Source organism: Coregonus clupeaformis, chromosome 27 (assembly GCF_020615455.1).
Source record: "Coregonus clupeaformis isolate EN_2021a chromosome 27, ASM2061545v1, whole genome shotgun sequence".
In the NCBI taxonomy this organism is placed as follows: Eukaryota; Metazoa; Chordata; class Actinopteri; order Salmoniformes; family Salmonidae; genus Coregonus; species Coregonus clupeaformis.
The window spans coordinates 12,838,202-12,910,290 of record NC_059218.1 but is presented as its reverse complement, the minus strand read 5'-3'; the positions used below and the strand labels follow the sequence as shown (position 1 = coordinate 12,910,290).

Here is a 72,089-nt window from a genome sequence, read left to right as displayed (position 1 = left end):
TGAGAAACATACTCCATCGAGCCTGGCGAGGGTTCAGTCTCCTCGCTGCCCGGATGTACTCCAGGTTCCGATGGTCAGTCAAAATGAGGAAAGGGTGTTGAGCCCCCTCAAGCCAATGCCTCCACACCTTAAGGGCTTGAACTACAGCTAACAGCTCCCTGTCCCCAACGTCATAGTTACGCTCCGCCGGGCTGAGCTTCTTAGAGTAAAAGGCACAGGGGCGGAGTTTAGGTGGCGTGCCGGACCGTTGAGAGAGAACGGCCCCTATACCAGCCTCAGACGCGTCTACCTCGACCTGAAAGGGTAATGCGGGATCCGGATGCGCTAGCACCGGAGCCGACGTAAACAGGTCCTTCAGTCTCCTAAAGGCCCTGTCCGCATCGGGCTGACCACTGCAGGCGCACCGGACCCCCCTTCAGAAGGGACGTGATGGGAGCTGCCACCTGTCCAAAACCCCGGATAAACCTCCGGTAGTAATTCGCAAAGCCCAAAAACTGCTGCACCTCTTTTACAGTAGTTGGGGTTTGCCAATTACGCACAGCGGACACACGATCCACCTCCATTCTCACCCCTGACGCGGACAACCGATAACCCAAAAAGGAGACCGACTCCTGGAAAAACAGACATTTCTCTGCCTTGACATATAGGTCGTGCTCCAACAGCCTCCTCAATACACGACGCACCAGGGTTATATGCTCGGCTCGGGTAGACGAGTACACCAGAATGTCATCAATGTACACGACCACCCCTTGTCCCTGCATATCCCGGAAAATGTTATCTACGAAGGATTGGAAGACTGATGGAGCATTCATCAACCCATATGGCATGACGAGATATTCGAAATGACCTGACGTGGTACTAAACGCTGTCTTCCATTCGTCACCCTCCCTAATGCGCACCAAGTTATACGCGCTCCTGAGATCCAGTTTTGTGAAAAACCGCGCTCCATGCAATGACTCCGTCATGGTCGCAATCAGAGGGAGTGGATAACTGTATTTCACAGTAATCTGATTGAGACCACGGTAATCAATGCACGGGCGCAACCCTCCATCTTTCTTTTTCACAAAAAAGAAGCTCGAGGAGGCGGGAGAAGTGGAGGGGCCGAATGTATCCTTGTCTCAAAGCTTCGGCTATATAAGTCTCCATAGCTTTTCTCTCCTCTTGAGACAAAGGATACACATGGCTCCGTGGGAGCGCTGCTCCTGCCTGGAGATCAATCGCACAATCCCCCTGTCTATGAGGAGGCAACTGCGTCGCCCTAGTTTTGCTAAACACGAGTGCTAAATCCCCATATTCAGGCGGAATGTGCAGTGCGGGCACTTGGTTTGGACTTTCCACCGAAGTCGCCCCCACGGAAACACCCAGACATCGCCCTTCGCACTGAGCAGACCACCCATCGAGAGCCCTCTGTTGCCACGAAATAGCAGGGTTATGGGTGCTTAACCAGGGAATCCCCAGCACCACTGGGTACGCAGGAGAGTCGATCAGATACAACTGTATAGTCTCCTCATGACCCCCCTGCGCACACATCCGAAGTGGCGCTGTGATCTCCTGATCAACCCCGACCCCAACGGGCGGCTGTCTAAGGCATGAACGGGAAAAGGTTTGTCAACAGGTAGGAGAGGGATCCCTAACTCAAAACAAAACTTACGATCAACAAAATTCCCAGCTGCGCCTGAATCTACTAGCGCCTTATGCTGGGAATGAGGTGCAACCTGTGGAAAACAAACAGGTATACAAAAGTGTGCAACAGAAAGCTCTGGGTAAGTGGGACGTCTACTCACCTGGGAGGCCCCCCCCAGTGCGTGGCCTGTTGTCGTTACTCCCGGAGAACCCTCCCCCGCACCTGGCCGTAGTGTGCCCTCCACGACCGCACTTGGTGCAGGAGACAGGCCCCCTCGGGCTCTTCCTACTCCGTTCTCTAGCGCCGGCACCCCCGAGATCCATAGGGCTCGGCTCGGAGGTGCCGGAGGGCGGAATGGACGGACTCCCCTCGGGACGTCCACGGGTGGCCAGCAGGGTGTCCAGACGGATGGACATATCGACCAACTGGTCGAAGGTAAGATGGGTATCCCTGCAGGCCAACTCACGTTGAACGTCCTCTCGTAGGCTACATCGAAAATGGTCGATGAGAGCCCGTTCATTCCACCCTGCATCCGCCGCTAGAGTCCGGTACTCTAGAGTGAACACCTGAGCGCTCCTCCTCCCCTGTCTCAAATAGACTAGACGCTCCCCCGCCGCTTTGCCCTCAGGTGGATGGTCGAACACGGCCTTGAAGCGGCGGGAGAACTCGGGCGTAGGTGATGGTGTTGGCGTCCATCCTCCTCCACTCGGCGTTAGCCCACTCCAACGCCTTGCCCGTGAGACAGGAGATGAGGCGGAAACGTCTCGTATCCCGAGGGCACCGGGTGTACAGTGGCCAGGTAGAGCTCCACCTGCAGGAGGAACCCCTGACACCCGGCAGCTGTTCCGTCATACGCCCTCGGGAGCGAGAGCCGAATCCCCCTGGGTTCCGAACCTGGGACTGGTGGACCGACCGATGGAATGGACTGGGTAGGTGGAGGTGTGGGTACCCTGCTGGCCTCCCATCGGTGCATGATGTTGATTACCTCCTGTAGAGCGGTCTCCAGTTGTCGGATCTGGTCCTCTTGCCCATGGAGATGCTCCTCGAGCGACACAGGCGTCACTGCCGATCCTGCTGATTCCATTATATGGTGTGTGATTCTGTCAAGGCGTGCTGAAGATGGGTGTGGTGTAGGAATCATGCGCAGGACGCAGAGGCTCAGTCCAAAGGCTTTAGTGCAATATATATTATATATATACAACAGAAGCACAATAAGCCCGAAGGCAAAAGCACGACGCACACAGGCGACAAAACAAATGACGCACAAACATGTGCAAACAACCCTCTCCAAAACACTGGAGGGAAAAATGTAGCTCCAAACACGAAACAGAAGCGCAATCACACACAACGACAAGCACACACAACGAGAACTAAATAGGACACTAACGAGGACTAACAAGACACAGGTGTACAACATCCAGACAAAACCAAACGAACATGAAACATAGATCGGTGGCAGCTAGTACTCCGGGGACGACGACCGCCGAAGCCTGCCCGAACCAGGAGGAGGAGCAGTCTCGGCCGAAACCGTGACAATGTGTCTCTAATATGGTCATACATTTGGCAGTAGGTTAGAAAGTGCAGCTCAGTTTCCACATCATTTTGTGGGCAGTGTGCACATAGCCTGTCTTCTCTTGAGAGCCAGGTCTGCCTATAGCGGAGTCTGTACATAGTCAAAGCTTTCCTTAATTTTGGGTCAGTCACAGTGGTCAGGTATTCTGCCACTGTGTACTCTCTGTTTAGGGCCAAATAGCATTTCAGTTTTTTGGTAAATTCTTTCCAATGTGTCAAGTAATTATCTTTTAGTTTTCTCATGATTTGGTTGGGTCTAATTGTGTTGCTGTTGCTGTCTTGGGGATCTGTGGGGTCTGTTTGTGTTTGTAAACATTGCCTCAGGACCAGCTTGCTTAGGGGACTCTTCTCTAGGTTGATCTCTCTTTAGGTGATGGCTTTGTTATGGAAGGTTTTGGAATCGCTTCCTTTTATGTGGTTGTAGAATTTAACGGCTCTTTTCTGGATTTTGATCATTAGCGGGTATCGGCCTAAATCTGCTCTGCATGCATTATTTGGTGTTTTACGTTGTACACTGAGGATGTTTTTGCATAGTTCTGCATGCAGAGTCTCAATTTGGTGTTTGTCCCATTTTGTGAATTCTTGGTTGGTGAGCGGACCCCAGACCTCACAACCATAAAGGGCAATGGGTTCTATAACTGATTCAAGTATTTTTAGCCAGATCCTAATTGGGATGTCAAATTTTATGTTCCTTTTGATGGCGTTGTCTCTCAGATCGTTCACAGCTTTGTGGATGTTACCTGTGGTGCTGATGTTTAGGCTGAGGTAGGTATAGTTTTCTGTGTGCTCTAGGGCAACAGTGTCTAGATGGAATTTGTATTTGTGGTCCTGGCAACTGGAACACCATTATTTTTACTGTCAGGGCCCAGGTCTGACAGAATCTGTGCAGATGATCTATGTGCTTGTCATGACTTCCGCCGAGGCTGCCTCCCCTCCTTGTTCGTGCAGGTTTCGGCGGTCGTCGTCATCGGCTTACTAGCTGCTGCCGATCCATTTATCATCACTCCACTTGTCTTGTCTATTAATCACACACACCTGGTCCTTATCCCCAATTAGTCATTGTATAAGTGTTCCCTCAGCTTCCTTGTCTGTGTGGGTGATTGTTTGTAGTGAGCTGTGTGTAGCTCGGTTGAGCTACCCTTACCTTGTTGTTGCCAGGGTAGATATTTCCCCTGTGCCTGAGTTTTGTTGTTGCATGCTTATCGATGGAATAAACTCTTTGGATGCGTATTACTCTCCTGCGCCTGACTCCTTCTATCACACGCATCACAGTGCTGCTGTAGGCCCTCATTGGTTGGGGACAGAAGCACCAGATCATCAGCAAACAGTAGACTTCAGATTCTAGTAGGGTGAGGCCGGGTGCTGCAGACTGCCAATTCGTTGAAATTAGTGGATTAGGCTATTTCAGTCACACCTGTTGCTGAACGGTGTATAAATTCGAGCACACAGCCATGCAATCTCCATAGACAAACACTGACAGTAGAATGGCCCGTACTGAAGAGCTCAGTGACTTTCAACATGGCACCATCATAGGATGCCACCTTTCCAACAAGTCAGTTTGTCAAATGTCTGGCCTGCTAGAGCTGCCATGGTCAACTGTAAGTGCTCTTATTGTGAAGTGGAAACGTCTAGGAGCAACGGCTCAGCCACGAAGTGGTAGGCCACACAAGCTCACAGAATGGGACTGCCGAGTGCTGAAGTGAGTAGCGCATAAAAATCGCAACACTTACTTCCAAGTTCCAAAACTAACTCTGGAAGGAACATCAGCACAAGAACTGTTAGTCGGGAGCTTCATGAAATGGGTTTCCATGTCTGAGCAGCCGCACACAAGCCTAAGATCACCATGCGCAATGCCAAGCGTCGGCTGGTGTCGCGTAAAGCTCGCCGCCATTGGACTCTGGAGCAGTGGAAACTTGTTCTCTGGAGTGATGAATCACGCTTCACTATCTGGCAGTCCGACGGACAAATCTGGGTTTGGCGGATGCCAAGAGAACGCTACCTGCCCCAATGTATAGTGACAACTGTAAAGTTTGGTGGAGGAGGAATAATCATCTAGGGTTGTTTTTCATGGTTCGGGCTTGGCCCCTAAGTTCCAGTGAAGAGAAATCTTAACGCTACAGCATACAATGACATTCTAGACAATTTTGTGCTTCCAACATTGTGGCAACAGTTTGGGGAAGGCCCTTTTCTGTTTCAGCATGGCAATGCCCCCGTGCACAAAGCGAGGTCCATACAGAAATGGTTTGTCGAGATCGGTGTGGAAGAACATGACTGGACTGCACAGAGCCCTGACCTCAACCCCATCGAACACCTTTGGGAGGAATTGGAACGCTGACTGCGAGTCAGGCCTAATCGCCCAACATCAGTTCCCTACCTCACAAATGCTCTTGTGGCTGAATGGAAGCAAGTCCCCGCAGCAATGTTCCAACATCTAGTGGAAAGCATTCCCAGAAGAGTGGAGGCTCATTTTGGAATGAAATGTTCAACGAGCAGGTGTCGACATACTTTTGGCCATGTAGTCTATCACTGAGCTGTGACAATGCATCTTGATATGGCCTATAATGGAACATATTGACTGTACTGTCAAACAAAGCTGCCAGGTCTGAGTACAGGGTGTTAAACTTCCTCTGCGTGTTAACTTTCCTCCTCTGAGTGGAATGGATCTGAGGCTCCCAGGTGCTGATGGTAGAGGGGTGCTGCTTCCAAAGATCCTGGCAGTAGCTCTTCAGAAATTCTCTTCTTGCTCGTACCTTGGGCCAGCAGATTTGGAATTCCTTTGCCTGTTAAATAAGTGGTATGAATGAGTAAACGTAACAAACATAAAACTTCAGATATATCAAACACCAAAACAATTACAAATGAACCATTATGAGTTATATCCCAGATTATACAGATCCTCTGAAGTTCTTGTGAAGTCATACTTAATTGCAATAATACACTTGGTTTTATTAGTGAGTTAACTAAGTGAATGAACAAAGCTTTCAGTCAGGTTTTAATCCGGCAAGTCTTTAATGAGTCAAGTTTGGAGTTCAATACAGACATTGACCCTAATTCTTTTCTGCTCAGGATGTGAGAAAATATTTGTAATTAATTTTTAGACCAAGGTTTAAATCCCTGAGGAGTTTGAAAAGGAAACATTTGTCTGGATCAATAATGTAATTGGTCTCTAGGGTCTATAGTGTAGTTGGTCTACAATCTGGTTGGTCTAGAAAGGTTGGAGGAAGTAGGAATAGTAGGAGATATGCGGTTGTGTGGTTGATATGATTGAAAAGCTGTTAGTGGATAGAATGTGTGAAGTCATTGTTGATCTAACAATGGGAGGTTTAGAATATTGAAGAAATACCCTGAGCTCTGACAGGTAGGCAGGTGCTGAGTTTTATACAACTCTGTGCATGAGGAGCAGAACCTAAAAGTAAATCCTTACTTTCATGGGGAGTCAGTGTAAGTCCCGGATGATGTGGTAACAGGTGGGTGTTGATGAGAATCAGCTTTTTGTACATGTTGGAGTCAGTTGATTATGTGAGGGGAGACCACTGAGTAGGGCATTGCAGTAATATATGTGGGAGAACATGAATTCATGCATCTTTAGTTGCATCAAATATTACAACCAATGAAACAGATGTTAATATACATTTTCTAACAGGGCATAGTGCTGATCAACGTGCTTGTGAATATATGTTTTCAGAAATAATGCAGGAGCCCACACTCTCCACCTGATGCCAGAGCCTCCTGGGGTGCCAGGCCGTGTGAGTGGGCACAGAACTCATCATAGTGCCTAAAGGGCCAGGCAGAGGGTCCACCAGAATACCAGCGGGTGAAATTGAGAAATCTGACCTTTCTGCAGCAGGTAGCTCTGGCCGGGCAGATTAATCTTGGAGCAGGTTGAGGGACTAACTTACTTCCAATAGCTACTACTAGATAGCATGACTACAGCCAGTAACCAGGTAGTGCTAGCTAGCCAGCTAGGGCAAGCCAACTTTATTCAATGGTTGAGTTTGTTCTATTGGCATGCTAACTTTATAAGTTCTGCATCTTAGCTAACATGAGTATGTTTATGTTCCTGTCAGACTCACACAGTCTAATCCATTTTTTGTGCTGCCAAACTAGTCTGTAAACACACCCCCTAAGCCCGGTGAATATTCTATGAGGGGGCGTGTACTTTCGGTTATGAACAAAACAAAAATTATTAGTTTTTATCAATTTTGTTAGTTGTTTTCTGTTATTCCACGTCCAATTGACACAATAAATGAGAAAAGTATATTTCTGATTTTCAAATTCAGAAACGAAAACTAGCCGTTTTCCAATTTTCTACTCTTAGTTTTGACTCGGAAATCAAAATAACTAAACGTAAATAGACCTACACAGAAAATGAATGCAATATCTACCATATTGAAACGGAGTGTATGAAACATTAGGTACAGCTGCTCTTTCCATGACATAGACTGACCAGGTGAATCCAGGTGAAAGCTATGATCCCTTATTGATGTCACTTGTTAAATCTACTTCGATCAGTGTTGATGAAGAGAAGGAGACAGGTTAAAGAAGGATTTTTAAGCCTCGAGACAATTGAGACATGGATTGTGTATGTATGCCATTCAGAGGGTGAATGGGCAAGACAACAGATTTAAGTGCCTTTGAACGGGGTATGGTAGGTAGTATGTGCCAGGCGCACCGGTTTGAGTGTGTCAAGAACTGCAACGCTGCTGGGTTTTTCATGCTCAACAGTTTCCTGTGTGTATCAAGAATGGTTCACCACACAAAGGACATCAAGTCAACTTGACACAACTGTGGGAAGCATTGGAGTCAACATGGGCCAGGGACCATGTAGAGTCCATGCCCGGAGGAATTGGGGCTGATATGAGGGCAAACGGGGGTGCAACTCAATATTAGGAAGGTGTTCCTAATGTTTTGTACACTCAGTGTATAAATATTGAATATGAATGTTCAATTACATTTCAATTGAATGTTAAAACTTAATGTAATATTCATTCAATTCAGTTTCAAAACATGAAATAAAAGTTACATTTATGAATTAAATGATTCGATTTGTGGAAGAAAAAAAACATCTAATTCAATACCCTAATACAAATAAAAAAGTATGGAATTCAAATACAATCTCTGTTGGCCCTGAAATCACTCCATAACACTGGGCCTTTAAGTTGAGTGCTGTAGCCTACCTTGTCCATTGACTGTAGAATGGAAAAGAGCCAGTATTGTCACCCACAGTAACACCACCAGAGAAATCATCATATCTTCATGAGGGACAGAAGAAACCTGCCAGAACCTAAATCAAATACTAAAAGATCACCAGGTGTTCCTTCTGGGGTAAACTAATTGCAACAAAAGCAAATAAAAAGTCCTACAAAATATGACAGGTCTGTTCGGTTTCAGCAGAATTCTCATGTGCACCCAGCTCTAGACTACTCATATCAAATCAAATTTTATTTGTCACATGCGCCGAATACAACAGGTGTAGACCTTACCGTGAAATGCTTACTTACTGCCTGTACTGCACCCTTGCACTGGAGAACATTTCACTTTCTATTTATATCACTTGTGCCACTAGGGAGGGCATACACAAACTAACAATAGTCTTGATCCAATCAGATTTGGCAAATACGTACACATAAAAAAATAAAAAACATTTTTCAAGTAAATTTACATTATAAACTCATAAGTCAGCGTTTTCTAAACTGGGGGTCGCCTGATTTGGAAAATGGGGTCGCAAGAGAAACTCTGGAGAGAGAAAATGTGCTGTTTGGTTCATAGATCCGTGGTTACGTGAGTAATCGCTAAATGCGGTTGTGACTGAGCGGTTTATGTTTTCTTCCTACAAATGTGGCTCTAACTTTTGAACGGTTTCCCTCACAAGTCTTGTTAGAACAGTGGATAGGACCAGGCCCCAAATCAAACATGGGGAAAAAAGAAAGCAATGACAATATTTTCTACACAGATGATCATACACAATTATTGCCATATGACCTTTCTGATGCATTTTAGTCACTTCAAACCATACTTCTGCAGATTCAAATACTTTGAAAGTACTGTCAGACTGATTTGTAATCGACTGTGTCGTGACGTGACTTACTTTAATGTATGACTGTTATTTATCGAATCACCCATCTATGTTTAATTGTCACTCAATTAAATTAATCATGTAACAATTAACTCATTAGGAATTTGGGGCACCACGGAAGAAGTTGTTTAACGAGTTACCATCTCCCGAATTAAACTCTTAGAAGATATGTTATATATCCATAACAGACACTTATTAAATAATTACCTCTTATCAGTCTCATTTTGAACGTCGCATAATCCTTGAACCTGCAAGAACCCTAACCTTATTGATGAATCAGCAATACACAAATTGGTTTAATTATTTATTTATTTACTAACTAACTAAATAATAACACAATACAAACACACATAGATTATTGATTACTAACGTAATACAATGAAAACAGGTCCCTAGTGGACTGGACTAACAATCGCATCACTGCTTGGGTAGAAGGAGGGTCAGAGTGGAAGGGAGAGACAGAGATTCAAACTATCGTGGTTACTTTGGAAACTACGCTCACAGTAATCATAATACTTATGCACCCTAATAACGCACATTCGTTTTAGATCCTCGATAGTTGAGTTGATGATGTAGGACTCTGGTTTGCCCACCAGAGATCCCAATGTCCTTGGTAGAGTTTCTGGTCGTAGTGCTGGTTAGAATGGGTACTTCAGATGTACCAGCGGTTGTCTGAGAGGGATTGTCCTTCCCACTTCGTGTCTTTAGTGAAAGTTCTCTAGACGACTATACAGTCGTGGTCAAAAGTTGAGAATGATACAAGTATTGGTCTTCACAAAGTTTGCTGCTTCAGTGTTTTAGATATTTTTGTCAGATGTTACTATGGTATACTGAAGTATAATTACAAACATTCCATAAGAGTCAAAGGCTTTTATTGACAATTACATTAAGTTTATGCAAAGAGTCAATATTTGCAGTGTTGACCCTTCTTTTTCAAGACCTCTGCAATCCACCCTGGCATGCTGTCAATTAACTTCTGGGCCACATCCTGACTGATGGCAGCCCATTCTTGCATAACCAATGCTTGGAGTTTGTCAGAATTTGTGGGTTTTTGTTTGTCCACCCGCCTCTTGAGGATCGACCACAAGTTCTCAATGGGATTAAGGTCTGGGGAGTTTCCTGGCCATGGACCCAAAATGTCGATGTTTTGTTCCCCGAGCCACTTAGTTATCACTTTTGCCTTATGGCAAGGTGCTCCATCATGCTGGAAAAGGCATTGTTCGTCACCAAACTGTTCTTGGATGGTTGGGAGAAGTTGCTCTCAGAGGATGTGTTGGTACCATTCTTTATTCATGGCTGTGTTCTTAGGCAAAATTGTGAGTGAGCCCACTCCCTTGGCTGAGAAGCAACCCCACACATGAATGGTCTCAGGATGCTTTACTGTTGGCATGACACAGGACTGATGGTAGCGCTCACCTTGTCTTCTCCGGACAAGGTGTTTTCCGGATGCCCCAAACAATCGGAAAGGGGATTCATCAGACAAAATGACTTTACCCCAGTCCTCAGCAGTCCAATCCCTGTACCTTTTGCAGAATATCAGTCTGTCCCTGATGTTTTTCCTGGAGAGAAGTGGCTTCCTCGCTGCCCTTCAGAACACCAGGCCATCCTCCAAAAGTATTTGCCTCACTGTGCGTGCAGATGCACTCACACCTGCCTGCTGACATTCCTGAGCAAGCTCTGCACTGGTGGTGCCCCGATCCCACAGCTGAATCAACTTTAGAAGATGGTCCTGGCGCTTGCTGGACTTTCTTGGGTGCCCTGAAGCCTTCTTCACAACAATTCAACCTCTCTCCTTGATGTTCTTGATGGTCCGATAAATGGTTGATTTAGGTGCAATCTTACTAGCAGCAATATCCTTGCCTGTGAAGCCCATTTTGTGCAAAGCAATGATGACGGCACGGGTTTCCTTGCAGGTAACCATGGTTAACAGAGGAAGAACAATGATTTCAAGCACCACCCTCCTTTTAAAGCTTCCAGTCTGTTATTCTAACTCAATCAGCATGACAGAGTGATCTCCAGCCTTGTCCTCGTCAACACTCTCACCTGTGTTAACGAGAGAATCACTGACATGTCAGCTGGTCCTTTTGTGGCAGGGCTGAAATGCAGTGGAAATGTTTTTTGGGGATTAAGTTCATTTTCATGGCAAAGAGGGACTTTGCAATTAATTGCAATTCATCTGATCACTCTTCATAACATTCTGGAGTATATGCAAATTGCCATCATAAAAACTGAGGCAGCAGACTTTGTGAAAATTAAGATTTGTGTCATTCTCAAAACTTTTGACCACGACTATACATGCCAGCTGCAGACTGAAATAATAAGGTCTAGTGTATTGTCTTCTTCTTCACCTCGTGTAGAGGTTGAGAGTTTCAGAGTTTCTCCATTAAAACGTGTGGACTAACATCTCACGTTTTCTGGTCTTTCTGGTCTTGTAGAAATTAAACCATTTGCAACGTTTGGCTCACGCTTCAGGTCTGCTGGTCTTCCTTTGGTAATGGAGTTGTAGTTTTAAACCATTTTGTACCGTTTAGCTCCCGCTTCTTGGTCACTCGGGGTAAAAGGGGCGTTCCATCATGTTTACACGATCTCTGATGTCACTCGGGGCGTGGCTAGTCACTGTGCATAGTTTTTCATATAAACGATTATCTCATTAGAAGACTAAAATCACATTCCTATCTTCACCAAAATACTCTCATACTTAACCATATATTTTATACAACATTTAGATGTAAACTTGATAGATATAATTTGTACACTTTCCGAGTTACAGTTATTACTTGATAACATCCTTAATGACATCACAAAATAATAAACAATATGACATGATTATTCTTTAGATCCCCACTGACCATTTCCCACATTCTTTTAAGTAGGAATATTGTTTCATTATCCACTTTTGGATGTTGGAGTCTTGGTGGGAAGACTTCCTTTGTCTCACAGGGAAATTCTTTCTTCCCATACTTGAGACAAAAAGGAGTACTTTTCTGCAAACTATTTATGATCGGCTGTTAAGTCATAAAACTGCCCCCCAGGAAAGGGAGTGTTCAAACCTTTGCCTAGCAGGAATGTTTGATCCTCAACCCATGAGGGCAAGTCATGACAACTGTCAGGGACCCAAATAAAAAACATAAAATTGGCTGTGGATCACATCAAGTTCTTACATGGTGGGGTCGCAAAACATTTTTTATATCAAAATGGGATCACGGGTCAAAAAAGGTTGGGAACCTCTGTCATAAGTATTATCAGAACTTCATAGATGTATCAGGATGCTGTAGTACTAACAGCATTACTACCATCTCTGATGGCTGTAGCCTACTGCAACGAAATTCCAGCAATCAATCCATCAGTTAACAAAACAAAATCATAAATACAAAAATCAGTTTACATAAAAGCTATGATTTTATTTAGTAAAGGTGAAATATTTATAAATGAATATTGTTTGAAGAGCTCAATGAGACCCAGATACCAGGTTTACCAAATAAAGCTGGTGTTAATGAATAAATACAGGTGAATTACACAAAACAATACATTTTAAAGTAAAAAAAAAAAAAAGAGCAAAAATATACTTTGGAATTTGATTATTATTTTTTGAATTGGAAGGTTTTTAAATTGGAAAGTTCTCTTATATCACTAATAGTGAGAAGAACAAATTTACTCCGAAAACAATACATTTACTCCTGATACAAATGAGAGAAAATCTATCATCATGTACATTTCTTGGAAACTATTCTCACACTCTCCATCTCTCATGTGGAAGTTCACATAAATGGAGCGTTTGCTTTAGCCAACATTTGGAGCTCCTAACACGACCTCAGAGCCCTCAGTTGTTGCATATAAAATCAAAATATGTTGACTAGTCCCCGATTCACAGTCAGCTTGTAGCACATACATGAGTCATGGGAGCAGTTGCCCTTAACCACAGATAAGATTACCCAACCCAAACCCCAATCTTAACCACTAGAAGATTAAACAGTACCTTACCCTGGTGGTTAATGGCAACGTTTTCTTATGAAAATCACTCTTAGGTGAACTACCCATTTCTGCCAGGTCTGTGGCCTAAATACTGTACATAAGATTCTGTAAGTGACTGACATTTCAACAAGACAGGGCACAGTCCTCGCAATAGGAAATGTAGAATCAAAGAGGACAGAAACTATCAGGTAAGGTAAGCAATGTGCTAGTGAGGATACAGCAGCCACCTTTAACCAGTCATTTATGCAGCACATCCTGTTACTGCTGGACAGGATAGGAGCACTAGAACATATAACACTACCATATATGGAAGCATTGAGGTGACGCAATGTGTGTGTGTGGGAGATGTTACTGTGTGTATGAAAGCTCAAAGCTGTACCATGACTTTAATGTGTTCCTTGTGGTGATGCCAATTAAAGCTTTCAATTGCTTTTCTAATTTGAAGAGTGCTTTTAAAATGTTGTGACATATTAGCCCCCAAAATGCATCTTTGTGTCATTTAGTGTTTCCAACCCCTATAGAGCAGTGCAACACAACAGAAGGAGAAATGAAGGTATGCTCAATCAACGTCAGTCATATACATCAATGCCTTAACTGTATCAACTGGAATTTAGATTGATCATTGTAACAACATTAACACTAACCTTCATCAATAAGATATATCAATAACACCAGTCAATATCAGCAATATTGGCAGGCTAATAACTCAGGCCAGACGGAATGTGTAGGGTCGTTTTCTAAATACCTTTACAGTGTTTCCTTTTGAATAAAATATTCACTACATGGAACAGATAGTCCCAAAAATAAATCGAAAGGAAGTTTGTTCTGAAGTGTCTGTCATATCTGTGATTTTTCATATATCTGTATTTAACCGCTTATTTTTGGTACTAAACAGTCTAAGCCCTCCCTGTCTAAGCCAGGGGAGGGGGGGTTCTACTAAGCTATATGGAATTGTTTTAAGAAGGTCATAGCAAGGATCCTTTTACTATTTTATTTTGAATTTTAAGACCCCTTGGAGTATCCAAAAAATATATATAAAAAATGTATTTGGACTTATTAGCCTATACAAATGCATTGAATACCAGATTCACTACATGGAACAACAGATAGTCCCCCCCCAAAAGGAAGCTTGTTCTGAAGTGTCTATCCTATGTCTGAGAGATATAAGAAAGATCAGGAAACATTTGTATTTAACCCCTTATTTTTGTCACTAAACAGTCTCCATATATACCCCCATAATTGTTTTGGACTGGTACCAGGGGACCTTCAGACATCCTAGAGCAAAACAACTGACATGTACGTGTTCGTGAGTCTCACCTTTACACATAGGGGTCATATTAGTGTGTAGCCCAAATTGTTCGGACGCTGCAGACAGAAGTTGGCAGATCGGCTGTACCGACTTCAGACGAGTCCCAAGACGCTTGTGGGGGTCGTAGAGCAAAACGGAGAACACCATCGTGTTCGTGAGAGTTGCATCTTTCCATAGAGGAAAATCTAGCTTAAACTGACAGATTTAAAAATGGGGATTTCTGTCTTATGCTAATTAGATTTCTGCAGAGGGCGTGGGCATCAACCTTAGTTAATCAATGCAATTTTATATTTTATTTTGCACCTTTTCATATTTTGCAGCAGTATTTGGTTTGACTTGGTGGACTAATCCCACTGGTATGTTACATTTCAGTTGACATCAGGGGGACTAAAGGAAACTCTTTTCACTAATCTTTTCTCTGTGCTCCTCTGAATTTATCGGTACTACACCTGCGAAAGTGAATCAGCTAGCCAACGTCCTATCAAAAATATGAACTTTGATTCCATTTGAGGAACTGTTCCAAAAATAGTACTTTAAGCTTAAAAAAAATCTCTATATAATTTCTATATGCGACGTATACCTTCTATACATTTGGACAAGACGGGACAGTGAGAATTGTGTCAGGGAACTTCCCACATCCATAGAGACCACTGGTCTGCCACATGCAAGACGCGACTGCACACTCTGCTGTTGAAGAGAGAGGAAGTTCGAAAAGTCATTCTAGAATGGCAGGCTTACAAGAAGCTACTTCAAAATTGCCACATATGCTATTTCCTCATTCTTAAATAGCATTCACATCCTCAAATTACGATAAACGTTTCACATCAACAGCATCTCGTGCTGCTCTTCTCAAGCTTGGTATACAGCGGTCAATCAAGTAACATACTTCATTATAATTCATAATTTCTTAATATACAGTAAATACATATTTGTTTGTTGGAAACATTCATCGAGGTGCTCCTTGGCTGGCTGACAGACAGATACCAGCAAGGAGCCAAGAAGGCAGAGCAGGAAGAGATGAGAAGAGAATAGTCAGTTTGATAGTTTGGTTTGTTTTTTTGGTTGTTGTTGTTGTTGTGTGTTTAGTGTTTGGCCTTGTGGGTTAAAGCAGCGTTGGTGACATTTCTCAGACAGAAAGTCGCGTCAGCGTTCCAGTTTCTCCACTGTCCGTCCAGGAACAAAGGCCTACACCTCTGGCCTCCAAGGCCTTCAGTAGGAGATTATGTGGGAATGTCCTGCCATTGGAGGCGTGTGTCTTTAGTTCAGTCGTTAGCTACGCCTGATTGGCTGTGCGTGTCGCCCGGTCACAAGCCGTGTCTTATTGGCTGTTTGTGTCCTCAGGTCCTGTCAGCTTGTCCAAGGTCCTCTGAGCTCCAGCGTTTTTCTCTGTGCAAAGACATCCAGGCTGCGTGTGTGTAAAAGTTTGCATGTGTGAAACTGAACTTGTGTGTTTATGTGCGTGTTTGTATTTGCACGTACTGTGTGTGTTTAAAAGTTTGTGTGTTTCCATCTGTGTGTGTGTGTGCGTGTGTGTTAGACGGTGTGTGTGATGTAGAAGAGGAACTCCATGTCCATGGCTGTCTGTGGAACACTGGCCGAGCCTCCGTGGATGACGGGGATCAGAGCGCTGTCTAGCTCGTTCATATAGCGCTGGGGTAGGAGCCTGCCTCCCGAACCAGCCTGGTACTCCACCTGAGACACACATACACACACACACACAGACAGTTATAGTGATATAATACATTAAGGCAGTATGACTGGAATGTACTGTACAACGGGCATACGATCGCTAAGTTTTAGAGATGGAACAGTAACACAGACTAGTACAATAGTTTATTTATACAGCAATCAATAAAATATATATAGATATTTTCATAAACACATTTGTCAGCAAGTGCCTGGTAAGAAGAGGGGCACTGCCCAGTCCCTTTCATAGTGTATTGCTTGACCCTTTATAGTATGTTACTTACCATGTCTGTTTGTGTGGAGACTCGGAGGGCGAGGGAGTTGATGCCGCTGGCTGAGAGGACCGAGAGGTGAGGGGTCAGAGCACTACAGCTGGCCACAGCCATCTCCCTCTGGAACACACTGCAGGACGGCAGCACCGCAGACAGGGACATGTCTGGAGTCTTCAACACGTAGAACACCTGGAGGGAGGGACAGGCAGTCAGACAGACAGACAGACCAGTGTAAGTGAAACAATGTTTCAGAGAGCAGTGATCATCGAGAGAAGGTGAACAGAACTCGATGTCTTTACATGTAGGTCAATTGTTATTGTAATATATTGTTGACCCCAGAAAATGAATGTCCATGCAAATGGACAATAACACTAGCGTATGGTTTGAACTGTGCGTCTCCTACCTCAGTACACCTGATGGTGCGTCCGTCCAACTCAAACTCTGTGTTCTGCTGCATCCTCACACTGTGGACCCCCTCCAGAGGTTTCCCGTCCACACCACTGGTCACACTGTAAGGACACACAAAACGTACACACAAATTCATTCACCAATCATGCACCAGGGAGAAGATCAACAGTGTGTGTGTGTGTGTGTGTGTGTGTGTGTGTATCACCCTTACCCAGCGTTGACGGGAGCACTCCAGTTGACCCAGCGCACGGTGATGTTGTCCCGGAGCTCCCTTCCGTCGGCCTTGCCGCAGGGGATGTGGAAGTCCGTCTGCCCCCTCAGGGCGGCGCGCAGGGCCTCCATGGTCTCTGGGGGGATCTGCACCATCAGGCCGTCCTCCACGATGCTCGACTTGGCGATGAATCCCGACGAGGCCTTCAGAGCACCGTTGAATACCACGAAGCTGGCCCCCGTAACTAGACAATAAGATCACAGACTGAGTAACACAGCATGTATATAAACAGTTCAGTTCTATTCAGGTTACATGGAGGCACTGGCTCGAGTCACTGACCTGTGACCTCTAGGATCTAAGGTCATGACACACCTGCTTCTTATCGGAGTCATATTCATTAGGCACGAAAAGGAAGAAAATGGACTGAAACAGGGAGGGACTACCTGAACTTGTCCACAACTAAACTTTTTGTGCCCTATTGAATACAACCCTGTTCTTTGAAAACAAAAAACACAGTCTCTTCTGACCTCTAGTGGGCAATCTGGTTTAGTACTGACCTGTGCGTGTCTTGCCAGGCTGGCTGTTGGCCTGGCTCTGGTAGTTGCCCTCGTCGTTCTGGAAACAGACCAGGTGGGAGTCAGCCTCCGAGCTGAAGCCAGCACCCACACTGATCACATGCTCGTTAGACGCATTCACCACCTTCAGCATCTAGAAAACACACAAAAGGTGATACTCGCATCGAAAGACAAATAACTATTTCTAACACCTACTAATGGCGAATTGGTGGGGTTTTATACACCCACCCCCAGATTCAGGTAGCATATTAGCATAACCTAGCATTAGCATAACCATGCTAGTTAGCGCTAATGCTACTGGTCCTGAAGTTTGCGGACAACTAATAGTCAGTCTCCTTCATGCCGACGAAACTGCCCATGACCCTGTCGTTGATGATTTTGTACATTTGGTGTGACAGTGAATTCTTACAATTGAATGTGACAAAAACCAAATATATGTTTTGTATGAATTTCAGGCATCAACCCCCTACCCCTCAGAACACTATCATCAAGGGCCAGGTGGTAGACACTGTAGACAACTACAAGTATCTTGGCACAATGATTGATAATAAATTGAACTTTGAGTAACACTGACATGTTGTGTAAGAAAGGCCAGCAATGCCTTTTTTGTCAGGAAACTGGCAAAGTTCCAGGTAGACAGGACCTTGATGACTGACTCTCTTTTATAAGTCGTACATAGAGTTTGTCTTAAAATTGTATTTTATTTGCTGGTACTGCAACCTTGGTGTAAAAGCTAAAAATACACTAACTAGAATAGTGAAAGTGGGCAGTATGATCACAGGAGTCCAGCAGACAAGTACAACAGACAAGAGGTGAGGAAGGCAGAATCCATCCTGTCTGGCAGAATCCATCCTGTCTGACAGAATCCATCCTGTCTGACTGTGCCCACCCTCTACACCACCAGTTCAAGGTCCTACTCTCTGGCTCCCGGTTTAGATTTACCCACTGTTAAGACGAACGGGTACAAGCACTCCTTCACCCCAATGGCCATTGCCCTTTTGAATACAGGGAAGAGGAGTTGATAGGCTAGGGGTGAGGATGATGTTGACGATGGTAATGTTGTTGATGATTAAGGTGATGTTGATGTTTTCGTCAGCACATTGTTGATATGTTGTTGACGAGATGAACTAAGAATGCACACAGCACTTTACTTATTAGGCAACTTTGGCTTGCTATACTTTTGTGCTGCTGCTAATGTCGATCACAGGCCTACTGCATACAGTGCCTTCAGAAAGTATTCACACCCATTCACTTTTCCACATTTTGTTGTTTTACAGCCTGAATTTAAAATTGATTACATTGAGATTTTTTTGTCACTGGCCTACACACAATAATGTGAAAGTGGAATTATGTTAAGACCAGGGACGTTTTTTAATGCCTCGCAAAGACATTGAATATAACTTTGAGCATGGTGAAGCTATTAAACTTAGGATGGTGTATCAATACACCCAGTCACTACAAAGATACAGGCATCCAGGCAACTCAGTTGCTGGAGAGGAAGGAAACCACTCAGGGATTTCACCATGAGGCCAATGGTGACTTTAAAACAGTTACAGAGTTTAATGGCTGTGATAGGAGAGAACTGAGGATGGATCAACAACATTGTAGTTACTCCACAACACTAACCTAATTGACAGAGTGAAAAGGAAGCCTGTACAGAATAAAACAATATTCCAAAACATGCATCCTGTTTGCAACAAGGCACAAAAGTAATACTGTAAAAGATGTGGCAAAAGAAAAGAGTGTCCTGAATACCAAGTGTTATGTTGGGGGCAAATCCAATACAACACATTACTGAGTACCACGCTCCATATTTTCAAGCATAGTGGTGGCTGCATCATGTTATGGGTATGCTCGTACCTTTCAGCAGGACAATAACCTAAAATACAAGGGCAAATCTACACTGGAGTTGCTTACCAAGAAGACCGTGAATGTTCCTGAGTTTCCGAGTTACAGTTTTTACTTAAATCTGCTTGAAAGTCTATGGCAACACCTGAAAATGGTTGTCTAGCAATGATCAACAACCAATTTGACAGTGCTTGAAGAATTTTGAAAAGAATAATGGGCAAATGTTGCACAATCCAGGTGTGGAAAGCGCTTAAGAGACTTACCCATAAAGACGCACAGCTGTAAACACTGCCAAAGGTGCTTCTACAAAGTATTCACTCAGGGGTGTAAGTACTTATGTAAATGAGATATTTCAGTATTTCATTTTCCAAAAATTTCCAAAAATAGGTTTTCATTTTGTCATTATGAGGTATTGTGTGTTGATGGGTGAGAAAAATAAAATCATTTAATCCATTTTGAATTCAGGCTGTAACAACAAAATGTGGAATAAATCAAGGGGTATGAATACTTTCTGAATGCACTGTATATTTGTATTGATGGCTGTCAGCCCTATGACTTGATGTACTAGCTCATTGTATTCACTGTGTGTCATTGTGATCCATGTGGATTTTATATGTTCAACGTTGTTTTTTATGCTCATTTGCGGCAAAACCAATTGCCCTCTGGGACAATAAAGTTGAAACTTGAACTTGTCCTTCGAGCCAGATAGAAACAGATTGTCCTGGAACATGACCAGTAGGTACAGATAGACAAATACCATCAAAAACTCAAAAGTCCTGTAATGCTGTGTGTCTTACCTCAGTAAAGCTACTCTTGGGAATGTCTATGTAGCTGTGGCCCATCTCCATGTGGATCCTCAGGCCCTCCACGGCAGGCAGACTGTACTGGTAGTTCCTCAGGTCCTGGAGACAAAAACACAACACAGAACACACACATAGTGTGTGACCTACTACATTCTCTCATTGACATATGACATGCCTCATAGACAATCCTTTTTGCAAAGACTAACACACACAGTATCTTAGAGGTTTCAGAGCTGTAACAGACAGTGTATGATAACCCAGTCAGACCTGCCCTCACAGGCTCCTCTCTCCCAGCAGTGAACAGCTGGCAGGGAACCAAACTACTGCAGTGTCTCTCCCACAGGAGTCCTGATCTAGCTCTGTGTGTGTCATCTCAGTCCTCTGTCGGCTGGCCCTCAGCTGAACTCAGCAGCACTGCACAGCATATGCTGGCTCAGTGATCATCACAGAGGATCAGGGAGATATCTCTTAACTCTGCTTTAAATCAGGGCTGGAGACCTACTTTTACTGCTTTGCTTCGGTTTGATGTGAATTGTTATATTCAAAGTTTTGATTGATCAAATTGTAAAAAGAAAAAAATACTCTGAAATTTAGAATAAAATAATGTGTGTGTGTGTGTGTACTTACAGCCAGCAGGTTCATGATGGTGTGTCCTGTCTCTCTGAACACAGTCTCTCTGAAGCGGACGCTAACCAGCGTGCTGGGGTACACTGCAACACAATACACATAGGGTCAAATGTCACTAGAATCAGGCTCGACATCCGTCTAAACACTTGTTGTAATCATTTCATTATTATTTCATAATGTCATTACTGTAAACTACGGCCATGTTTGTAAAGTAGAGTCAAAGTAGAAGTGATCTCAATAGCCTAAAGGCTAAAGCACATATCTAGGTCTTGGCCGAGTTCAAAAGTTTGAAACGGCTATCAGAAAAACTGATTTAAAAGGGTAGGAAGTATGAGATTTACTCAAAGTAACAACACAGTGTTGTCAAAGGCTTAGTAACTTAGTTGAGGTCACGATCTGATTACCTACAAACATAGTTATGTTTTGGGTTTTTTACATATTTATTAACTTATTTCCAGATATCTTCTAAACTACCCACAATATACAATTTCTCAACGTCATATTGAGAATCTACTCTGCCTTAGCTAGCTCGAGCTGGCTAACGTTAGCCACTAGCCATGCAGACCGAATGTTGGCAGTGGTGAGCTACAATCCACCAATCACGAGGAGGTGTGATGTAAACAAGCAATCAGATTCCCCACAAGTGGGGGCCGCATGATCTCCGTGAAGTAGGCTACCAGAGTTTTTCAACCTGGGCTTAGTACTAGCACGCTACAGTAGCTGACTGACTGTCCTGTTGTGATCATTTCCATCTGCCTGGAGCCTTCCTCCGATCGCCGTCTTATTGTTGACTCTTCCCCTCGTCTCCTGTGCCCAACGCCACCTCTGGATGATTGACTCTGGAATCTATCTACTTTGGATTTACCTCACTATATCGCTATTGGATTAGCAGACTCTCCCTCGGCCGGTGAAACGGCCTCTCCCTCTGAAGCGCCTCTCTCCTCGGCTCTTCTTTGGTAGCTAACTCAGCCGTCAATCGGTAAGTCTCCGCTCTCTCTACTTTAGATAACTACATATATTGGTAACATTATTAGATGGTTAGATGGCACTATGTATTTCCAAAACTTTGGTTTACTTTAATGTAGCTGTAAGCTTGGTGTTGATAGCAACTGGCTGACTCATGCAGTGCTAACGTAACATTAGCAGGCTGGTAGGGCTAATGTTAGCAGGCTACTTGGCTAGCAACCTTGCAAGCTGATTTGTAACAATAAATTCATAGAGTATTTGCTCGTACATTGGTTGAAAATTACATTGAAACCAGTAGTCATGAGTGTAAATGATTTGGTTTAATTTGAAGTTATACATTTGAAGTTATTTCTGTTGGAGATTACATTATAGGGCACAGGCTGGCTTGCCGGGTCCTCCATATAACGTCACACCCTGCAAAAACATTTTCCGGCATGACTTCATTCTGATTGGTTTTACAGTGCCTTGCAAAAGTATTCATCCCCCTTGGCGTTTTTCCTATTTTGTTGCATTACAACCTGTAATTTAAAATATATTTTTATTTGGATTTCATGTAATGAACATACACAAAATAGTCCAAATTGGTGAAGTGAAATGAAAAAAATAACTTGTTTCAAAAATTCTAAAAAATAAATAACGGATAAGTGGTGCATGCATATGTATTCCCACCCTTTGCTATGAAGCCCCTAAATAATTACCTTCAGAAGTCACATAATTAGTTAAATAAAGTCCACCTGTGTGCAATCTAAGTGTCACATGATCTCAGTATATATATACACCTGTTCTGAAAGGCCCCAGAGTCTGCAACACCACTAAGCAAGGGGCACCACCAAGCAAGCAGCACCATGAAGACCAAGGAGCTCTCCAAACAGGTCAGGGACAAAGTTATGGAGAAGTACAGATCAGGGTTGGGTTATAATTTTTTTTATCTGAAACTTTGAAAATCCCACGTAGCACCATTAAATCCAATATAAAAAAATTGAAAGAATATGGCACCACAACAAACCTGCCAAGACAGGGCCGCCCACCAAAACTCAAGGACCAGACAAGGAGGGCATTAATCAGAGAGGCAACAATGAAACCAAAGATAACTCTGAAGGAGCTGCAAAGCTCCACAGCAGAGATTGGAGTATCTGTCCATAGGACCACTTTAAGCCGTACACTCCACAGAGCTGGGATTTACGGAAGAGTGGCCAGAAAAAAATACCATTGCTTAAAGAAAAAAATAAGCAAACACGTTTGGTGTTCGCCAAAAGGCATGTGGGAAACTCCCCAAACATATGGAAGAAGGTACTCTGGTACCTTTTTGGCCATCAAGGAAATTGCTATGTCTGGCGCAAACCCAACACCTCTCATCACCCCGAGAACACCATCCCCACAGTGAAGCATGGTGGTGGCAGCATCATGCTGTGGGGATGTTTTTCCATCGGCAGGGACTGGGAAACTGGTCAGAATTGAAGGAAAGATGGATGGCGCTAAATACAGGGAAATTCTTGAGGGAACCCTGTTTCAGTCTTCCAGAGATTTGAGACTGGGACGGAGGTTCACCTTCCAGCAGGACAATGACCCTAAACATACTGCTAAAGCAACACTCGAGTGGTTTAAGGGGAAACATTGAAATGTCTTGGAACGGCCTAGTCAAAGCCCCGACTTAAATCCAATTGAAAATCTGTGGTATGACTTAAAGATCGCTGTACACCAGCGGAACCCATCCAACTTGAAGGAGCTGGAGCAGTTTTGCCTTGAAGAATGGGCAAAAATCCCAGTGGCTAGATGTGCCAAGCTTATAGAGACATACCCCAAGAGACTTGCAGCTGTAATTGCTGCAAAAGGTGGCTCTACAAAGTATTGACATTGGGGGGGGTGAATAGTTATGCACGCTCAAGTTCTGTTTTTTTGTCTTATTTCTTGTTTGTTTCACAATAAAACATATTTTGCATCTTCAAAGTGGTAGGCATGTTGTATAAATCAAATGATACAAACCTAAAAAAAATTGGAAAAATGCCAAGGGGGGTGAATACTTTCACAAGCCACTGTATGTAATAACTGGAAAAATTGAAAAGTGGTGTAATTCTGCACTGGGACTTTTGATGTGGATATTAATGAAAATCCATATGTTAAGTTTATGCTACCTACCCTTTAGCTTTGAAAACCAGTCAAAGTGTAAATCCTTCTGAAACTATTTACCATGCATTTATTACCACTGAACCCAGACAAGGCTAGTAACTGTTGGGGGCTCACCACCGTGTTCTGCTCCCAGCCGTAGCAGCAGCCTAAGGGGGAAGACCTTGGCCCAGGGCACCTCCAGCCTCTGGATGAGCAGGCCACAGAGGAAGGGCTGTGGAGGCAGACAGAGGCCCTCCAGGGGCTGAAAGGTAGGGGAGAAGAACAGCACCCCGCCGTGCTCCTTACTACCCAGGAAACTACCTGTGAACGCCACGTTGCCCAGCTCCTCCACAAACTTTCCTGAGGAGGGAGAGACAGAGGTCAGTGTGTGCAGAGTACCACTTCAGCGCGGCGGCAGCACCCCCAGCCCCCACGACGGCACGTGTGCAACACCCACACGGCTCAAATCATAGGCATATGCACCTTTTTTTGCCTAATAATGATGTTGTCAGAAGACCGCCTCAGTAGGAATGGTAGGCTATAGACTGTTATGGGTACTTAAATTGGTTGCTTTTCAGTAGATAACTAGAAATATGTTTAAAATGTACAGTACCAGTCAAAAGTTTGGACACACCTACTCATTCAAGGGTTTTTCTTTATTTTTACTATTTTCTAAATTGTATAACATATGGAATCAAGTAGTAACCAAGTGTTAAATCAAAAATATTTTTCATATTTGAGATTCTTCAAATAGCCTATTTTCTCAAATAGCCACAGCTTTGCACACTCTTGGCATTATCTCAACCAGCTTCACCTGGAATGCTTTTCCAACAGTCTCGGGGGATTGTGGAGGCCAGTTCATCTGATGCAGCACTCCATCACTCTCCTTCTTGGTCAAATAGCCCTTACACAGCCTGGAGGTGTGTTAGGTCATTGTCCTGTTGAAAAACAAATGATAGTCTCACTAAGCCCAAACCAGATGGGATGGCGTATCGCTGCAGAATGCTGTGGTAGCCATGCTGGTTAAGTGTGCCTTGAATTCTAAATAAATCACTGACAGTGTCACCAGCAAAGCACCTCCACAACATAACACCTCCTCCTCCATGCTTTACGGTGGGAACTACACATGCAGAGATCATCCATTCATCCACCCCGTGTCTCACAAAGACACGGCGGTTGGAACCAAAAATCTCAAATTTGGACTCCAGACCAAAGGACAAATTTCCACCGGTCTAATGTCCATTGCTTGTGTTTCTTGGCCCAACCAGGTCTCTTCTTATTATTGGTGTCCTTTAGTAGTGATTTCTTTGCAGCAATTCAACCATGAAGTCCTGATTCACACAGTCCCCTCTGAACAGTTGATGTTGAGAAGTGTCTGTGACTTGAACTCTGTGAAGCATTTATTTGGGCTGCAATTTCTGAGGCTGGTAACTCTAATGAACTTATCCTCTGCAGCAGAGGTAACTCTGGGTCTTCCATTCCTGTGGCGGTCCTCATGAGAGCCAGTTTCATTATAGCGCTTGATGGTTTTTGCGACTTCACTTGAAGAAAATATCAATGTTCTTGAAATGTTCCGTATTGACTGACCTTCATGTCTTAAAAGTAATGATGGTCTGTCGTATCTCTTTGCTTATTTGAGCTGTTCTTGCCATAATATGGACCAAATAGGGTTATTTTCTTTATACCCCTCCTACCTTGTCACAACACAACTGATTGGCTCAAACGCATTAAGAAGGAAAAAAATTCCACAAATTAACTTGCACTCACTAACTAACTGTAAGTCGCTCTGGATAAGAGCGCCTGCTAAATGACTAAAATGTAAATGTAAGAAGGCACACCTGTTAATTGAAATGCATTCCAGGTGACTACCTCATAAAGCTGTTTGAGAGAATGCCAAGAATGTGCAAAGTTGTCATCAAGGCAAAGGGTGGCTATTTGAAGAACCTCAAATATAAACACTTTTTTGGTTACTACATGATTCAATATGTGTTATTTAATAGTGTTGATGTCTTCACTATTATTCTACAATGTAAACAATAGTAGAAATAAAGAAAAACCCTTCAATGAGTAGGTGTGTCGAAACTTTTGACTGGTAGTGTACAATCAGGATTTTCTGACCAGGTGGTGTTGATGTAGGCCTTAGGTTGGGTAGGGGGGAGGTACCAAGGGGATCAGTCAACTTCCACCATCAGGAAGCTGGAGCATTTTGTATTTTTGAAGAACCTGTAACTGCCATTTCCTGAAACCTAGGGCTCTATTTTTGGCTGGAGTTAAGGCTGCGCTAGTGTCAAAAGCACGTTAGTTTGCAAATTCGTTATGTAAAAACTGGCACTGCCATTTTCCAGCCCTAATGGCAGGTTCGGCAATTTACCTGTCTTATATCAACTCGCTTGCGCTCAGATGGGCGGGGTGGAATTATTTTAGGCGTGTCCTTAAAAACACGATCCAAAGTGCTAATTTCAATCAGCGCTGATAGGAATATTTAAGACCAACCAAAAGCTGGTTTTAGCGATAACGCAGTTAGTTATGGCATGATTTTTGACAGCCGAAACGCAGCCTATCCAGCCGTGACGCACACTGCCCATATGCGCATGGAACAAGAGTAGCCTAATATTTAGAAACCTAAAAAAACATTCCCATAGCGTTTTATTTGATTAAAAACCAAGCATAGCCTCCCCTCCTCTCAATGAAGCCTTTTTTTTTGTCTGCCAATGCAATCGCTAAGTAGTCGAGACTGTCGATAAAGGGTTTGGCTCCTGAGACCACTTGGAAATAAATCTTAAAATCACCAAAGCTTTATTAAAATATCACGTTTGAGAGGAGTAAAACAGTGAGCTGACGTTCCCTTTTTATCTATATATTGTAGGCAGGCCCACATTATTTTAGCCATGCAGGTCCTGTTTTGTGGACTGCAAATGGGTTCAAGTTAACATATTTAGCAAAGATAGGTCTACATTTTGTTATTTCATTTCTGTAAGCCCTTTAACGAACTAAAATTGGAATTGGAGTTGATTCCAAGGCACTACATAAAAGATCGTAAATACACAACTTGAAGCAACCATATTATTTTGCCATGGAAAACGTTCTGATTGGCCAGTGAGGGGCCAAGCCTTGACACACCCACAACTTGTTTATTCATCAAAACCCAGCCCTTTCACGGCAACGCCAGCAAGTGCGGGGATAATTGTGATAGTGAAAATAGCCAAAATATTTCTGACACACCCCTGAACCTATAGCGCTACCGCCTGCGCTTAGATTGACCATTTCGTTAGGTTTGTTAAAATAGAGCCCCTTGAGTCTTAAATGATTACAAACAATGTAGCCAACACAGAAGTCTTCTGTGTGATCCTAAAGGATATTGGAGGTGGTCTCAATGACACTTTCACATTTTTCTAGGTTAAATTGAGGGGTAATGTAGCCCAATAATGGACTAAAGGAGCCTAACATTACTCCTTATAGTCCAAGGACCTTACATGTTCTGTTAAGAGGCAAATTGGCTCTGGAAACCAAAACAGCCAAATACTCCATCTAAACGTGAATCTATTCTCAATTGCGGTACAGTTCTAGAAACATACAGCACTCTACTTTCATATCACATCAAAAATAATTTGGGGGCTGGCCTGGAGCAGAGCGCTAGAGATTTTTTCTCCTCAGCCAAGTCCTCTGATTGGCTCTGCTCCAATTTCAGATGGCTGAGTCAAAAACCACAATGTGCCAACTAGAAGCCTATTTTAGGGTCATTTTTCGTACCAGCGTACTTTGACCTCAAATTACATGAATGGTACGCAAAATGCTTGCAGGTTGGCAGGTCTGTGTGTGTGTGTGTGTTTTTTTCCCGCCTACCTCTGTGAGTCCTGGTAGATGGAGAGGTACAGGATGTGTGTGTGTGTGTGTGTGCGTCTACCTCTCTGTGCGTCCTGGTAGATGGAGAGGTACAGTGTGAACAGGTCTTTGGGCAGAGATCGCTCCTCAGGCAGACACTCCAGGATGAACACTATCTCCCTCTGCCCTACAGTCTGTAGACCACTGGAGCCCAAACACCAGCACTTCCTACTGCAGTCTACAGGAGAGTAGAGACACACACGGTGAGGAAACACATTCTTTTGGGACTGGGACTAGGAATAAGGAGGTTTGAATTTGATCTCTTTTTCACCTTCCCATCATCTGAACTGAAGTGGACAGGGAATGTTCCCAGTAGGCATCCACCATATTGCTTTCACCAGTCCCATCTTTTCAGATCAGTACAGATGAAGGAACGGAGAGGTGAGGAAGCCATTTTACAGGAGGGTAGAGATGGGTGTTCTACTCACAGGTGACCAGTTTGACGTTGACCAGCAGGTTGGCGTTGAGGACAAAGGTTAAAGGTCGCGGGCCTCCCTCCTCCAACAGGAGCAGGATCTGGCAGGGGGCTGGGCGCTCCTCCACCAATAGATCTCCTCCCCCCTCTTCCTCTCCGGTGGTGATGAGTAGAGGTGGCAGGCCCTCATCATCCTCAGGCAGCAGACTGGGGCTCCTCTCTACGCAGCTCCCTAGTCCACACAGCAGGCTGTAGTCCCAGGGCCCCGACACTGTGGGGCCCACCACCTCCAACTCTGCTGGGACCACAGGGGCCGAAACACCACCCTCAGACACCGCTGCAGAGCCAGGGGATACTCTGCTGCCAGCCTGGAGGAGACCGATGGATGAGAAATGGATGGGATAAAAGAGAGATGATTTACCATGTCTGTGTGTGTATATGTGGTCTCACTATGTGTGGTTGTGTGTGCAGTCTGTATGTGTGTGTGTGTGTATCTTGCCATGTATGTATATGTATATGTATACAGTGCCTCTTACCGTGGGTGTGTGTCCCTCACATTGTGTGTGTGTCTATATATGTGTGTATACAGTTCCTCCTCTTACCGTAGGGGGGTCTGGTGTGACAGGGCTGGACTCCTGGGAACTCCTCCTGCCGGTCACAGATAGCCTGGTGGTGTCGGCCACCTCGCCGTTGGGCAAGATGCCATCTGCAAACCACACACGCTTCTGCTCACGAGGACAACCTGACACATCCACCACACAGGGACAGGGACTTCTGTCATTTTCCCCATTTCCCAATTTAAAGTGTTGTTTAGAGCGCTAAATTAATACCAGTGTTTCCCTATTTAAATTTAGCCTCCACTGCTAAATCGTTGGGCCACTTCCCAAAAATATGATAAAAAATATATATAATACACATTTTGGGGGAAATCATTTTAGGGATTGTAAAACGTTTTCAGTGTTAACTTAAACCAAATTTAAAGTATGTAGAAAAGATAACGGAGCTATATTTTTTAAATAAGATCTTTGAGAACTAACAACCACCAAAATAAAAACTTGAGTCAGGGAGAATCTAAAATTCCCATTGATTTTGTTATAATGTTTGAGTCACTCAGATAGCATAAGACGGCGGCATAAGCCATTGCAAAATGTGTAGAATTGCAGGAAATTCGCTTTAAAACTGCAACCCCCCTCCCTTACCAAACACACTAACTTTACCGCCACTGCTGAAAAAAAGCCTAGGGGAAACACTGAATACAAATGAGAATCAAGGGAAATGGATATGGTAAAAAAGAAAATCACAATCTTTCATTATAGCCAAACTGGCTGGCTAAGCTATCCAATGGAGAGCAACCAGATGTTTATCGCTTTTGGGACCACCATTATACAACAGCAACCCTTGATACGAGTTCAAGGGGTGCATAAGTACCGTCGCTGTAGGGGGTTTTGAGCACGGAGACGGGCACCATGACGGTGGGCGGGGGGGAGTTGAGGGTGCCTGCAGCCCGGGCCTGCTGTAGGGGGGGGATTGTGCTGCAGTACTCTGACGGGACGTTGGGGTTGGGGCTCGGACCTGTCGGACTCATCATACGCTCCAGCGCCTGGGCTAGAGGGGGGGGGAGGCAGGGAGAGAGAGAGAGAGAGAGAGAGTTAGAGGAAGAGGTGCGGCAGCTAAAGAGTAAGTCAGTGAGAGGGGGAGAGTTGGCATATTAACATCGGTATTTTACAAAATGTTCCATCCCGAGAATAAATCACTTTTCTCCCGGGTAACCCGATTTTTCTTTAAAGTGTCACTTTTAACCAATAAGGCCTGAGGGGGTGTGGTATATGGCCAATATACCACAGCTAAGAGCTGTTCTTACGTACGACGCAACGCGGAGTGCCTGGAAACAGACCTTAGCCGTGGTATATTGGCCATATAGCACAAACCCCCGAGGTGCCTTACTGCTAATATAAACTGGTTACCAATGTAATTAGAGCAGTAAAAATAAATGTTTTGTCATACCCGTGGTATACGGTCTGATATACCATGGCTTTCAGTCAATCAGCATTTGGGCTCGACCCACCCAGTTTATAATAAAGCATATAAAACCATCGGACAGAATAATGTGCCTTTCTAAGGTGTATTATACATAACATTTAATATGTTCTTATTGCATTCATTATCATTCGTTGGCATAAACATATAATAATAATTCTAAAGCAATATAAAGTCATTGATCATCTCACAAGGTCTTGTTTTAAAATGTGTATTTGTGTTGTAGGGGTTTGAAACAGCCTGAATAACCGAGGCAAAAATATAACAGGTTCAAATGAACAAACCACTCTATTTAGGGTACATCTAGGCCTTATTTGTTAACGTAGGCATAGGCTATTCATAGGAATGTTATGATAGTTAAATAAATAAAATCAACAGCTGACATACAGTAGGACAAGAATAAATCTGGCTTTTCACAAAATAAAATGTTGGTAACAACACATGGGATAGCCTACATCGTATTCAAATATACCCACATCATAATATAAATGAAACGTGAGCCTTCTGGCTACATAAACTTGGTGTTGACGCTGAAGAAGATGGGGAGCGTGAAGAAACAGACACCCAGTAGGCTACGAGATGAGTGGGGAGCTGCGGAGCACAACGGAAAAAGTAGCGCCTCGATCACACCGACAGCGTCATTGGATTTTGGTACACCAGAAGTACATTCATTTACAATGGAACGATGCGTTTGCCGTGCAGCATTGTGTTGGAGAGGCAGTTGCAGTGCGTTCTGTGTTGTGCATACATTGGATTTACAGTGCATTCGTAAGTATTCAGACTCCTTCCCTTTTTACACATTTTGTTACATTACTGCCTTATTCTAAAATTGATTAAATCAAATGTTTTCCTTATCAATCTACACACAATAACCCATTATTATAAAGTGAACACAGTGTTTTTTTTTTAAAATTTTAGCAAATGTATTGAAAATAAAAAACAGAAATACCTTATTTACATAAGTATTCAGACCCTTTGCTTTGAGACTTGAAATTGAGCTCAGGTGCATCCTGTTTCTATTGATCATCTTTGAGATGTTTCTACAACTTGGAGTCCACCTGTGGTAAATTCAATTGTTGGACATGATTTGGAAAGGCACACACCTGTCTATATAAAGGTCCCACAGTTGACAGCGTGTGTCAGAGCAAAAACCAAGCCATGAGGTCGAAGGAATTGTCCGTAGAGCTCCGAGACAGGATTGTGTCGTGGCACAGATCTGGGGAAGGGTAGCAAAACATTTCTGCAGCATTGAAGGTCCCCAAGAACACAGTGGCCTCCATCATTCTTAAATGGAAGAAGTTTGGAACCACCAAGACTCTTCCTATAGCTGGCCGCCCAGCCAAACTGAGCAATCGGGGGAGAAGGGCCTTGGTCAGGGAGGTGACCAAGAACCCGATGGTCACTCTGACAGAGCTCTAGAGTTCCTCTGTGGAGATGGGAGAATCTTCCAGAAGGACAACCATCTCTGAGACACTCCACCAATCAGGCCTTTATGGTAGAGTGGCCAGACGGAAGCCACTCCTCAGTAAAAGGCACATGACAGCCCGCTTGGAGTTTGCCAAAAGTTACCTAAAGGACTCTCAGACCATGAGAAACAAGATTCTCTGGTCTGATGAAACCAAGATTGAACTCTTTGGCCTGAATGCCAAGCGTCAAGTCTAGAGGAAACCTGGCACCATTCCTACGGTGATGCATGGTGGTGGCAGCATCATGCTGTGGAGATGTTTTTCAGCGGCAGTGACTGAGAGACTAGTCAGGATCGAGGGAAAGATGAAGGGAGCAAAGTACAGAGATATCCTTGATGAAAACCTGCTCCAGAGCGCTAAAGACCTCAGACTGGGGTGAAGGTTCACCTTTCAACAGGACAATGACCCTAAGCACACAGCCAAGACAATGCAGGAGTGGCTTCGGGACAAGACTCTGAATGTCCTTGAGTGGTCCAGCCAGAGCTCTGACTTGAACCCGATCTAACATCTCTGGAGAGGCCTGAAAATTGCTGTGCAGCAACACCCCCCATCCAAGCTGACAGAGCTTGAGAGGATCTGCAGCGAAGAATGGGAGAAACTCCCCAAATACAGGTGTGCCAAGCTTGTAGCGTCATACCCAAGAAGACAAACTACAGGCACGAACTACAGGCACGAATATCCTACCAACGGGACATTAAAAACTGTAATATCTTATGTTTCACTGAGTCGTGGCTGAACAAAGACATGAATAACATACAGCTGGCGGGTTATACACTGTATCGGCAGGATAGAACAGCAGCCTCTGGTAAGACAAGGAGTGGCGGTCTATGTGTATTTGTAAACAACAGCTGGTGCACGATATCTAAGGTAGGTTATGTTCGCCTGAGGTAGAGTATTTCATGATAAGCTGTAGACCACACTATCTACCAAGAGTTTTCATCTATATTCTTCGTAGCTGTCTATTTACCACCACAAACCGATGCTGGCACTAAGACCGCACTCAATGAACTGTATACGGCCATAAGCAAACAGGAAAACGCTCATCCAGAGGCAGTGCTCCTAGCGGCCAGGGACTTTAATGCAGGGAAACTTAAATCCGTTTTACCAGCATGTTAAATGTGCAACCAGAGGGAAAAAAACTCTAGACCACCTTTACTCCACACACAGAGACGCACGCGTACAAAGCTCTCCCTCGCCCTCCATTTGTCAAATCTGACCAAAACTATATCCTCCTGATTCCTGCTTACAAGCAAAAACTAAAGCAGGAAGCACCAGTGACTCGGTCAATAAAAAAGTGGTCAGATGAAGCAGATGCTAAGCTACAGGACTGTATTGCTAGCACAGACTGGAATATGTTCCGGGATTCTTCAGATGGCATTGAGGAGTACACCACATCAGTCACTGGCTTCATCAATAAGTGCATCGATGACGTCGTCCCTACAGTGACTGTACGTACATACCCCAACCAGAAGTCATGGATTACAGGCAACATCCGCACTGAGCTAAAGGGTAGAGCTGCCGCTTTCAAGGAGCGGGACTCTAACCCGGAAGCTTATAAGAAATCCCCCTATTCCCTCCGACGAACCATCAAAAAGGCAAAGCGTCAATACAGGACTAAGATCGAATCGTACAACACCGGCTCTGTCTCTTGTCGGATGTGGCAGGGATTGCAAACTATTACAGACTACAAAGGGAAGCACAGCCGCGAGCTGCCCAGTGACACGAGCCTACCAGACAAGCTAAATTACTTCTATGCTCGCTTCAAGGCAAGTAACACTGAAACATGCATGAGAGCATCAGCTGTTCCGGACGACGGAGCGATCACTCTCTCTGTAGCCGATGTGAGTAAGACCTTTAAACAGGTCAAATTCACAAGGCGGATTACCAGGACGTGTACTCCGAGCATGCACTGACCAACTGGCAAGTGTCTTCACTGACATTTACAACCTCTCCCTGTCTGAGTCTGTAATACCAACATGTTTCAAGCAGACCACCATAGTCCCTGTGTGCAAGAACAATAAGGTAACCTGCCTAAATGACTACCGACCTGTAGCACTAACGTCTGTAGCTATGAAGTGCTTTGAAAGGCTGGTCATGGCTCACATCAACACCATTATCCCAGAAAACCTAGACCCACATCAATTTGCATATCGCCCCAACAGAGCCACAGCCGATGCAATCTCTATTGCACTCCACACTGCCCTTTCACACCTGGACAAAAGGAACACCTATGTGAGAATGCTATTCATTGACTACAGCTCAGCGTTCAACACCATAGTGCCCTCAAAGCTCATCACTAAGGACCCTGGGACGAAACACCTCCCTCTGCAACTGGATCCTGGACTTCCTGATGGGCAGCCCCCAGGTGGTAAGGGTAGGTAACAACACATCCGCCATGCTGATCCTCAACACGGGGACCCCTCAGGGGTGCGTGCTCAGTCCCTTCCTGTACTCCCTGTTCACTCATGACTGCATGGCCAGGCACGACTCCAACACCATCATTAACGTTGCCGATGACACAACAGTGGTAGGCCTGATCACCGACAATGACGAGACAGCCTATAGGGAGGAGGTCAGAGACCTGGCCGTGTGGTGCCAGGACAACAACCTCTCCCTCAACGTGATCAAGACAAAGGAGATGATTGTGGACTACAGGAAAAAGAAGAGGACTGAGCACGCCCCCATTCTCATCGACAGGGCTGTAGTGGAGTAGGTTGAGAGTTTCAAATTTCTTGGTGTCCACAACACCAACAAACTAACATGGTCCAAGCACACCTAGACAGTCGTGAAGAGGGCACGACAAAACCTATTCCCCCTAAGGAGACTGAAAGGATTTGGCATGAGTCCTCAGATCCTCAAAAAGTTATACAGCTGCACCATCGAAAGCATCCTGACTGGTTGCATCACCACCTGGTATGGCAACTGAATCACAGACAGTGTCACCAGCAAAGCACCCCCACACCATCACACCTCCTCCTCCATGCTTCACGGTGGGAACCACATATGCAGAGATAATCGGTTCACCTACTCTGCGACTCACAAAGACACGCTGGTTGGAACCAAAAACCTCAAATTTGGACTCATCAGACCAAAGGACATATTTCCACCGGTCTAATGTCCATTGCTCATGTTTCTTGGCCCAAGCAAGTCTCTTCTTCTTATTGGTGTCCTTTAGTAGTGGTTTCTTTGCAGCAATTCGATCATGAAGGCCTGATTCACGCAGTCTCCTCTGAACAGTTGATGTTGAGATGTGTCTGTGACTTGAACTCTGTGAAGCATTTATTTGGGCTGCAATTTCTGAGGCTGGTAACTCTAATGAACTTATCCTTTGCAGCAGAGGTAACTCTGGGTCTTCCATTCCTGTGGTGGTCCTCATGAGAGCCAGTTTCATCATAGTGCTTGATGGTTTTTGCGACTGCACTTGAAGAAACGTTCAAAGTTCTTGACATTTTCCGTATTGACTGACCTTCATGTCTTAAAGTAATAATGGACTGTTGTTTGTCTTTGCTTATTTGAGCTGTTCTTGCCATAATATGGACTTGGTCTTTTACCAAATAGGGCTATCTTCTGTATACTAACCCTTCCTTGTCACAACAAAACTGATTGGCTCAAACCCATCAAGAAGGAAAGAAATTCCACAAATTAACTTTTAACAAGGCACACCTGTTCATTGAAATGCATTCCAGGTGATTACCTCATGAAGCTGTTTGAGAGAATGCCAACAGTGTGCAAAGCTGTCATCAAGGCAAAGGGTGGCTACTTTGAAGAATCTCATATATAACATATTTAGATTTGTTTAACACTTTTTTGGTTACTACATGATTCCATGTGTTATTTCATAGTTTTGATGTCTGTACTATTATGTGTGTCCAAACATTTGACTGGTACTGTATGTAAATATGATATTCCGTTTTTTATTTTTAATAAACGTGCTAAAATTTCTAAAAACCTGTTTTTGCTTTGTCATTATGGGGTATTGTGTGTAGATTGAAAAAAAACTATTTAATCAATTTTAGAATAAGGCTGTAACGCAATTTTTTTTGGAAAAAGTCAAGGGGTCTGAATACTTTCCGAATGCACTGTATCTAACGTATGTGTCAAACTGTATGCGTAGACGACTTGACAGAAATGGTAGCAGAAGGTGAATTTTGAACATTTGTTGCACACATATTCAGATGATGCTGCGTACCATTTTGTGCAATGACGACGTCGGTGTGATCAAGGTGTAAGGAAGATTGTGTGTCACTTTCGCAAGTCAGGGGACAGTGATGACAAGCTACAGGGGTAGACTACGTGAAGCAACAGTTTGGGAATGAGCTCAAAATGAAATTGGACTGCCGCACATGGTGGAACAGTCTAGCAGATCTGTAGATGGTGTGTAGCACAATGCTGTTTGCAATGGCATGGTAGGAGAACCGTTGCTCGCAGCCATTTCTGCTAGAATTTCATCCAGTGCTTGCGTCGGCTTGAGGTAAGATTGCATCATTCTAGGATGTTTTGCTGCTAAAGCCCCCCCCCCCCTGCCCGCATTTGCTGAAGCCCCATCTCTGGCATTCGTTTTAGTGAAGCTCTGCTACACAGCCAACATTTATTTAATGAATAAAAGTAGGTAGGCCTACCATACCGGTAGCTCAAAAGTTGGGAGCCACTTTTGTTACCGTAGGCCTACTAACTGCATTTCAAGGTCGCGTGTAGTTTCAACACAAACAATCTGCATAAACAAGAGACTACAGTAAATATGATAGAATATTACAACAGCGCAGACACCCACAAACACACACTGAGACATTGCATGTAACTGCTCCATTTCACGTCATGCTGTTCATATAAATAATGTATTATAATATACCGGTTTCTCGCTGGTATTTATCCCGGGAAACAGGAGTGGGTTTGGGCGGGATATCTCTGTAAATCTCGGTAACCCGGTTCCTGCTATTAAAGAGTACACACTATGTGTATATGTACACATAGATCTAGATCTGGACATTGTTTCCTGTACACACAGATGCATACACAACAGTTATTGTAAATAGCCTATGTAAACATAATGGTGAAAAGTAATCAAAACAACCGTTTCACCACCTCTCTTGGCCAAGTTAACAGACACTCCAATATCTATACAGAAATCTACCGTGGACAGATGGAGGCCCAAAAACCCATTTAAATGTGAGCTACCCTTTTCACACTACTGAGAAAAACCAAGGCAAGCTGTACTGCGCTGGCCTGGTTATGCATCCATCATAGTTACTGGAACTGTGATGGAAAAGACAATGTGAAATGAAAACATCAGAGCCAGCACAGTATGGTTCAGTTTGGCTCTGTTATTGTAAATCAGGCAAGAGTGAGTGAGAAAATGATGGAGAGATCAAGAGAGTGAGGGAACGAGAGAGTGAGATATGGAGAGCGCGAGAGAGAAAGAGTGGAGGAGTTGATTCCAGGAAAGCGAGTGATGACCTAACGCAGATCCGGCCAGGCGAGGCTAGTTAGCATTGGCTAACGAAACTACCTCTAACTTCCTTCATACGGGACACAGAGACATAAAAATGGTATCCACGATTTCGTCTGACTCTGGGGAAGTAGGTAAAGGGCCTCATTGCCAAAATCGTGAAGTATCCCTTTAAAGCCAGACAATCAGGGAATATCAAACATTCCCAAAACAATGGATAGAGGACTATCTTTAGCAAATTTTGACGACAAGGAAATAGAACACATTTCCAGTGCAGCCCTGCAGACCGAATGTGGCCCTAGGTGTAAAATGAGTTTGACACCCCAAACCTAACTGGACACCTAATGCCGTGCGTCGTCCGCTAGCTGAGAGAGCAAGAGCGAGAGAGAGCTGACTGGGCACTGGCCTGCATTATATTGATTAAACATTATGTCATATTTATTGGCCTGGTTGGACTGGCCCGAGCCAGCACAGTCCGTCAGACTACCTGCATGACACACGCACAGAGGGACACACACACACACACACACACACACACACACACTGGAACACAAACATAAAGCACAACACACACTGACACATATGCTGGAACAACACACACACACACAGTGGAATATACAAACACGTGAACGAAGCCACACGAGCGCAGACACACAGACACACACTAGTTAGGCTATTAGCATGGGTTAAGAGCACTACTCACAACAACAGATCAATAGTACAACAGAGAGCGAGAGAGACTGAGGAAATAGTTTCACCTTGATCTGAGAGGAGAGAATGACATGGCATGAAAAGCCCAGCAGTCTGTGTCCTCTAGGAGCACTCAACAAGCCAATACAGATCAACAGAGAAATCAACGGAAATGAATCCAGTGTGTGTGTTGCGCACCACAACAACATAAACACAGAATCAGATCGGAACAGATAAACCTGTGTGAGCTAGAAGCACAAGGCTTCTTGTTCTTCTCTTTTAAAAATTCAAAAAGGCGTCCCATCTTACCTTGCCTTCAATCCTCCAAACTCTGAGCTCTGTAGGTCCCCTTGGTCACACTAACCTACTTAGCCTTACTGACGTTAGCCCTTGTTGGCTGAATGTAAATGGGCTGTATTAGCCTAACTGAAGCAAAGTATATTAGCCTTATTACAGTAGATGCTAGCCTATGCTAACTTGACTAAAGCTAGCTGGTGTTAGCTGCGTTAGCTGCAGACTCCAGGCAGGCAGGGGGGTGTACTGTGAGCCTCACAGGCTGCTCCCCATACTGATGAGAGTGATGGAGAGAATAATGGAGGGCGAGGGAGGGAAGGATGGAGCATCGCATCACTCTGCTCCAGCCCTCAGTCCCAATCAAAGTGGATGGCCCCCTTTCTTTCTCTCCCGCTCTCCTTCACACACACACCACCTCTCCCACACACACACACACACAGCAGACAAGGGGCCGAGAATAGTCACACCAGCCTGTCCCTGGACCGCAGAGATGCTCTAAGTGCGTGTGTCCGTGCCAGAGAGGGAGTCAATGTGCAGTGTGTGTGTGTGTGTGTGTTATGCATCACGTGCTCACTGCGTCAGGTGGCTCCCGTCCCACACACACAGTCAAGGACACACACTAACATCCTGACTCCTCCCAGCCATAACTACATACCTCTATCTCCCCCTCTCTCTCTCTCTGCACCAGTCATATTGTCCTGACTCTAACCTCAGCTCTGTCTCTAGAGAGGAGAAAATCCATCGCCTGACCAGGGAAGCAGAACCATAGAAATGGAATACATAGAACAGAAACGCTTCTCCTTCCACCTGATTGATCACCACTCACCAATAACATTGTAAAGCAACATAAATCACTGGTTAGTTGCATATAGTGGCACTAAGCAAGACAGGATACCCTGGCCTCCTAGCAACAACACCATCGGCGAGCAAATAAGAAAGCATTGTTTTCAATGGGGATGGATGCTCTAGTCATTGTGTTTCTATGTGCAGCTCAGTGGAAGGCCAAAGTCGTTGTTCAGGAGAGCAGAAGGGCGAGCAAACACAGGGCCTTGCACAGACCTTTCAGGGGGCAGGTGCTCAAAATGAAAAAAAGGGCATCCCCCCTTGACACACATATTGCACAATATGAGGAGGAGATTATATTCCTAAAAAAGCTTTCCAATTTCACTGATTCACCCAATGATGCGCTGCTCACTCGTTGGCGATGGCCGTTGCGCTCGTGCCATAAGCCTACCTTTCTCTTGTTCTACTTTGTAAAACAATGTTCACTCAATAGGCCTATTTGGAAGTTGATAGAATATTTTGGTAGTCTACAGCAGACAGATTAGTCTTCTCTTTTTAGCGGGAGCCATTTGCTTTCCAACCTGTGTTTTACCGTGATTGTATTTGAAATATTGCGAAAGGCCTGTTTTGTCTGCATGCTGTTCACTGACAGAGTTAACCGCACGTTCCCGACTGTAGCTATGCCTTGTTATTGGGCTACACACAATCCACAGCTAGGCTATTTGTTTAAAGAAGCTATTGATCCTCTGTGGCTAAAGTATAGGCCTACGTATGGTGTAGTAGGCTATTCTGAATTATAGAATTACTGCTGCCTGTTCAATAACTTTGGCAAATGTACAAAAGTGGACTTGGCAACTGGGAGGGCAAAGGGGCAGGTGCTCGGGCACAGGTAGACCTCTATCTGTGAAAAACAGCAGGAGCACGGGGAAAAGCACAGAAACCGGTGTAATACACACGGTTACACAAGCTGGTCTTCTGCTTTTACACAGTCCCACACACACTAAAACAAATGAGACACTTTCACGCAGGCTGTGAAAGAAAGCACTTTAGGCACTATACACTAACATAAGATAGATCTCAAGGCTAAATTGGCTAACTTAAAAGAGCCCCCTCAGGCGGTGTCTAAAAACTTCACTAGCTGTCAAGTCCTTGCTTCCTCCGTCCTCGTTTCCTCAATTCCTCGGAAGGTCAATTAGATGACGTCCGAGGGAGGGACCTTGGATTCTCTCCTCCAATGAGTTGAGAGGAACTGAGGAAACAAGGATTTGACAACTAGTGACATTTTCAGACAACCTTATGCAACTCATTAGCCTACACCGTGACCAAGCCACAAGCAAGCACAACTACCAGTTAACAAAGTCCTATTCATCAGTCATGTGCTGCTCTACCCCCCTTGGTTTGTGCTGTGGTGGAGACCTCTGTGGGCTATACTCGGCCTTGTCTCAGGATTGTAAGTTGGTGGTTGGGGATATCCCTCTAGTGGTGCGGGGGCTGTGCTTTGGCGGAGTGGGTGGGGTTATATCCTTCCTGTTTGGCCCTGTCCGGGGGTTTCTTCGGATGGGGCCACAGTGTCTCCGGACCGCTCCTGTCTCAGCCTCCAGTATTTATGCTGCAGTAGTTTATGTGTCGGGGGGCTGGGGTTAGTTGGTTATACCTGGAGTACTTCTCCTGTCTTATCCAGTGTCCTGTGTGAATTTAAGTATGCTCTCTCTAATTCTCTCGTTTCTCTCTTTCTCTCTGAGAACCTGAGCCCTAGGACCATACGTCAGGACTACCGGGCATGATGACACCTTGCTGTCCCCAGTCCGCCTGGCCTTGCTGCTATTCCAGTTTCAACTGTTCTGCCTGCGGCTACGAAACCCCTACCTGTCCCAGACCTGCTGTTTTCAACTCTAAATGATCGGCTATGAAAAGCCAACTGAGAGACCTGAGCCCTAGGACCATACGTCGGGACTACCGGCCGTGGTGACTCCCTTGCTGTCCCCAGTCCGCCTGGCCTTGCTGCTATTCCAGTTTAAACTGTTCTGCCTGCGGTTATGGAACCCCTACCTGTCCCAGACCTGCTGTTTTAAACTCTAATGATCGGCTATGAAAAGCCAACTGAGATTTATTCCTGATTATTATTTGACCATGCTTGTCACTTATGAACATTTTTGAACATCTTGGCATGGTTCTGTTATAATCTCCACCCGGCACAGCCAGAAGAGGGACTGGCCACCCCTCATAGCCTGGTTCCTCTCTAGGTTTCTTCCTAGGTTTTGCCTTTCTAGGGAGTTTTTCCTAGCCACCGTGCTTCTACACCTGCATTATTAGCTGTTTGGGGTTTTAGGCTGGGTTTCTGTACAGCACTTCGAGATATTAGCTGATGTAAGAAGGGCTATATAAAATAAAATTGATTGATTGAATTGATTGATCTAGATAGTCTAAGGCGCTGTCCCAAATGGCACCCCATTCACTACAGTGCACTACTTTTGACCAGGGCCCATTGGGATGGAGCCTAGAGGACTGCAACCAATGTTCCTTCTAAGCTGAGCAGGTGCGCAGTAGCCCTGAGACTGCCGCGGAAGTTACCCTAGGACTGCCAAGCAGAAGAAATATCAGTCCATGGAGAGAAGCACGAGATTGAACTTCACTCAACTTTCTAGAGTTTTCCCCGTTAGTTAACACTATCAACGTTTCCCTTTACTGTGGCAATTGTGATCGAAATCAACGCAGTATTAGCCACTTTCAATGCAACATACCCAAACAAAAACGAACTATGCAAGAGATTTTGTTATAGGCAGAACGCATTGGAGTAGGATTCTATTGCATTGACACGCGTGACTCAGCCCGTACTCTACACAGACCGGTGCGGCATAACCAATCATGAGCTGAAATAAAAGATTCCAGAAATGTTCCATACGCACAAAAAGCTAATTTCTATCAAATTGTGTGTACAAATTTGTTTACATCCTTGTTAGTGAGCATTTCTCCTTTGCCAGGATAATCCATCCACCTTGACAGGTGTGGCGTATCAAGAACCTGATTAAATAGCATGATCATTACACAGGTGCACCTCGTACTGGGGACATTAAAAGGCCACTCTAAAATGTGCAGTTTTGTCACACAACACAATGCCACAGATGTCTCAAGTGTTCAGGGTGTGTGCAATTGGCATGCTGACTGCAGGAATGTCCACCAGAGCTGTTGCCAGAGAATTTAATGTTAATTTCTCTACCAATTTAGTTTTAAGAGAATTTGGTGGTAAGTCCAACCGGCCTCACAACCGCAGACCACGTGTATGGCGTTGTGGGGGCGAGCAGTTTGCTGATGTCAACGTTAACAGAGTGCCCCATGGTGGCGGTGGGGTTATGGTATGGGTAGGCATAAGCTACGGACAACCAACACAATTGCATTTTATCGATGGCAATTTAAATGCACAGAGATGCCGTGACGAGATCCTGAGGCCCATTGTTGTGCCATTCATCCACCGCCATCAGCTCATGTTTCATCATGATAATGCACGGCCCCATGTCGCAAGGATCTGTACACGATTCCTGGAAGCTGAAAATGTCCCAGTTCTTCAATGGCCTGCATACTCACCAGACATGTCACCCATTGAGCATGTTTAGGATTCTCTGGATCTACGTGTACGACAGCATGTTCCAGTTCCCGCCAATATCCAGCAACTTCACACAGCCATTGAAGAGGAGTGGGACAACAATCCACAGGCCACAATCAACAGCCTGATCAACTCTATGCGAAGGAGATGTGTTGTGCTGCATGAGGCAAATGGTGGTCACACCAGATACCGACTGGTTTTCTGATCCACACCCCACCTTTTTTTTAAAGGTACAGTATCTGTGACTAACAGATGCAAATCTATAGATTAGGGCCTAATGAATTTATTTCAATTGACATATTTTCTGATATGAACTGTTATTCAGTCAAATCTTTGAAACTGTTGCATGTTGCGTTTATATATTTCGTTCAGTATACAGTTGAAGTCGGAAGTTTACATACACTTAGGTTGGAGTCATTAAAACTTGTTTTTCAACCACTCCACAAATGTCTTGTTAACAAACTATAGTTTTGGCAAGTTGGTGACAAGTAATTTTTCAAACAATTGTTTACAGACAGATTATTTCACTTATAATTCACTGTATCACAATTGCAGTGGGTCAGAAGTTTACATACACTAAGTTGACTGTGCCTTTAAACAGCTTGGAAAATTCCAGCAAGTGATGTCATGGCTTTAGAAGCTTCTGATAGGCTAACTGACATAATTTGAGTCAATTGGAGGTGTACCTGTGGATGTATTTCAAGGCCTACCTTCAAACTCAGTGCCTCTTTGCTTGACATCATGGGAAAATTAAAAGAAATCAGCCAAGACCCCAGAAAAATAATTGTAGACTGGTTAATCCTTGGGAGCAATTTCCAAACGCCTGAAGGTACCACGTTCATCTGTACAAACAATAGTACGCAAGTATAAACACCATGGGAGCACGCAGCCGTCATACCGCTAAGGAAGGAGACGCATTCTGTCTCCTTCCAGAACAACAGCAAAGGACCCCGTGAAGATGCTGGATGAAACAGGTACAAAAGTATCTATATCTACAGTAAAACAAGTCCTATATCGACATAACCTGAAAGACCGCTCAGCAAGGATGAAGCCACTGCTCCAAAACCGCCATATAAATGCCAGACTGGTTTGCAACTGCACATGGGGACAAAGATCATACTTTTTGGAGAAATGTCCTCTGGTCTGATGAAACAAAAACATAACTATTTGCCCATAATGACCATTGTTATGTTTGGAGGAAAAGGGGGGTCGCTTGCAAGTCGAAGAACACCATCCCAACCGTGAAGCACGGGGTGGCAGCATCATGCTGTGGGGGTGCTTTGCTGCAGGAGGGACTGGTGCACTTCACAAAATAGATGGCATCATGAGGAAGGAAAATGATGTGGATATATTGAAGCAACATCTCAAGACATCAGTCAGGAATTTAAAGCTTGGTCGCAAATGTGTCTTCCAAATGGACAATGACCCCAAGCGTACTTCCAAAGTTGTGGCAAAATGGCTTAAGGACAACAAAGTCAAGGTATTGGAGTGGCCATCACAAAGCCCTGACCTCAATCCTATAGAACATTTGTGGGCAGAACTGAAAAAGCGTGTGCGAGCAAGGAGGCCTACAAACCTGACTCAGTTACACCAGCTCTGTCAGGAGGACTGGGCCAAAATTCACCCAACTTATTGTGGGAAGGCTACCCGAAACGTTTGACCCAGGTTAAACAATTTAAAGGCAATGCTACCAAATACTAATTGTGTGTGTATGTAAACTTCTGACCCACTGGGAATGTGATGAAATAAATAAAAGCTGAAATAAATCTCTCTCTACTATTATTCTGACATTTCACATTCTTAAAATAAAGTGGTGACTGACCTAAGACAGGGAATTTTTACTAGGATTAAATGTCAGGAATTGCAAAAAACTGAGTTTAAATGTATTTGGCTAAGGTGTATGTAAACCTCCGACTTCAACTGTATATGCAAATAGACCATTGCCATATATGGATCTGTGCCATTTACTTTGATCTGGACTGTGTTAACAGCATGAGCGGTCGTGAGTAGATGCGCTTGTTTTGAGATCAAAGCGAGAGCTGCATGTAGCCAAGTGTGCACATTTTGTTCATATCCATTGCTAGTTAGTGAGTTAGTAGCCCTGTTATAGATAATTTGTAGTCAGCAATAGGGGAGTGATTGCTTCCTACAAGAGCACAAAATGGGTACATTTCTAGACATCTTTGAAAAGCATGTCAGGTAAAGAGCTTTGTCTTAAAAGGGGCAGTGTTGTGTTTTGAGACAGGCTTGAATAAACTAAGTAGCTAATAGGTAGAGGGTAGCATAATTTGTCTGATTCTCTGTAAATGGTATGAGAATAATAATGCATTTTATTGGTAAAGGGGTTTCTTGCATCAAACAACAACAACATTTTCAGCCACCTCCTTGTCTGAAGGACAAGTGGATAAACAGGTTAATGTTATGCGCTGCATGTTTTTTTCAAAGGTCTCATGGAATGTAGGCCTACATGGAACACCACATATTGGCTGCTGCTGTAGGCTGAATAATAGAACAGCTATGTCTATGTAAAAATGTTATGGGATGCATTCTCACCATTGTTTTTTATGGTAGGCCACTCTGGTAGGCCTACATTATGATCAAATAGCCACAGTAGCCTACTTGGCCACTGTTAAAACTTTAACTTAAAGCGGGTACAGCCTCAGTGTTCACAGTAAACGCGCGCAGGAAGTTGCACAGAATTTTCACAACATTCAAATTTGTGCTCAGCAGACCTGAAATTTGCTCAGTGGCAATTGAGGGAACATTGACGGCAACTCTTGTAACACACCCTCCGTCTTGCTTCTTCTTCAGAGTTGTTCTCTAAATGCATATTACTTCGGTTCAGTAAGCACTCCAAGTTGAAATAGTTTAGAGACCTTGTCTGACATTCTTTCTAAGTGACCTTAAAGCTCAGAGTGAACATAAATTGGGATACCTTCCAAGCATCATTCACCACAGAGCTCCATATGCCCCCAGGTCTGAGTTAGGCTGACGTCTACCAACTACACAACAGCAACAAACACCAGGCTGTGAATACTCTAGTGTGTTCTTCAGACATCAAAGGCTTCTTTCATGTTCTTCTGGGAAGAGGAGCCAGACAATGGTGGTTCCGAGCCATACAGAGCAGTCAGCTGAGCTACACACATCTGATGGTGGTCTTGTAGCATAGCAGATAACATACACCCATGTCACAGATGTAAGAGTATGACATCTAGGAAGAAAACACTCATAGAAGTTAGAATCTTAACAAACTGTTTTTCTTTTTTTCTTCTTGTGCCCTTTATTCACTGCCAGTCAGCCAGCGCAGCTGATGGCCCATCAAAACTACACCTAAACTATACTGAAACTAATTTCACACATAACACAATGCCACAGATGTCTCAAGTTTTGAGGGAGCGTGCAATTGGCATGCTGACTGCAGGAATGTCCACCAGAGCTGTTGCCAGAGAATTGAATGTTCATTTCTCTACAATAAGCCGCCTCCAACGTTGTTTTAGAGAATTTGGCAGTGCTTCCAACCGGCCTCACAACCGCAGACCACGTGTAACCACGCCAGCCCAGGACCTCCACATCCGGCTTCTTCACCTGCGGGATCGTCTGAGACCAGCCACCTGGACAGCTGATGAAACTGAGGAGTATTTCTGTCTGTAATAAAGTCATTTTGTGGGGGAAAAATAATTTTGATTGGCTGGGCCTGGCTCCTCAGTGGGTGGGTCAGTCTCCCAAGTGGGTGGGCCCCTGCCCTTTCAGGCCCACCCATGGCTGCGCCCCTGCCCAGTCATGTGAAATCCATAGATTAGGGCCTCATTTATTTATTTAAATTGACTTATTTCCTTATATGAACTGTAACTTAGTAAAATCTTTGAAATTTCTGCATGTTGCGTTTATATTTTTGTTCATTCTAGTTAGCCTAAAGACCAGATTCAATTGACAATAGTCTGATAGGTGACAATATTATAAATTGTCAAATTGTACAGCTTGGAATTTACACAGAGGCAGGGAAAGGAGTATAACTTTTTCAAATCCTCCTATACAGACCTTTGATGTCTATATAGAATTAGAAAGAGCAGATTCTGCTCTTCTAAAACACTTACCTTTGTCAAATTACTCAAAATTCAAGAGGTGAGCTCTATTTCAAAATATTACTTTTTCCAAGAATAACCGTGCTGTTCCATGCGTACAATGTCTGAGCACTCACAGCAGCATTGCTCAGGGTACTAAGCAAAGATCAGTAAGATAATACAACTTTAAAAATATATTTAAAGACCTGCCAAAACGAAATTAGAATGTATTTCTTTATGATGAATTTAACACAAACTCACTTCTTGTTTTTACATACAGCTACAGTAACAAACTAATGAATAAGCTATTATGTTCTAATGTATTCTAATGTTACGTAAGACCTTCATAAAACACAACCAAATTATTATTCTTCCGATAGCATATATGATATGTATTTACTAGACTGTTAGAATGTTGACGTCCAGAAGACGCGTCATTGGTATTTGGCTCGAAGGGGAGTACGTAAAGGCCAGGCTTTTCTAGTGTCAAGAAGGCGTGATCTTGAAGCCGTCTTTACTCTGTTTTAGAGAGAGAATCCCCTCTTGGCGGGCACACTGGAAACAGGGATAATCATATTTGGCTTTGAAAATTGAGCACATCGACTGGTACAGTATTTCCATCAATTAATAATAAGCATTATTTTGCAATGGGACTTTTTTCTCCTCCCGGACACTTTGGCCAGCAACAATTGTATTTATCGAAAACCCTGACACACACCCCCTGGATCTTACTTCTGTGTATGGTCTCGAAGCAGATGACACACACCCGGGACTCCTTGTCCAGGTACTTTAGCTTGCATCTCCTGTTGCAGCACACGGCACAGTACACCTGTGCCACGGGTGAGAGGACAACCGTCAGGCAAGAGACACACACTATACTGCAACACAGCACTCTACACCATACGTTGACAATCTACAGTGCATTCGCAAAGTATTCAGACCCCTTCCCCTTTTCCACATTTTGTTACGTTACAGACTTATTCTAAAATGGATTTTTTTTTAAAAGCACTCAGGACCTTAGACTGGGGCGAAGGTTCACCTTCCAACAGGACAACGACCCTAAGCACACAGCCAAGACAACGCTGGAGTGGCTTCAGGACTAGTCTCTGAATGTCCTTGAGTGGCCCAGCCAGAGCCCGGACTTGAATCCGATCGAACATCTCTGGAGAGACCTGAAAATAGCTGTGCAGCAACGATCCTCATCCAACCTGACAGAGCTTGAGAAGATCTGCAGAGAACAATGGGAGAAACTCCCCAAAATACAGGTGTGCCAAGCTTGAGTCATACCCAAGAAGACTCGAGGCTGTAATCGCTGCCAAAGGTGCTTCACAAAGTACTGAGTAAAGGGTCTGAATACTTACGTTAATTTGATATCAGTTTTTTTTTATATGCGTTTGCTAAAATTTCAAAAAAACTGTTTTTGCTTTGTCATTATGGGGTATTGTGTTGATGAGGGGAAAAAAACGATTTAATCAATTTTAGAACAAGTATGTAATGTAACAAAATGTGGAAAAAGTGAAGGGGTCTGAATACTTTCCGAATACACTGTACATTAAGTGATTCATGCCATGTTAAGTGTCTGACCCACATCTTGCCCAAGCATAAAGAAGAGCAGGAAAATACAAGGGAAATCGATACATTCAATTCTGCAGCAATTAATAAGAGAAATCAAAGCAGGTTGTAAAGTACATTACACTACTCTTCTGTATCCCGTTGGGCTCCAGTAAGTAGACTATAGAGTCAAAGCCCATGGGACTGCTTTAATCACTGGGCTGTTAAGGTCTTAGCTCTGGTTTTTGCCCAGGGCTCATACTTCAGAGAGGTGGAGATCTGTAGAGGAGCTGGAACCTGAATCGCTGACTCATAGCTCTCGTTTTGAGCTAGCTATATATAGCAGCAGAGGAGGGGGGGGGGCATATAGGCTATATCATGCCATACTACGTGTTCAAGTGTGACGTATGTGAGCGGGAGCTCTCTGTGTTGCTCAGTGTCCTCTACAAGGAGAACGATAGGTCGAAGTCAGATAAGAGTCGTGGATTAGCTGAAACACAGCTAGGTCACTGCTCCACATTTGAATCCACATTTACATTTGAATCCTCTGATTAAGTCAATACAGAAATGTGCTGCATTGGAAACCGCAGTAAGGCTGCTTTATTGAAGTTCACTGAGTGGGTAGTAGTAAGGTAATGTCCCCAGAATGTGCAATTATCCGGGCAAGATATTGCCCCCTTTATCATTGCATTTCTTCCGTTTCCATTAATATTCAGGGTCTTTGTGACTGCGTCACTCATTTAAGTTTAGTTAGAGCTCCTTATTATGTGTTGCTATGTAAAATATATATATTATATTTAATTGGACCTAATGTAAAAAAAAATATATATATATATATATATATACAGTGGGGGAAAAAAGTATTTAGTCAGCCACCAATTGTGCAAGTTCTCCCACTTAAAAAGATGAGAGAGGCCTGTAATTTTCATCATAGGTACACGTCAACTATGACAGACAAAATGAGAATTTCTTTTCCAGAAAATCACATTGTAGGATTTTTTATGAATTTATTTGCAAATTATGGTGGAAAATAAGTATTTGGTCAATAACAAAAGTTTCTCAATACTTTGTTATATACCCTTTGTTGGCAATGACACAGGTCAAACATTTTCTATAAGTCTTCACAAGGTTTTCACACACTGTTGCTGGTATTTTGGCCCATTCCTCCATGCAGATCTCCTCTAGAGCAGTGATGTTTTGGGGCTGTCACTGGGCAACACGGACTTTCAACTCCCTCCAAAGATTTTCTATGGGGTTGAGATCTGGAGACTGGCTAGGCCACTCCAGGACCTTGAAATGCTTCTTACGAAGCCACTCCTTCGTTGCCCGGGCGGTGTGTTTGGGATCATTGTCATGCTGAAAGACCCAGCCACGTTTCATCTTCAATGCCCTTGCTGATGGAAGGAGGTTTTCACTCAAAATCTCACGATACATGGCCCCATTCATTCTTTCCTTTACACGGATCAGTCGTCCTGGTCCCTTTGCAGAAAAACAGCCCCAAAGCATGATGTTTCCACCCCCATGCTTCACAGTAGGTATGGTGTTCTTTGGATGCAACTCAGCATTATTTGTCCTCCAAACACGACGAGTTGAGTTTTTACCAAAAAGTTCTATTTTGGTTTCATCTGACCATATGACATTCTCCCAATCCTCTTCTGGATCATCCAAATGCACTCTAGCAAACTTCAGACGGGCCTGGACATGTACTGGCTTAAGCAGGGGGACACGTCTGGCACTGCAGGATTTGAGTCCCTGGCGGCGTAGTGTGTTACTGATGGTAGGCTTTGTTACTTTGGTCCCAGCTCTCTGCAGGTCATTCACTAGGTCCCCCCGTGTGGTTCTGGGATGTTTGTTCACCGTTCTTGTGATCATTTTGACCCCACGGGGTGAGATCTTGCGTGGAGCCCCAGATCGAGGGAGATTATCAGTGGTCTTGTATGTCTTCCATTTCCTAATAATTGCTCCCACAGTTGATTTCTTCAAACCAAGCTGCTTACCTATTGCAGACTCAGTCTTCCCAGCCTGGTGCAGGTCTACAATTTTGTTTCTGGTGTCCTTTGACAGCTCTTTGGTCTTGGCCATAGTGGAGTTTGGAGTGTGACTGTTTGAGGTTGTGGACAGGTGTCTTTTATACTGATAACAAGTTCAAACAGGTGCCATTAATACAGGTAACGAGTGGAGGACAGAGGAGCCTCTTAAAGAAGAAGTTACAGGTCTGTGAGAGCCAGAAATCTAGCTTGTTTGTAGGTGACCAAATCCTTATTTTCCACCATAATTTGCTAATAAATTCATTAAAAATCCTACAATGTGATTTTCTGGATTTTTTTTCTCAATTTGTCTGTCATAGTTGACGTGTACCTATGATGAAAATTACAGGCCTCTCTCATCTTTTTAAGTGGGAGAACTTGCACAATTGGTGGCTGACTAAATACTTTTTTTCCCCACTGTATCGTCAAAACACCACAAATGTTATCAATAGGGCAAAATATGACCCTAGAAATTAGGGTAAAGAAAAGTCCCTTCATGGACGGATCTAGCTACTTACCTTCCCACAGGCCCGGCAGTGATGCCTCCTCCTGGTGAACGTGAACTTCTGCCAGCAGTTCATACAGTTGGGAGCCTCTGAATCTGGCACCCAGGGGGGCTGCTTGCACCCCAGCCCATTCTCATCCTCCACCTCCTTACCCTCTGAGGACCCGGACCCCTCCTCAGCAGGGTAGGGTGGGGGCTCCGACAGCTCGTTGTACCCCACACTGCTCTCATAGCGCTCCGGTGGGGAGTACCCTGGGCAGGGCACACCCAGTTTAGCGGGGTCCTGAGCAGGGATGGGGCTGGGAGGAGAGGGGCTCTGGTCGACCTCCTCCCCAGGGTCGGTGCTGTCTGTGGGGCTACTGGGACCCTGGTCCTCCCCTACTGCTGGAGGTGCCCTGGGTACTTGGCAGTGCAGCTGTTTGGGTCGGGCCCCTCCGAAGTAGGGTGGTGGGAGGTTACTGGGACTACTGGGGTCCTGGGAGGGCATGGAGAGGGCTGGGCTCACACTCCCCTCTGCAGAAGCGGACAAGGTCCTGTCGCTCTCCGGGGAGGCCAGCCCCTCCCCTCGGCTCCGGCTGTAGCTCTCCAGCTCCTCCTCCACCAGCCGCTCCTCCAGGTCCCCATTGAGCTCAGAGAAGCCCTCGTCCTGGAGGTTCTCCCCGGGCCTCTCGCAGTGAGGGACCCCCTGGTGCTCCTGGCCCTGGGCTTCCCCCCGGAGGAAAGCATCCAGCTCTTCATCCGTCACCAGCAGCCCAGCCTGGTCGCTCTCCGGCAGGTACTCAAAGCCAAACTCAGGGGGGTCCACTGGGCTTAGGCTGGGCTCTGAGGGAGGGGATGCAGGGCGCTCTTGAGCCATGGGGGCCGGCTGGACCTCCACTGGGGAGAAGCTGACCTGGGAGACGGGGGGAAATGACCGCTGGGAGACGGGGGGAGCTGAGACAGCCAGGTGGAAAGGCATGGTCATCATCTCTTGGCTCTCTGGATTAGGTGACTGGACAGAGTGGTCCTCAGGGACAGAATCAGGGCTGGTACAGTCCTCAACAGTCCCAGGGTTCTCTGGGAGACTCACTTCCTCCTGCACCTTGGAGGCAGACAGGGACTCTGCCGCTAAGGTCTCAGTTGGGACAGCCTCAGCCTTCTCCTCTACCCCTCCTCCAATGGCCTCCTCAGGGTTCTTGGAGGCCACCAAGGCCCTGCACATGGACACGGCCATGGGCAGGCAGGACAGGGCTGAGGGGCTCTCGGACACACCACCACTGCAGTCCTCAGAGTTAGGTTCCTGTCCAGTGCAGCTCCCAGAGCTCTCTGCTTCAGCCAGCTCAGAGCGTTCCAAAGACCCCTCACCCTCATCCCTGACATCTGTGGCGATATCATACATGGGAGTGTCCTCTGTCTTGGTGTCCATGGCAACAGGCAGGACTACAGGCTGGTCCTGGTGATCAGGTGAGTTCTCCAGTTGATAGTTGATGAGGGCCACCTCTATGCCTGCCTCCTCTCTGTCTATCTCTCCCTCCGTCTCTCCAGACTCAGAGTTTCTCAGCGAGGGGTGATCCGTGGGCTCACAGGCTCTCTCCACAGCAGCGGGCAGAATCACATCGAGCAGCCTGAGAGAGGCAGCGTAACCACCAGAGTCCAGCCCCAGCAGCACCTCCCCTCCCCCGGCGAGAGTCTCCCTCCCCTCAGTCCTCCCATGTCCGGGAGCCAGACCCAGGCCTTCTGAGGCATCCCTAGGCAGAGCCACCACGGGGATGGTGAAGTCCACCAGCAACTCCTCCGCCTCCAGCCGCCTCTCTGCCACGTCCAGCTTACTGAAGGCGTTGTGGCTGTTGGCCCGGAGGAGGAGGTGGGCTGAGCCTGTGTCACTGACCAGATCACACACAGGCTTCAGGGCCCGGTCTGGGCAGGGCGGTGCAGAGCTCTTAGCTGACCCCCGGCCGTCTACAGAGGAGAGCAGGTCCACCCCAGTGAGGGGCCGGCCCTTGGTCTCGCGCTCCCCAGGACTGGGGCTGGGGCTGGGGCTAGGATGGTCGGTGCAGCTGGATGCAGAGCCATAGTGCAGGGAGTTGAGGTCAGGGAGAGAGTGTAGAACTGGAACTTTGGAGGGTTCCGGAAGGAAACCCTGGGCGCCCAGAGAGTGGCCGGGATACGAGGGAGGCGACAGGGAGACTGATCTGCACTCATGCTCATCTTGTGGGGAAGGGAAGAGATAAATATCCGTTAATCAGTTCTGTTGTTAATATCTCAGCATAACAAGTGAGCAACAAGTTTTAAGTCAGCAACTACAAAGTACACCACAAGTTTCAACTAGTTTTTAAAATATATTTATTTTCACTTAACACTACACCCCTCAGACCTTCCCCCCCACATACAGAAAAGACAAACATGCTACCCGAATACATTGTTTCAGACTGTAGTAACCCGTGTCCAACCTGTATTGAGCTCAAAATCATCCAACAGCTTGTCCAGGTCACACACCGCAGCCTTAAAGAAGCTGTCCATGCTGGGCTGTCCGTGGGAGACCGGCTCCACTCACGCTTTTGCCAGCTGGAGAAGAGAAACAAGAGGATGTATTGTTATCTGTCATCTTTATCTATTGGTCTTATGTGGACAGGATGAATGCATTTTGATCGACATTTCAGTTTCCACATCAGTGTAAAAATGCTGTAGTTATTGGCTATGAAGCTTTCATCCACAGTCCCCAATCCCCAGACAAGTTGAAGAATGAATAACATATCAATTGTTGACCAAACAGTTAGTGCATCACCTCAAACTTTCTCCAGCTATGCGTGATTGTGTACTTCAGACTCTGACCCCTGCTCTCCATGTCTGTGGAGAAATCTAATTAAAGAGCTACTAGAGAGCATTTCTCCAGTTTCAGTGTAATAACTTTATTATGACATGTCAACTGGCATCACAATTTATATTGTGATACTCCACCTGTATGACCTGAATCACCTTGCATTGGTTAAAGACTACACACCAGGCCCAGCTAGGTAGCGTAGCTTGCCAGGAGCCAATATTAGCAGCTGGGCTAATAATACAATCAAATAAAACTGGTCAGCTAACTATGGGCCTAGCTTATGTCAGTGGTGACTAATTTTACTAGTTAGGCTAGGGGTTAGGGTTAAGTTTAGGAGTTAGGCTAAAGGCTTAAGGTCAGGGGAAGGGTTAGCTAAAAGGGTTAGGGTTAGCTAAAAATGTTAAGTTTAGGGTTAGCTAACATGCTAAGTAGTTGCAAAGCAGCAAGTAGTTGCTAATTAGCTAAAATGCTAAAGTTGTCAGTGAAGAGATTTGAACTTGCTAGACGTTCGTGTTATACCCACCCCAACCAACCACTATACCTTTAACCAGCTGTCTTATGTAACCATACCAAACGTAACATATCATACTAATTTTAGTGTCCTGGATTTACGTTTACTATGTTACGTCTAGTCTATGAGACCAGGCTGATGTATGATCAGCTAGCTTACTATTAGCTAGCTAATTATACTGCTAGCATCCATGGTGACCAATATTTCCTAATCAAGGCCATGGTAAGTCTAATATTAGTTCGCTAGCAGTAGGTTATAACTAGAGGTGGAATGGCTAACATTAGCTATGTATTTGTTTAATTAGGATTAAAGGGTAACTCTCAAACACAATTTCAGCCTTTGCCCAACTCCTTCAAATTAACAAAAAAATGCATTCAGGTGAGAAGTTGTGGGTGGGGGGGAAATGCTCATAAATATTAATTTTGGAGGTGGGTAAACGTAGTTTTACCTGATCCCAACACTTTCTCACTAAAGCATACTTACTAGAAGTCCACTGGCATGCTCTGACAATACAATGATGTTTATCGCAAACATATACACTTCTGAACAGTTAGCTCAGTGGTAAGTTAATGCATGCTAAATGTTTTTTTTTTTTCATTCATTTCATTTGTTTCATTTCAGTTCTTACATTTCATTACAGACAGTACACCTATTTTGCAATTATATCTGAGAAATAAAATGTTTTTTGCATGAATGATTGTAGAAGATGTCTTCATTGATCACCCTTTTGATTACACATTGGCTAGATATTATGGAAATAATAGATTTTCTGTAAATTTTGTTGGGTAATGTAAGTGTAATTTACAGTACTGTTGTAGCATATTACTTTCAGCACTTCTAACATGATGACCACACCGCACGCGTCGCGTGCGTTGCAAAATAAATGTACACATACATGTTATTCAGTCATTGCTCCCACACTGCTCGCACACTGCTCGCACGCGTCTGCGTGGCCAGGCGCTAAAATAGAACTCGGTTTTATTTGTGACGCTCAACACGCTGCCTCTCCCATCTCCTCATTGGTTTTTAGGAGCATCTACCCACGTGGGTGATTGAAAGATGAACTGAGGTATACGTTCAAGTCTAGTTGGTTGTGGTAATGCACCATAAAATTGGTTACCAACCGCCATATAAAGTCCAAAGAAGAAGAAGTCTGAAGGAGGAGAGATTACTAGAAAACAAACTTTTACCCTTTTATCTGTGGATTAATTAATCAACTTGCGCGCATGTGGTCTGGGTAGCAAGTAAGGGCGATTTGAAAGACCTATCTTGCACTGTTTGCTATTGGATTAACTGGTAGTTAAAACGACTAAATTGAAAAGATATCATTATGTTGTGTTTTGGTGATTAAACCAATGTTCTCATTACATTTCACAATAAACTTATATTATGAATCAATGGTTGTGTGGTGAGAGATGTTTACAATCCAAATGAATACACAATGACAGGTTTTGAATGAAAGGCTGGCTGTGTTACAAGTATGACCTGTTTGGAGTTTAATACTAAGAGTTGTGAAAATGTACCACATACTTGTGAAAATGGTACCAAAGCGGTAAAAAAAACTCACTCACAGATTGGTCTTGGGTACTGTATTAGAAACCTACACCTAGTACCAGGGAGACCCCTCTCACAGGTATGTTTTCACTTTTCAGAATGAGAAGTGTGTGGCAACAGAATGAATATTCTAAATAAAGGATTTGAAGAAAAACATATACATGAGGGACTACAACTCACAACCATTGAGCTACAAGCCAACTGTTTTAGCGGACTGCGCCACCAATCACAGCGGATGGGAAATAATACAACGAGTTGAATTCACCACCAATGTAATCTATTTCTTGTTACGATGGATGTAGCTACGAATATAAATGTATAATCCTCAAAGCCTACGTGTTGGTTTTTTTATTCATAAAAGCACATATATGTGCATGAAACAGTAAGCAAAAACTTTAAATTTCGTCATATGCGGCAATGTGCCTAATGGCGCGTTCAAAAAACCTGGGAACTCGGAAAACTCAGACTTCCGACTTTAGTGCGTTCAAGAAAACTGGACACTGGGAAAAAAATGAGCTCCGACTGGGAAAAATCGTTTTGAACGATCATCCAACTCAGAATTCCAAGTCGGGAACTCAGGCCTCTTTCTAAAGCTCTGACTTTCCGACCTGAAGATCACTGATGTCATGATTTGACCTTGTTTTTTTTCCCCGAGATCCCAATTGTCTTGAACGTACCATTACTGCCTTTTGAATTTTGTGTAATGTCAGTAGTCTAGTCAAGGAAGAATCATGCAAAATATATTGCCAGACTCCACTTACCAAGACCATTGCCAAATAAGCCACGCTGTCACCTGCTTTTATAGTAAGCCTTGAGGTGGAACGCCGTTTGGGTCTTTGCGTGTCATAAAAGATAAACGTCAAATAACACTATTTGACACGTCAAATAAGCTTTTAATTTTATACATTGTGATTTCAATACCACGTTGGTAATAAGTCATTATTTGTTCGACCGAATGGGAAAACCTCTGTGAGCATTTGAAATAAGATCAGGATCAAACGAGCAGGATCAAAGATTTTAGCTAGGCAGTCCAACATTCTGTCCGACATGCAACCATCCCAGAGGCAGGGGAGATGATCCTACTGCTTCTGCCTGCCAGCCAGCCACATCCCAAGCAGATGCACCTGATTCATCCTAGCTAGTCAAAATACAGAATAATAATCAAGCATTTTGTGAACATTGATGATAGTTTGGAAACTGGAGGTAGGCAGTCTCCCTAATACATTGACTTCGGATTGCAGTACGACAAAGTTAGTCACAAATATCTTTGATACAGATGTTGTTAGCAACTTCTGGGGTAGGCGTGGTATCTAGCTAGCACCAATGCAACCAGCCTGAAAACAATGACCAGAAACTGCAATCATTTATCATAGCAATGATGATTTAGGAATCCATGTGACAAGTATTAATTAGGCAGCCACTTGTTGTTCTCCTATTGAAATCGAACTTCAGTTCATTAAAGCTGCAATATGTAACTTTTTCGGCAACCCGACCAAATTCACAAATAAATATAAATTATAGATTTGTCATTCTCATTGAAAGCAAGTCTAAGAAGCTTTAGATCTGTTTTATGTGTGGTATTTCTATGCTTCCCGTGCTTAAGTTTAGTTTTTTCGTCTTTTACTTTCAGTTTTGTACACCAGCTTCAAACAACTGAAAATACAATATTTTTGGTCATGGAAAATATATTTCACAGTGGTTTAGATGGTGCAATGATTCTCTACACTACACTTGCTTGTTTTGTCACAAACTGAAATTAGGCGAACTATTAGAATTTTAGCAACCAGGAAATGGCGGAGCAATTCCTGCATATAGTGCACCTTTAAAATAACTAAAATAACAAACTAAACAAGCTAGCCACCTACCTAGCCCTGTTGCCCCAAGCTAACATTATAAGCAGCCAGCTAGCTTCACTTGGAAAGTGATACAAATGGACACAAATAGTGGAATCATGTCATATTTGGACAAGATAATGCTAATCAAGGTTGGAATGTTGATATATAAATGCAACAAAAGACAAGTTTTGATTTTTAAAAAATAAAGTACAAATCAGAAGAGCAATGTCAAAGTCTGGAATATATATATACAGTACCATTCAAAAGTTTGGACACACCTTCTCATTCAAGGGTTTTTCTTAATTTTTTTACTATTTTCTACATTGTAGGCCTCCTGTTGCTCAGTTGGTAGAGCATGGCGCTTGCAACGCCAGGATTGTGGGTTCGATTCCCACGGGGGGCCAGTATGAAAAATGTATGCACTCACTAACTGTAAGTAGCTCTGGATAAGAGTGTCTGCTAAATGACTAAAATGTAAATAATAGTGAAAACATCAAAACTATGAAATAATGCATATGGAATCATGTAGTAACCAAAAAAGTGTTAAACAAATCAAAATATATTTTATATTTGAGATTCTTCAAATAGCCACCCTTTGCCTTGACGACAGATTTGCACACACTGTGGATGTATACGCCTCAGAATTGGGGGCATACTTATTTCACTGTAGAGCCTGGTAAGCTTAATATGGCTCCTTTCACAATGGTTTCAGTCCCGCAATAAGTGCTACGATGCTAATATGTGTAAATTCTGAAGTCTATCCACAGTGTGATTTCAACAGATTGTCAAATTAACTAATTATTGTATTTTGTTGAATTTATATATTTCAAACTTGTTCAGCATTATCTAGTCCAAATATGGCATGCTTCCACTATTTCTAACCATTTGCATCACTTTCAATTCGGGACTGCTATTTTGAACAGCAAATTCCACTAATGTGGCTAATCCTTATTGTGGCTAGATCCACATAGGTGGGTCCAACCATTATCAACAAAATACAAAAACTGTCTAATAAATTAGGGGTATTTTAGATGACACCTAGTTAGATAATTAGCTAGCTAACTATAGCTACTAAAACAGATGGTGTCGTTTTGCTATGTTTGTGGGGGAGAAGATTGTTTGCATCATCAGCTAGTTAGCTTCTTTCTGACCAGCACTGTCCCAGAGCTTTGGGAAGTGTCTCTGCCTCGTGCTGCAGGTGCTAGAGACAACTTTAACAGCATGATAGCATATGTTCGGTTAATCGCTGTGACATTTGAAATACGAGTGATAGTGTAATCAATGTCATAATAAAATTATGAACGTGTTAAATTACTATGTTACGTACAGTCAGTCATAGTTAGGTCCTCATTGGTCAACAAGTTTATTTAACGCTTCAGATAGGGCTCCCGAGTGGCGCAGCGGTCTAAGGCACTGCATTCGATTCCAGGCTGTATCACAACCGGCCGTGATTGGGAGTCCCGTAGGGCGGCGCACAATTGGCACAGCGTCGTCCGGGTTTGGCCGGTGTTGGCCGTCATTGTAAATAAGAATTTGTTCGTCATTGTAAATAAGAATTTGTTCTTAACTGACTTGCCTAGTTAAATAAAATTAAAATGTGACGTATCTTTCTGACACTCAAAGACCGAATTGAAACGGTATTCCAGATGTTGCGTTCAAGACAACTGGGAACTCGGAAAACTCCGACAGGGGAAAAACAGTTTATAAAGGTAATCCAACTCGGAATTCCAAGTCGGGAACTCGGGCTCTTTCTAAAAGATCCGACTTTCCTTCCTTGAAGATCACCCACGTCATGATTTTACATGTTCCCAGTTGTGCTAAATGATGTAAATGTCTTGAAAGCTTGTAACGCCAAGGTAGTGGGTTCGATCCCCGGGACCACCCATACACAAAAATGTATGCACGCATGACTGTAAGTCGCTTTGTATAAAAGCGTCTGCTAAATGGCATATATTATTATTATTGAAAGTACCAACAATCGACCCCCTCCCTTGTGACTCTACATCACGATTTCAATGGTATAATTTAACCGCTAGGGGCAAAAAATAGTTCGATTTACTACTTAAATACCAAAATATATCACTTTTGCAACGAACTGTCAAAATGAAGACCAGAACGTGGTAATATATAACTAAGACTAAAACACATGGTTTTCGATGAATATTTTTTCTTCTTCATGAAAGTAAATCTAATAATGATTCAACTTCCAGTTGTTCACTAGCTAGCTAGTTAGCTAGTAGCTAATTAACGTTAGCTAGTTAGTTCGCTAATGTTATTTAGCTAACGTTAGCTAGCTAGTCCTAACCACTAGTTACAGGAAACTAATCGACATAAATTAGCTATCTAGCATGCATAGACAGTTCGACGACTTCCTGGCTGCTGACATTACCATTATTAGCTGACACATTATATCACCAGATTCATCAATAGCTTATCTGTTATCAAGTTAGCCCATTCAATACTAAACAGTAATAGGACAGGCTGTACCGTTTAGTATTGAATGGGCTAACCCCCCTTGGGTTCTCGAGAGGTACTATCAAATCATCATTATCCTGCATCATCCGTGAATATCATAAAATGTGGAGGGCAGCTAGATTACATTATTTTAGCTAATAGCTAGCTAAATTAGCTTGCTACATTTAGCTAGCTAGCCAATGATTATTCACAGTCAACAAGCCATTTTCTTTGTCATTACCGGAAGATTCATGATTCTGGCTTCGCCCTTCCAACTGTTTAACGATTCTTCTGGTTATAAAGAAGGTTTGTCTAGATCGTATCCCCTTTGTCCTTTCGTTATTCCACTGAAGTTGTTAAAGCCAGAGAGGAAAAGGCGAAGCGAGGTTTTACTCCGCCCAAAATATGTCCACGAAAATAAGCCCACGAAGTGAATAGTTTTTGCATGGAGGTCAATGAGTGTGTTTAATTTGGTCAACAAAAAATGTAATCGCTTATTTGTAATCGCTTTATTTCAACAAAAATATAAACGCAACAAGTAAAGTGTTGGTTTCATGAGCTGAAATAAAAGATCCCAGAAATGTTCCATTCACACAAAAAGCTTATTTCTCAAAATGTGTGCACAAATTTGTTTACATCCCTGTTACTGAGCATTTGTCCTTTGCCAAGATAATCCATCCACCTGACAGGCATGGCAAGCTGATTAAACAGCATGATCATTACACAGGTGCACCTTGTGCGGGGACAATAAAAGGCCACTTTAAAATGTTCCGTTTTGTCACACAACACAATGCCACAAATGTCTCAACTTTTGAGGGAGCGTGCAATTGGCATGCTGACAGCAGGAATATCCACCAGAGCTGTTGCCAGATTGTTGAATGTTAATTTCTCTACAATAAGCCGCCACCAAAGTCGTTTTAGAGAATTTGGCAGTACGTCCAACCAGCCTCACAAACGCTGACCACGTGTAACCACGCCAGCCCAGGACCTCCACATCCGGCTTCTTCACCTGCGGGATTGTCTGAGACCAGCCACCCAGACAGCTGATGAAACTGAGTTTGCACAACCAAAGAAACTGTCTCAGGGAAGGTCATCTGTGTGCTCGTCGTCCTCACTAGGGTCATAACCGACTTCAGTGGTCAAAAGCTCACCTTACCCGTGGTAAGGACTGTTCAATGTTGGTCTGACCAATCGGAATCTATGTTTCAAGATTGTTTTGATCACGCGGACATGGATTAGTTTTTTTAAACATTTTTTTGCATCACTTCCTGATGGGCCGACTCCAGATGGTAAAGGTAGGCAACAACACCTCCTCTACGCTGATCCTCAACACAGGGGCCCCACAAGGGTGCGTGCTTAGCCCCCTCCTGTACTCCCTGTTCACCCATGACTGTGTGGTCACGCACGTCTCCAACTCAATCATCAAGTTTGCAGATTACACAACAGTAGTAGGCCTGACTACCAACAACGAAGAGACCCTGGCGGAGTGGTGCCAGGAAAATAACTTCTCTCTCAATGTCAACAAAGTGAAAGAGCTGATCATGGACTTCAGGAGACAGCAGAGAGAGCACGCCCCCATCCACATCAATGGGGACGCAGTGGAGAGAGTGAAAAGCTTCAATTTCCTCAGCGTGCACATCACTGACAACCTGAAATGGTCCAGCCACACAGACAGCGTGGTTAAAAAGGCCTAACAGCGTCTTTTCAACCTCAAGAGGCTGAAGAAATCCGGCATGGCCCCTAAGACCCTCACAAACCTATACAGATGCACCATTGAGAGCATCCTGTCGGGCTGTATCACCGTCTGGTACGGCAATTGCACCGTCCACAACTGCAGGGCTCTCAAAAGGGTGGGGCGGTCAGCCCAACGCATTACCGGGGGCACACTGCCTGCCCTCCAGGACACCTACAGCACCTGGTGTCACAAAGGCCAAGAAGATCGCCAAGAAGATCATCAAGGACCTCAGCCCCCCCATGCCACGGCCTGTTCGCCCCACTACCATCTAGGGGTCTCCAACCCTGTTCATGGAGAGCTACCCTCCTGTAGGTTTTCGCTCCAATTCCAATCAGCTTATCAACCAGCTGATTATTAGAATCAGGCAGAGGTGGGACAAAGTCATTGTTATGCAAGTCACAAGTAAGTCTCAAGTCTTTGCCCTCGAGTCCCGAGTCAAGTCGAGTCAAAGATGAGGCAAGTCCCAAGTCGAGTCAAAAGTCAAAGCCATCAAGTCTCAAGTCGAGTCCAAAGTCCTACCATTTTAGTTTCGAGTCATTTCAAGTCCTCTTACCACAGAAATAAAATGTATACAAATCATGTATGTCTGTAAGATTTGTATTTATTTAAACCTTTTTATACAATAACATTAATCAAATACAGCAAAAAACATAACATTTAATTTTCACAAAAAAAATGCTTGTATTTGAACAGCATATTGCACTAGAACAATGCAGAGAGAGAGAGAGAGAGAGAGAGAGAGAGAGAGAGAGAGAGAGAGAGAGAGAGAGAGAGAAAATGGTTTACGGGGAAGGACAAACACCAAAGCTCTGGAAGTAAAAACAGTGTGGGAACCTGCACTGCAAATGAACAGATCTTACTCCATGTGAAACTCCTACCACAGGAGAGAGAGAGAGAGAGCTGTGTGGACAGGTGATGAGCAGAGAGTGAGTGTGTGTGCGCGCATGCGTGCTGTGGACAGGTGGAGGGAGGCCCCTATACTGCATTGCATTTGCAAAAGATCAAATTGGCCAAAAGTCTGTCAGTCATTTGTGCACGATGGGGACGCAGAATGATGCCACCATGGCTGAAAACTTCGCTCCACTGGAGCACTAGAAGCAGGCACTGCCAAGACTCGGATGGCTACTTGAAAGAGTGAAGGAAGAGTCTTACTGTTCAGTGCCCAGAACAAAAGGGCATTCTGTCCTTCTGCCATGTCAATGTAGTGACTTAGCTGTACTGCTGGTGGGGTCCCAACATCCCTTTTCTGCCTCTTATGGTATGCAGCAAACAGCCCTTCTCCTTCCATGTCCTCTAGTTCTTCTTCAGCAGGCACCGGCACAGGCTGCTCTGTCTCTGCAGCATCTTGCAGGATCAATTCTAAAAATAAAAATAAAACGTGTCACAACAGCAGAAACAAAAGAGCCCTTATTTCTGATGTTGATGATACTGTTCAAGACTGAAATTTTTTATTATTGTTAAAGTCAGATTAATATCACATTAGATCCTATATCAGATTAAGATCAAATTATTGTACGTTGCATTTAAGTTGCATTGCAAGTCAATAATATTTACCTTTAACTCGTTGTGCCACCTCTGCCTTGATGTCACGGTTGACCAGCACATGGGGCTCAATCCACAGCAGACAAAAGGCTGGATCCAAGGCAGCTGCTTTCAGGTAGACTGTGTCTGAAAAGGGGGGCAGTGATCCCTTCTTGAGACTGGGCCATTTTTACATTAATGAAGATCCCAAGAAATCTTTTTTTTCAGGGATGCCTGCAGACCTCTGACCAGGCCACTCAGGAAACGAACTTGAGGCTTCAGCTTCTCAAGATGGTGATTGAGGGACAAGATGGATGGAACAACTGCACTGATTGTAATGACTTTCTCCCCCTGTGTCAAATCAGTTGCTTCTCCGAACGGTTTTAAGATGTCCACCAACTCCTTCAGCAGATTCCACTCTCGTGGTGTGAATGACAGTTCTTTATGCCCGGCCTTCTCAAGAACTGCGCAGAGCTTTTGCTGATCACAATGAAGGACTGCTTTTACCTGCCGCAGTGTGGAATTCCACCTCGTGCTCACTGCAGCAGGGGATGCCTCTGTGCTCCCCAAATTCACCATCGAAGATGTCTTTAAACGTTGTGCTTGTGTGGAGCAGGGAGCTAAGTTTTGATAACTTGGAGAGAGAAGGACATGCCGCTTTTGTTTCTTTCAAACCGTCTCCCACAACCAGCTGCAATGTGTGTGCAAAACACTGCAGGCGCTGTTTCTTTGCCATAGCAGCATCGACGGTTTGCTGGTCTTCTTGGGTTAAGTCATGCCATAGCTCAGGATCATCAAGATTATCTCCAGCATCTTCATCTTCCTCCTGTTCGCTGGGGAAGCAGACTGTAAATGCCTTGCGCATGTTAGCAGCATTGTCACTAATTATATAGTCCAATTTAGCTTTGATGTTGTATTCATCACATATTGCCTCAAATTGGTCACAGATTCAGCTCTGCTGTGTGAGAGCCTTTGAAGCGGTTGCAGGCCAAGAGATTAGTCTTTAGCTGTACCCTCTCTGCATCTCGCTCCATCCAGTGCACAGTGACACCAAGGAATCCCCTCATCTTTCGATCAGACCAAATGTCCACAGTGACTGAAACATGGTCAGTGTTGCTCAATTGAGTTTTTAACTTTGACCGTCTCTCCTCAGCAAGGCTCTCTGTTTTTGTGGTCAGCGTTCGGCGACATACTGGGGTATACTTGCTGTCCAGCACAGCCAGAAAGTGACGAAAGCTCTTATTTTCCCACAATAGACAGAGGGAAATTGCAATCAATAATCAAGTCAGACAGTATCGCATTGGAGATGGCCTTCTGCTGTGGGTGGGTCAGGCTGTAACGCCCTACACGAGTGTCAAGGAATTGTGAGATTGAAGGCTGTTGTGGTTCATCTACGATGATTTTGTTCATCTGGTATTCTTCATACCTGTAACAGAGAAGAATATGAAACAGATGTCAGAAAATCCTTTACAGCCACACATGTTGTATTTGAAACTACTCTTTACTCATATCAATGTTGTTGTGTTAATATTCATTGCCTATTGTACACTACGGTTTACGATAATACATTTCAGTTTCAGTGTATGCAATATTAAGAATATTTTCACTGCTTCAAAATTCATAAGAAAGCCCTTTCCCTCAAGAAACTGAAGTCATATGCTTTATAGCAGTGGTTTTCAAAGTGGGGACGGGGACCCTTGGGTGCCGCGAGGGGGTTCTAGGGGGGCCATGGCAAGTTGGCATGAAAAGTATAGAAAAACAAAATAATTGAATAAATTAAATAACTAAAGTAAACCAAATTAAACCAAAAATAAGCTAAACAATATTCCCATTAGTTAAGAACTGCACTATAATAATCTATTGCATCTCTGAACATTACTACTATAATCGTTATTATTTTATTATATACTGTATATATCCCAGTGGTGCGCTGCCTCACAGACCTACTGTAGACTACGGTAGCACTCTGTCCATGCGCTGTCTGCTGTTTGGGCATGATATGAAAAGGGAAGGCTAATGGTGGATCTACTGTGACTGTGTTATCATTTTCCTCTTTACAATGTATACGTCTTACTATGTTTCCTGTTGTACTTGGATGGGTTTAGGGATGCACCAACTACATCCGAGTTGTGAAAGGGGAGTGCATTCATTGTTTAATTGTGATATTTTGTCTTCAGCGACAGTTCTGCTTAGTTGTGATTAACCAAAATTACATAAACGACCTCAATGAGGCAGCACACCAGCAACTCTGAAACTGAATTCCTAAAACGCTTAACGTGAAAAACGCTTAACGTTGCTTAATGCTTAATATACTAAGACAGTAATATTATAAGACCAAACTCTGCAAATATCATATTAATAAAGCATACTATGTACAAAACATCAGATGAGCCCAGAATATGAACGCAAACACGTTTAATAACACGTTGCGTTTTCCTCCCATAGAAAACCATTATAGAAAAGGCTTAACGTGTCTTATGTACTAAGACAGTGTTATTAAAAGACCAAACTAAGTAAATATCATATCAATAAAGTATACTATGTACAAAGCATCAGATGAGCCCAGAATACATAGTAGCCTACATAAGACATGTTAAGCCTTTTCTTATAATGGTTTTCTATGGGAGGAAAACACTTAACGTGTTGTTAAACGTGTTTGCGTTCATATTCTGGCCTCATCTGATGTTTTGTACATTTAGTATACTTTATTAATATGATATTTATAGTTTGGTCTTTTAATATTACTGTCTCAGTATATTAAGACACGTTAAGCCTTTTCTTATAATAGTTTTCTATGGGAGGAAAAACGCAACGTGTTATTAAACGTGTTTGCGTTCATATTCTGGGCTCATCTGATGTTTTGTACATAGTATACTTTATTAATATGATATTTACAGAGTTTGGTCTTTTAATAACACTGTCTTAGTACATTAAAGAACGTTAAGCGTTTTTTCACGAAAGCGTTTTAGAATGTCCATATAATAGCAGTTCAAAATCCATATTTTTGTAAGCATGAACCAGCAAGGGAGACGTGCGTTTGTCTCGTTGATACAGTAAATATGCAGCAGCTAGCTAGTAAGTTACGGTACATCCGATAAGGTGCGTAGCATTCGTTTCAAAACTTACCTTTCTTTGTGCAACTTCAGGTGTCGAACAAAGTTGGACGTTGTGGCAGCTCCGTCTGTAATCTTCGATCCGCATGTTTTGCAGATTGCAACTCGTTTTTTGTCGACTACCTCGTAATTTTTATAGCCAAACCAAACTATCTTCGGTATCATTTTGACAACTGGCGCGTTGTTGCTTGATGTGCTTCATTGGTTGTCTTGCAATGTGCCTGCTTAGATGCTGTCGAATCAAAACAACGTGGGACTACAGTGATTGGATAACGTGCAGGCAGCGCGCGCTCTCTGTATGCATACAGGTGGATGGTGCACATTTTTTTCACAGATGCAGATAAACGGAGAGCGGCGCGGCCGTGTGAAATTTTTTTTCCCCAGTTTTCATGGGAACTAGCAAGTCTTCTCGAGTCATAAGGCGCAAGTCCAAGTGAAGTCACGAGTCATTGATGTTAAAGTCCAAGTCGAGTTGCAAGTCTTTGTACATTTTGTCGAGTCGAGTCTGAAGTCATCAAATTCATGACTCGAGTCTGACTCGAGTCCAAGTCACATGACTCGAGTCCACACCTCTGGAATCAGGTGTGCTAGATTAGGGTTGGAGTGAAAACCTCTCTGGGAACAAGGTTGGAGAGCCCTGATCTAGAAGGCGGAGACAGTACAGGTGTATCAAAGCTGGGACCGAGAGACTGAAAAGCAGCTTATATCTCCAGGCCATCAGACTGTTAAATAGTCACTATTAACCGACCTCCGCCCAGTACCCTGACCTGAATTTAGTCACTGTTACTAGCTGGCTACCAACCTGTACTTTACCCTGCACCTTAAGAGACTGCTGCCCTATGTACATAGTCACACTGGTCACTTTAATAATGTTTACATACTGTTTTACCCACTTCATATGTACATACTAAAAGCATTGTATTTGGGACAAATCATTCACAAACCCTAAACCTCTAAACTAAATCTTGTAATAAATAATGTGGAAATTGAGCAAGTTGAGGAGACTAAACTGCTTGGAGTAACCCTGGATTGTAAACTGTAATGGTCAAAACATATTGATGCAACAGTAGCTAAAATGGGGAGAGGTCTGTCCATAATAAAGCGCTACTCTGCCTTCTTAACAATGCTATCAACAAGGCAGGTCCTATAGGCCCTAGTTTTGTCGTACCTGGACTACTGTTCAGCCGTGTGGTGAGGTGCCACAAAGAGGGACTTAGGAAAATTACAATTGGATCAGAATATGGCAGCACGGCTGGCCCTTAAATGTACACGGAGAGCTAACATTAACCTCTACGGGATCGGCGTCCCGTATACGGGACGGTTGAGCTAACGTGCGCTAATGTGATTAGCATGACTGTTGTGAGTAACAGCAAACTTTCCAGGACATAGACATGTCTTATATGGGCAGAAAGCTTACATTCTTGTTAATCTAACTGCACAGTGAAAAAAGACCATGCTATTGTTTGAGGAGAGTGCACAACAACAAAAAACGTATCACGGCAACTGGTTTGATACATTCACCTCTGAAGGTAAATAATGTACTTACATTCAGTAATCTTGCTCTGATTTGTCATCCTAAGGGTCCCAGAGATAAATTGTAGCATAGTTTTGTTTGATAAAATCAATTTTTATATTCAAATGTAGGAACTGGGTTCTACAGTTTGAACCCCTGCTGTCTCTGGCTCCACACCCACCCCGCCATCTAGATGTGTGAAAGTTAGTGTATAAGCTAATGATCCATCATGTATGACATTCCTGGGAGTGTGTAAACTTACATTCTGTATTACCATATCATTTTTGTATGTTCTCTATAGTTATGTACTTGAAAATGTATCAATTGACCAATTCAGCACATTTGGGCAGACTTTATACAAAATAGTCCAGTATTGCAACTCTTCACTGGATCAATTTGAAACTTTGCGCGCACACTGCTGCCATCTAGTGGCCAAATTCTAAATTGCGCCTAAACTGCAATATTATATTGTGACCTTTCTCTTGCATTTCAAGATCTAATGTGTTATATTCTCCTACATTAATTTCATATTTCCATAAACTTCGAAGTGTTTCCTTTCAAATGGTATCAAGAATATGCATATCCTTGCTTCAGGCCCTGCGCTACAAGCAGTTAGATTTGGGTATGTCTTTTTAGGTGAACATTTTAAAAAAGGGTCAGATTCTTAAGAGGTTAATCTCTCCTGGCTCAAAGTAGAGGAGAGATTGACTTCATCACTACTTATATTTGTGAGAAGTATTGACATGCACACAGCTCAGACACCCATGCATACCCCACAAGACATGCCACCAGAGGTCTCGTCACAGTCCCCAAGTCCAGAACAGACTATGGGAGGAGCACAGTACTACATAGAGCCATGACTACATGGAAATCTATTCCACATCAAGTAACTCATGCAAGCAGTAAAATCAGATAATTATTTCAATAAAAATACCCCTTATGGAACAGCGGGGACTGTGAAGAGACACACAGGCACAGACACACGCTTGCACACACACGATAACATACGCACTATACACACACACGTACACTTGGATTTTGTGTTGTACATACACTTTATGTGGTAGCAGAGTAGCGGCACACACCTCCCATATATATATATATATATATATATTGCCTTTGGAAAGTATTCAGACTCCTTCACTTTTTCCACATTTTGTTACATTACAGCCTTCTTCTAAAATATATATTTTTAAATATCATCCTCATCAATATACACATAATACCCCATAATGACAAAGCAAAATCTGTTTTGTAGAAATCTCTGCCAATGTATTAAAAATAAAAAAAACTTTTCTATGAGACTCGAAATTGAGCTCAGGTGCATCCTGTTTCCATTGATCATCCTTGAGATGTTTCTACAACTTGGTTGGAGTCCACCTGTGGTAAATTCAATTGATTGGACATGATTTGGAAAGGCACACACCTGTCTATATAAGGTCCCACAGTTGACAGTGCATGTCAGAGCAGAAACCAAGCCATGAGGTCAAAGGAATTGTCCGTAGAGCTCCGAGACAGGATTGTGTCGAGGCACATATCTGGGGAAGGGTACCAAACAATTTCTGCAGCATTGAAGGTCCCCAAGAACACAGTGGCCTCCATCATTCTTAAATGGACGAAGTTTGGAACCACCAAGACTCTTCCTAGAGCTGGCTGCCCGGCCAAACTGAGCAATCGGGGGAGAAGGACCTTGGTCAGGGAGGTGACCAAGAACCCAATGGTCACTCTGACAGAGCTCCAGAGTTCTTCTGTGGAGATTAGAGATTCTTCCAGAAGGACAACCATCTCTGCAGAACTCCACCATTCAGGCCTTTATGGTAGAGTGGGCAGACGGAAGCCACTCCTCAGTAAAAGGCACATGACAGCCGGCTTGGAGTTTACCAAAAGGCACCTAAAGGACTCTCAGACCATGAGAAACAAGATTCTCTGGTCTGATGAAACCAAGATTGAACTCTTTGGCCTGAATGCCAAGCGTCACGTCTGGAGGAAACCTGGCACCATCCCTACGGTGAAGCATGGTGGTGGCAGCATCATGCTGTGGGGATGTTTTTCAGCGGCAGGGACTGGGAGACTAGTCAGGATCGAGGGAAAGATGAAGGGAGCAAAGTACAGAGATGTCCTTGATGAAAACCTGCTCCAGAGTGCTCAGGACCTCAGACTGGGGGCGAAGGTTCACCTTCCAACAGGACAATGACCCTAAGCACACAGCCAAGACAACGCAGGAGTGGCTTCGGGACAAGTCTCTGAATGTCCTTGAGTGGCCCAGCCAGAGCTTGGACTTGAACTTGATCGAACATCTCTGGAGAGATCTGAAAATAGCTGTGCAGCAACACTCCCCACACATCCTTACAGAGCTTGAGAGGATCTGCAGAGAAGAATGGGAGACACTCCACAAATACAGGTGTGCCAAGCTTGTAGCGTCATACCCAAGAAGACTTTAATCTGTAATCGCTGCCAAAGGTGCTTCAAGAAAGTACTGAGTAATGGGTCTGAAAACGTATGGAAATGTGATATTTCAGTGATATTCTTTTTCTTTTTAAAATTTGCAAAAATGTCTAAACCTGTTTTTGCTTTGTTATTATGGGGTATAGTGTGTAGATTGATGAGGGGGAAAAAACAATTTAATAAATTTTAGGCTGTAACGTAACAAAATGTGGAAAAAGTGGTCTGAATACTTTCCGAATGCACTGTGTGTGTGTGTGTATATATATATATATATATACAGCTCTGGAAAAAATTAAGAGACCACTGCACATTTGTCTTAAATCAGCATCTCTACATGTATGACAGCCTTTCCATTCCAGTGTCTGTTGAATTCCAACACAGGCACACCTCATTCTACTGAATTAGGTACTGATTAGGTGATCACATGAACCAAATCTTATTTAATGAGGAAAAGTATAAAATCCACTGCTGTGGTCATCACTATCCTCTTGCAATAGCACCAGCTGGATGGCAAAAACAGTGCTAATAGTACCTCAAAAGTAATTTTAATCAAAAAAATAACTGTTGACCATGCCAAAAGAGTTGAAAAGGAAAGTTTTGAGTGAGGAAAAGAAGGGTTCAATTCTGGCTTTACTGGCAGAGGGATACAGTGAGCATCAGGTTGCTTCCATCCTTAAAATGTCAAAGACGGCGGTTCATAAGAACAAGGTCAAGCAGCAGACATTGAGGACAACAAAGCTACAGACCGGCAGAGGGCGAAAACGTCTCTCTACTGACCAGGATGACTGCCAACTCATTCGAATGTCACTCAACAACCGTAGGATGACATCAAGTGACCTACAAAAAGAATGGCAAACGGCAGCTGGGGTGAAGTGCACGGCGAGGACGGTTCGAAACAGGCTCCTAGGGACAGGGCTGAAGTCGTGCAAAGCTAGAAAAAAGCCCTTCATCAATGAGAAGCAAAGAAGAGGCAGGCTGAGGTTTGCAAAAGACCATTAGGATTGGGCCGTAGAGGACTGGAGTAAGGTCATCTTCTCTGATGAGTCCAATTTTCAGCTTTGCCCAACACCTGGTCGTCTAATGGTTAGACGGAGACCTGGAGAGGCCTACAAGCCACAGTGTCTCGCACCCACTGTGAAATTTGGTGGAGGATCGGTGATGATCTGGGGGTGCTTCAGCAATGCTGGAATCGGGCAGATTTGTCTTTGTCAATGAATCAAACCACGTACAAGGTTGTCCTGGAAGAAAACTTGCTTCCTTTTGCTCTGACATTGTTCCCCAACTCTGAGGATTGGTTTTTCCAGCAGGACAATGCGCCATGCCACACAGCCAGGTCAATCAAGGTGTGGATGGAGGACAACCAGATCAATTTCCTGTCATGGCCAGCCCAATCTCCAGACCTGAACCCCCCTGAACCCCTCATCAAACAAAGCCGAGCTGCTTGAATTTTTGCGCCAGGAGTGGCATAAAGTCACCCAACATCAATGTGAAAGACTGGTGGAGAGCATGCCAAGACGCATGAAAGCTGTGATTGAAAATCAGGGTTATTCCACCAAATATTGATTTCTGAACTCTTCCTTAGTTAAAACATTATTATTGTGTTGTTTAAAAATGAACATTAACTTATTTTCTTTGCATTATTCGAGGTCTGACTACACTGCATATTTTTTGTTATTTTGACCAGTTGTCATTTTCTGCAAATAAATGCTCTAAATGACAATATTTGTATTTGGAATTTGGGAGAAATGTTTTCAGTAGTTTATAGAATAAAACAAAAATGTTAATTTCACCCAAA

At 43.8% G+C, this 72,089-nt stretch overlaps 1 protein-coding gene and 1 pseudogene across 2 annotated transcripts; one reads left to right on the top strand and one right to left on the bottom strand.

Annotated features, from left to right (window-relative positions):
• Positions 1 to 15,615: 15,615 nt before the first annotated feature.
• Positions 15,616 to 60,403, bottom strand: LOC121541454 (zinc finger FYVE domain-containing protein 16). 2 transcript variants are annotated; one of them, XM_041850475.2, is made up of 16 exons: positions 60,209 to 60,403; positions 53,243 to 53,357; positions 50,827 to 53,000; positions 47,463 to 47,559; positions 29,781 to 29,957; positions 28,955 to 29,094; positions 28,366 to 28,720; positions 27,960 to 28,115; positions 24,191 to 24,415; positions 20,984 to 21,066; positions 20,351 to 20,455; positions 17,688 to 17,838; positions 17,131 to 17,374; positions 16,915 to 17,020; positions 16,524 to 16,700; positions 15,616 to 16,245 (listed from the first exon to the last, which is right to left on the bottom strand). In XM_041850475.2, exons 2-16 carry the CDS (start codon positions 53,310 to 53,312, stop codon positions 16,087 to 16,089), a joined length of 4,419 nt encoding a protein of 1,472 aa, XP_041706409.2. In that variant the 5' UTR covers positions 53,313 to 53,357; positions 60,209 to 60,403; the 3' UTR covers positions 15,616 to 16,086. The 2 variants fall into 2 exon arrangements, with proteins under 2 accessions (XP_041706409.2, XP_041706410.2); XM_041850476.2 differs by having other exon boundaries at positions 28,955 to 29,058.
• A 7,173-nt stretch (positions 60,404 to 67,576) lies between these two features.
• The window catches only part of LOC121542180, a 7,630-nt pseudogene continuing 3,117 nt past the window's right edge, over positions 67,577 to 72,089 (top strand).

What these genes read in the sequence shown, in the direction of transcription:
- LOC121541454 (XM_041850475.2), bottom strand. Translation starts at nt 53,312, where the DNA reads ATGGACAGCTTCTTTAAGGCTGCGGTGTGTGACCTGGACAAGCTGTTG. An exon ending in TCACACCAGACCCCCCTACG is followed by an intron (nt 28,721 to 28,954) that starts GTAAGAGGAGGA and finishes GGTCTCCTCCAG; the next exon opens with GCTGGCAGCAGAGTATCCCC. An exon ending in GCTGGGAGCAGAACACGGTG is followed by an intron (nt 21,067 to 24,190) that starts GTGAGCCCCCAA and finishes ATTGTGTTGCAG; the next exon opens with TGTACCCCAGCACGCTGGTT.